Genomic DNA, 72,089 nt, shown 5'->3' with positions numbered 1-72,089 from the left:
CTGATGCTCACAACTGTCCAATAACGCCCCAGCCTGACCATCACTGCTGTCCAATAACGCCCCAGCCTGACCCTCACTGCTGTCAAATAATGCCCCAGCCTGACCCTCACCACTGTCCAATATCGCCCCAGCCTGACTCTCACCACTGCCCAATAATGCCCCAGCCTGAAACTCACTGCTGTCCAATAACGCCCCAGCCTGAACCTCACCACAATCCAATAACGCCCCAGCCTGAACCTCACCACAATCCAATAATGCCCCAGCCTGACCCTCACTGTTGTCCAAAAAACCCCCAGCCTGACCCTCACCACTGTCCAATAATGCCGCAGCCAGACCCTCACTGCTGTCCAATAATGCCCCAGCCTGACCCTCAACACTGTCCAATAATGCCCAAGCCTTACCCTCACCACTGTCCAATAACGCCCCAGCCTGACTCTCATCACTGTCCAATAATACCCAAGCCTGACCCTCACTGCTGTCAAATAATGCCCCAGCCTGACCCTCACCACTGTCCAATAATTCCTCATTCTGACCCACACCACTGTCCAATAATGCCCCAGCCTGACCCTCACCACTGTCCAATAATACCCCAGCCTGATTCTCACAACTGTCCAAAAACGCCCCAGCCTGACCATCATTGCTGTCCAATAATGCCCCAGCCGGACCCTCACTGCTGTCCACTAATGCCCAAGCCTTACCCTCACCACTGTCCAATAACGCCCCAGCCTGATGCTCATCACTGTCCAATAATGCCCCAGCCTGACCCTCACTGCTGTCCAATAATGCCCCAGCCTGACGCTCACTGCTGTCCAATAATGCCCCAGGCAAACCCTCACTGCAGTCCAATAATGTCACAGCCTGACCCTCACCACTGTCCAATATAGACCCAGCCTGACCCTCACCACTGTCTATTAATGACCCAGCCTGATCCTCACTGCCGTCCAGTAACACCCCAGGCTGACCCTCACCACTGTCCAATCATGACCCAGCCTGACGCTCATCCCTGTCCAATAATGCCCCAGCTGGACCCTCACTGCTGTCCAATAATGCCCAAGCCTTACCCTCACCACTGTCCAATAACGCCCCAGCCTGACGCTCATCACTGTCCAATAATGCCCCAGCCTGACACTCACTGCTGTCCCATAACGCCCCAGCCTTACCCTCACCACTGTCCTATAATTCCCCAGCCTGAATCTCACCACAATCCAATAACGCCCCAGCCTGACTCTCATCACTGTCCAATAATGCCCCAGAGTGACCCTCACCATTGTCCAATAATGTCCTAGCCTGATGCTCACAACTGTCCAATAACGCCCCAGCCTGACCATCACTGCTGTCCAATAACGCCCCAGCCTGACCCTCACTGCTGTCAAATAATGCCCCAGCCTGACCCTCACCACTGTCCAATAACGCCCCAGCCTGACTCTCACCACTGCCCAATAATGCCCCAGCCTGAAACTCACTGCTGTCCAATAACGCCCCAGCCTGAACCTCACCACAATCCAATAACGCCCCAGCCTGAACCTCACCACAATCCAATAATGCCCCAGCCTGACCCTCACTGTTGTCCAAAAAACCCCCAGCCTGACCCTCACCACTGTCCAATAAAGCCGCAGCCAGACCCTCACTGCTGTCCAATAATGCCCCAGCCTGACCCTCACCACTGTCCAACAGTACCCCAGCCTTACCGACACCAGTGTCCTATAACGCCCCAGACTGACACTCACCACTCTCCAATAATGCCGCTGCCTGACCCGCACCACTGTCCAATAACGGCCCAGCCTGACCCTCACCACTATCCAATAACGCCCCAGCCTGACCCTCACTGCTGTCCAATAACACCCCAGCCTGACCCTCACTGCCGTCCAATAATGCCCCAGCCTGACCCTCACCACTGTCCAATCATGCCCCAGCATGACCCTCACGACTGTCCAATAACGACCCAGCCTGACCCTCACCACTGTCCAATTATGCCCCAGCCTGACCCTCACCACTGTCAAATAACGCCGCAGCCTGACCCTCACTGCTGTCCAATAACACACCAGCCTGACACTCCCGGCTGTCCAAAAAATCCCAGCCTGACCCTCACCACTGTCCAATTATGCCCCAGCCTGCAACTCATCACTGTCCAATAAAGCCACAGCCCGACTAACTGCTGTCCAATAACGCCCCAGCCTGACCCTCACTGCTGTCCAATAACGCCCCATTCAGACCCTCACCATCGTCCAATAACGCCCCAGCATGACCCTCACGACTGTCCAACAACACCCCAGCCTAATCCTCACCACTGTCCAATAACACCCCAGCCTGACCCTCACCATTGTCCAATGATTCCCCAGCCTGACCCTCACCATTGTACAATAACAAATCAGACAGACCCTCACTGCTGTCCAATAACATCCTAGCCTGACCTTCACTGCTGTCCGATAACGCCCCAGCCTGACCTTCACAACTGTCCAATAATGCCCCAGCCTGACCCTCACTGCCGTCCAATAACACCCCAACCAGACCCTCACCACTGTCCAATAATGCCCCAGCCTGACGCTCTTCACTGTCCAATAATGCCCCAGCCTGACCCTCACTGCTGTCCAATAATGCCCCAGACAGATCCTCACTGCTGTCCAATAATGCCCCAGTCTGACCCTTACTGCTGTCCAATAATACCCCAGCCTGACCCTTACTGCTGTCCAATAATACCCCAGCCTGACCCTCACCACTGTCCAATAATGCCCCAGCCTGACCCTCACTGTTGTCCAAAAACCCCCCAGCCTGACCCTCACCACTGTCCAATAATGCCCCAGCCTGACCCTCACTGCCGTCCAATAACACCCAAGCCTGACCCTCACCACCGTCCAATAATGCCCCAGACTGACCCTCACTGCTGTCCAATAATTCCCCAGCCTGACCTTCACTGCAGTCCAATAATGTCACAACCTGACCCTCACCACTGTCCAATAATGACCCAGCCTGAGCCCCACCACTGTCTATTAACGACCCAGCGTGATCCTCACTGCCGTCAAATAACACCCCAGGCTGACCCTCATCACTGTCCAATAATGCCCCAGCCTGACTTTCACCACCGTCCAATAATGCCCCAGCCTGACCCTCACCACAGTCCAAAAACGCCCCAGCCTGACTCTCACCACTGTACAACTACGCCCCAGCCTGACGCTCACTGCCGTCCAATAACGCCCCAGCCTGACCCTCACTGCTGTCCAATAATGCCCCAGCCTGACGCTCACTGCCGTCCAATAACGCCCCAGCCTGACCATCACTGCTGTCCAATAATGGCCCAGCCTGACCCTCACCACTGTCCAATTATACCCCAGCCTGATTCTCACAGCTGTCCAAAAACGCCCCAGCCTGACCCTCACTGCCGTCCAATAATGCCCAGCCTGACCCTCACTGCTGTCAAATAATGCCCCAGCCTGACCCTCACCGCTGTCCAATAACGCCCCAGCCTGATTCTCACCTATGCCCAATATATTCCCAGCCTGACACTCACTGCTGTCCAATAACGCCCCAGCTAAACCCTCACTGCAGTCCAATAATGTCCAAGCCTTACCCTCACCACTGTCCAATAACGCCCCAGCCTGAAGCTCATCACTGTCCAATAATACCCCAGCCTGACACTCACTGCTGTCCCATAACGCCCAAACCTGACCCTCACCACTGTCCAATAATCCCCCAGCCTGACCCTCACTGCTGTCCTATAATGGCCCAGCCTGACCCTCAACACTGTCCAATAATGCCCCAGAGTGACGCTCACCATTGTCCAATAATGTCCTAGCCTGATGCTCACAACTGTCCAATAACGCCCCAGCCTGACCATCACTGCTGTCCAATAACGCCCCAGCCTGACCCTCACTGCTGTCAAATAATGCCCCAGCCTGACCCTCACCACTGTCCAATAACGCACCAGCCTGACCCTCACCATTGTCCAATGATTCCCCAGCCTGACCCTCACCACTGTCCAATAACAAATCAGACAGACCCTCACTGCTGTCCAATAACATCCTAGCCTGACCCTCACTGCCGTCCAATAACACCCCAACCAGACCCTCACCACTGTCCAATAATGCCCCAGCCTGACGCTCTTCACTGTCCAATAATGCCCCAGCCTGACCCTCACTGCTGTCCAATAATGCCCCAGACAGATCCTCACTGCTGTCCAATAATGTCCCTGCCTGACCCTCACCACTGTCCAATAATACCCCAGCCTGACCCACACCACTGTCCAATAATGCCCCAGCCTGACCCTCACTGTTGTCCAAAAACCCCCCAATCTGACCCCCACCACTTTCCAAAAATGCCCCAGCCTGACGCTCACCACTGTCCAATAATGCCCCAGCCTCACCCTCACTGCTGTCCAATAATGCCCCAGCCAGATCCTCACCACTGTCCTATAATTCCCCAGCCTGACCCTCACCACTGTCCAATAATACCCCAGCCTGAACCTCACCACAATCCAATAACGCCCCAGCCTGGCTCATACCACTGCCCAATAATGCCTCAGCCTGACACTCACTTCTGTCCAATAACGCCCCAGCCTGAACCTCACCACAATCCAAGAAAGCCCCGGCCTGACTCTCACCACTGTCCAACAATGGCCCAGCCTGACCCTAACTGCTGTCCAATAATACACCAGCCTCACCCACACCACTGTCCAATAATGCCCCAGCCTGAACTTCACTGTTGACCAAAAACACCCCAGCCTGACCCTCACCACGATCCAATAATGCCCCAACCTGACCCTCATTGCTGTCCAATAATCCCCCAGCCTGACCATCACTGCTGTCCAATAATGTCCCCGCCTGACCCTCACAACATTCCGATACTGCCCCAGCCTGACCCTCACTGCTGTCCAATAATGCCCCAGACTGACCCTCACCACTGTCTAATAACGCCCCAGCCAGACCCTCACCACTCTCCAATAACGCTCCAGCCTGACCCTCACCACTGTCCAATAATGCCCCAGCCTGACCCTCACCTCTGTCCAATAATGCCCCAGCCTGACCTTCACTATTGACCAAAAACACCCCAGCCTGACCCTCACCACTGTCCAATAATGCCCCAACCTGACCCTCATTGCTGTCCAATAATCCGCCAGCCTGACCATCACTGCTGTCCAATAATGTCCCCGCCTGACCCTCACAACATTCCGATACTGCCCCAGCCTGACCCTCACTGCTGTCCAATAATGCCCCAGACTGACCCTCACCAGTGTCTAATAACGCCCCAGCCAGACCCTCACCACTCTACAATAATGCTCCAGCCTGAGCCTCAACACCGTCCAATAATGCCCCAGCCTGACCCTCACCTCTGTCCAATAATGCCCCAGCCTACCCCACACTGCTGTCCAAAAACCCCCCAGCCTGAACCTCACCACTGTCCAATGATGCCCCAGCCTGACCCTCACCACTGTCCAATAATGCCCCAGCCTGACCCTCACCACTGTCCAATAAAGCCGCAGCCAGACCCTCACCACTGTCCAATAACGCCCCAGCCTGACCCTCACTGCTGTCCAATAACACCCCAGCCTGACCCTCACTGCCGTCCAATAACGCCCCAGCCTGACCTTCACCACTGTCCAATAATGCCCCAGCCTGACCCTCACTGCCGTCCAATAACACCCAAGCCTGACCCTCACCACCGTCCAATAATGCCCCAGACTGACCCTCACCGCTGTCCAATAATTCCCCAGCCTGACCTTCACTGCAGTCCAATAATGTCACAACCTGACCCTCACCACTGTCCAATAATGACCCAGCCTGAGCCCCACCACTGTCTAATAACGACCCAGCGTGATCCTCACTGCCGTCAAATAACACCCCAGGCTGACCCTCATCACTGTCCAATAATGCCCCAGCCTGACTTTCACCACCGTCCAATAATGCCCCAGCCTGACCCTCACCACAGTCCAATAACGCCCCAGCCTGACTCTCACCACTGTACAACTACGCCCCAGCCTGACGCTCACTGCCGTCCAATAACGCCCCAGCCTGACCCTCACTGCTGTCCAATAATGCCCCAGCCTGACGCTCACTGCCGTCCAATAACGTCCCAGCCTGACCATCACTGCTGTCCAATAATGGCCCAGCCTGACCCGCAACACTGTCCAATGATGCCCCAGCGTGACCCTCACCTCTGTCCAATTATACCCCAGCCTGATTCTCACAACTGTCCAAATACGCCCCAGCCTGACCCTCACTGCTGTCCAATAATGCTCAGCCTGACCCTCACTGCTGTCAAATAATGCCCCAGCCTGACCCTCACCGCTGTCCAATAACGCCCCAGCCTGATTCTCACCAATGCCCAATAATGCCCCAGCCTGACACTCACTGCTGTCCAATAATGCCCCAGCTAAACCCTCACTGCAGTCCAATAATGTCGCAGCCTGAACCTCACCACTGTCTAATAACGACCCAGCCTGATCCTCACTGCCGTCCAATAATGCCCCAGCCTGACGTTCACTGCTGTCCAATAATACCCCAGGCTGACCCTCACCACTGTCCAATAATGCCCCAAACTGACCCTCACTGCCATCCAATAACGCCCCAGCCTGACCCTCACTGCTGTTCAATAACGCCCCAGCCTGACCCTCACTGCTGTCCAATAATGCCCCAGCCAAACCCTCACTGCAGTCCAATAATGACCCAGCCTGACCCTCACCACTGTCTAATAACGACCCAGCCTGATCCTCACTGCCGTCCAATAACACCCCAGGCTGACCCTCACCACTGTCCCATAATTCGCAAGCCTGACCTTCACCACAGTCCAATAACGCCCCAGCCTGATTCTCACAATTGTCCAAGGACGCCCCAGCCTGACTCCTGACTCTCATTGCTGTCCAATAATGGCCCAGCCTGACCCTCAACACTGTCCAATAATGCCCAAGCCTTACCCTCACCACTGTCCAATAACGCCCCAGCCTGACTCTCATCACTGTCCAATAATACCCCAGCCTGACCCTCACTGCTGTCAAATAATGCCCCAGCCTGACCCTCACCACTGTCCAATAATTCCTCATTCTGACCCACACCACTGTCCAATAATGCCCCAGCCTGACCCTCACCACTGTCCAATAACACCCCAGCCTGATTCTCACAACTGTCCAAAAACGCCCCAGCCTGACCATCATTGCTGTCCAATAATGCCCCAGCCGGACCCTCACTGCTGTCCACTAATGCCCAAGCCTTACCCTCACCACTGTCCAATAACGCCCCAGCCTGATGCTCATCACTGTCCAATAATGCCCCAGCCTGACCCTCACTGCTGTCAAATAATGCCCCAGCCTGACACTCACCACTGTCCATTAATTCCCCACCCTGACCCTCACCACTGTCCAATAATGCCCCAGCCTGACCCTCACTGCCGTCCAATAACGCCCCAGCCTGACCTTCACCACTGTCCAATAATGCCCCAGCCTGACGCTCACTGCTGTCCAATAATGCCCCAGCCTGACGCTCACTGCTGTCCAATAATGCCCCAGGCAAACCCTCACTGCAGTCCAATAATGTCACAGCCTGACCCTCACCACTGTCCAATCATGACCCAGCCTGACGCTCACCACTGTCTATTAATGACCCAGCCTGATCCTCACTGCCGTCCAGTAACACCCCAGGCTGACCCTCACCACTGTCCAATAATGCCCAAGCCTGACGCTCATCCCTGTCCAATAATGCCCCAGCCTGACACTCACTGCTGTCCCATAACGCCCCAGCCTTACCCTCACCACTGTCCTATAATTCCCCAGCCTGAATCTCACCACAATCCAATAACGCCCCAGCCTGACTCTCATCACTGTCCAATAATGCCCCAGAGTGACCCTCACCATTGTCCAATAATGTCCTAGCCTGATGCTCACAACTGTCCAATAACGCCCCAGCCTGACCATCACTGCTGTCCAATAACGCCCCAGCCTGACCCTCACTGCTGTCAAATAATGCCCCAGCCTGACCCTCACCACTGTCCAATAACGCCCCAGCCTGACTCTCACCACTGCCCAATAATGCCCCAGCCTGAAACTCACTGCTGTCCAATAACGCCCCAGCCTGAACCTCACCACAATCCAATAACGCCCCAGCCTGAACCTCACCACAATCCAATAATGCCCCAGCCTGACCCTCACTGTTGTCCAAAAAACCCCCAGCCTGACCCTCACCACTGTCCAATAATGCCGCAGCCAGACCCTCACTGCTGTCCAATAATGCCCCAGCCTGACCCTCAACACTGTCCAATAATGCCCAAGCCTTACCCTCACCACTGTCCAATAACGCCCCAGCCTGACTCTCATCACTGTCCAATAATACCCCAGCCTGACCCTCACTGCTGTCAAATAATGCCCCAGCCTGACCCTCACCACTGTCCAATAATTCCTCATTCTGACCCACACCACTGTCCAATAATGCCCCAGCCTGACCCTCACCACTGTCCAATAATACCCCAGCCTGATTCTCACAACTGTCCAAAAACGCCCCAGCCTGACCATCATTGCTGTCCAATAATGCCCCAGCCGGACCCTCACTGCTGTCCACTAATGCCCAAGCCTTACCCTCACCACTGTCCAATAACGCCCCAGCCTGATGCTCATCACTGTCCAATAATGCCCCAGCCTGACCCTCACTGCTGTCCAATAATGCCCCAGCCTGACGCTCACTGCTGTCCAATAATGCCCCAGGCAAACCCTCACTGCAGTCCAATAATGTCACAGCCTGACCCTCACCACTGTCCAATATAGACCCAGCCTGACCCTCACCACTGTCTATTAATGACCCAGCCTGATCCTCACTGCCGTCCAGTAACACCCCAGGCTGACCCTCACCACTTTCCAATAATGCCCCAGCCTGACGCTCATCCCTGTCCAATAATGCCCCAGCTGGACCCTCACTGCTGTCCAATAATGCCCAAGCCTTACCCTCACCACTGTCCAATAACGCCCCAGCCTGACGCTCATCACTGTCCAATAATGCCCCAGCCTGACACTCACTGCTGTCCCATAACGCCCCAGCCTTACCCTCACCACTGTCCTATAATTCCCCAGCCTGAATCTCACCACAATCCAATAACGCCCCAGCCTGACTCTCATCACTGTCCAATAATGCCCCAGAGTGACCCTCACCATTGTCCAATAATGTCCTAGCCTGATGCTCACAACTGTCCAATAACGCCCCAGCCTGACCATCACTGCTGTCCAATAACGCCCCAGCCTGACCCTCACTGCTGTCAAATAATGCCCCAGCCTGACCCTCACCACTGTCCAATAACGCCCCAGCCTGACTCTCACCACTGCCCAATAATGCCCCAGCCTGAAACTCACTGCTGTCCAATAACGCCCCAGCCTGAACCTCACCACAATCCAATAACGCCCCAGCCTGAACCTCACCACAATCCAATAATGCCCCAGCCTGACCCTCACTGTTGTCCAAAAAACCCCCAGCCTGACCCTCACCACTGTCCAATAAAGCCGCAGCCAGACCCTCACTGCTGTCCAATAATGCCCCAGCCTGACCCTCACCACTGTCCAACAGTACCCCAGCCTTACCGACACCAGTGTCCTATAACGCCCCAGACTGACACTCACCACTCTCCAATAATGCCGCTGCCTGACCCGCACCACTGTCCAATAACGGCCCAGCCTGACCCTCACCACTATCCAATAACGCCCCAGCCTGACCCTCACTGCTGTCCAATAACACCCCAGCCTGACCCTCACTGCCGTCCAATAATGCCCCAGCCTGACCCTCACCACTGTCCAATCATGCCCCAGCATGACCCTCACGACTGTCCAATAACGACCCAGCCTGACCCTCACCACTGTCCAATTATGCCCCAGCCTGACCCTCACCACTGTCAAATAACGCCGCAGCCTGACCCTCACTGCTGTCCAATAACACACCAGCCTGACACTCCCGGCTGTCCAAAAAATCCCAGCCTGACCCTCACCACTGTCCAATTATGCCCCAGCCTGCAACTCATCACTGTCCAATAAAGCCACAGCCCGACTAACTGCTGTCCAATAACGCCCCAGCCTGACCCTCACTGCTGTCCAATAACGCCCCATTCAGACCCTCACCATCGTCCAATAACGCCCCAGCATGACCCTCACGACTGTCCAACAACACCCCAGCCTAATCCTCACCACTGTCCAATAACACCCCAGCCTGACCCTCACCATTGTCCAATGATTCCCCAGCCTGACCCTCACCATTGTCCAATAACAAATGAGACAGACCCTCACTGCTGTCCAATAACATCCTAGCCTGACCCTCACTGCTGTCCGATAACGCCCCAGCCTGACCTTCACAACTGTCCAATAATGCCCCAGCCTGACCCTCACTGCCGTCCAATAACACCCCAACCAGACCCTCACCACTGTCCAATAATGCCCCAGCCTGACGCTCTTCACTGTCCAATAATACCCCAGCCTGACCCTCACTGCTGTCCAATAATGCCCCAGACAGATCCTCACTGCTGTCCAATAATGACCCAGCATGACCCGCACCACTGTGTAATAACGACCCAGCCTGATCCTCACTGCCGTCCAATAACACCCCAATCTGACCCTCACCACTGTCCAATAATGCCCCAGCCTGACGCTCACCACTGTCCAATAATGCCCCAGCCTGACCCTCACTGCTGTCCAATAATGCCCCAGTCTGACCCTTACTGCTGTCCAATAATACCCCAGCCTGACCCACACCACTGTCCAATAATGCCCCAGCCTGACCCTCACTGTTGTCCAAAAACCCCCCAGCCTGACCCTCACCACTGTCCAATAATGCCCCAGCCGGACACTCACTGCTGTCCAATAACACCACAGCCTTACCCTCACCACTGTCCAATAATGCCCTAGCCTCACCCTCACTGCTGTCCAATAATGCCCCAGCCAGACCCTCACCACTGTCCTATAATTCCCTAGCCTGACCCTCACCACTGTCCAATAATACCCCAGCCTGAACCTCACCACAATCCAATAACGCCCCAGCCTGGCTCATACCACTGCCCAATAATGCCTCAGCCTGACACTCACTTCTGTCCAATAACGCCCCAGCCTGAACCTCACCACAATCCAAGAACGCCCCGGCCTGACTCTCACCACTGTCCAACAATGCCCCAGCCTGACCCTAACTGCTGTCCAATAATACACCAGCCTGACCCACACCACTGTCCAATAATGCCCCAGCCTGACCTTCACTGTTGACCAAAAACACCCCAGCCTGACCCTCACCACGATCCAATAATGCCCCAACCTGACCCTCACTGCTGTCCAATAATGTCCCCGCCTGACCCTCACAACATTCCGATACTGCCCCAGCCTGACCCTCACTGCTGTCCAATAATGCCCCAGACTGACCCTCACCACTCTACAATAACGCTCCAGCCTGAGCCTCAACACCGTCCAATAATGCCCCAGCCTGACCCTCACCTCTGTCCAATAATGCCGCAGCCAGACCCTCACCACTGTCCAATAACGCCCCAGCCTGACCCTCACTGCTGTCCAATAACACCCCAGCTTGACCCTCACTGCCGTCCAATAACATCCCAGCCTGACCTTCACCACTGTCCAATAATGCCCCTGCCTGACCCTCACTTCCGTCCAATAACACCCAAGCCTGACCCTCACCACCGTCCAATAATGCCCCAGACTGACCCTCACCGCTGTCCAATAATTCCCCAGCCTGACCTTCACTGCAGTCCAATAATGTCACAACCTGACCCTCACCACTGTCCAATAATGACCCAGCCTGAGCCCCACCACTGTCTAATAACGACCCAGCGTGATCCTCACTGCCGTCAAATAACACCCCAGGCTGACCCTCATTACTGTCCAATAATGCCCCAGCCTGACTTTCACCACCGTCCAATAATGCCCCAGCCTGACCCTCACCACAGTCCAATAACGCCCCAGCCTGACTCTCACCACTGTACAACTACGCCCCAGCCTGACGCTCACTGCCGTCCAATAACGCCCCAGCCTGACCTTCACTGCTGTCCAATAATGCCCCAGCCTGACGCTCATTGCCGTCCAATAACGTCCCAGCCTGACCATCACTGCTGTCCAATAATGGCCCAGCCTGACCCGCAACACTGTCCAATGATGCCCCAGCGTGACCCTCACCACTGTCCAATTATACCCCAGCCTGATTCTCACAACTGTCCAAAAACGCCCCAGCCTGACCCTCACTGCTGTCCAATAATGCCCAGCCTGACCCTCACTGCTGTCAAATAATGCCCCAGCCTGACCCTCACCGCTGTCCAATAACGCCCCAGCCTGATTCTCACCAATGCCCAATAATGCCCCAGCCTGACACTCACTGCTGTCCAATAATGCCCCAGCTAAACCCTCACTGCAGTCCAATAATGTCACAGCCTGAACCTCACCACTGTCTAATAACGACCCCTCCTGATCCTCACTGCCGTCCAATAATGCCCCAGCCTGACGTTCACTGCTGTCCAATAATACCCCAGGCTGACCCTCACCACTGTCCAATAATGCCCCAGACTGACCCTCACCGCCATCCAATAACGCCCCAGCCTGACCCTCACTGCTGTCCAATAACGCCCCAGCCTGACCCTCACTGCTGTCCAATAATGCCCCAGCCAAACCCTCACTGCAGTCCAATAATGTCACAGCCTGACCCTCACCACTGTCCAATAATTACCCAGCCTGACCCTCACCACTGTCTAATAACGACCCAGCCTGATCCTCACTGCCGTCCAATAACACCCCAGGCTGACCCTCACCACTGTCCCATAATTCGCAAGCCTGACCTTCACCACAGTCCAATAACGCCCCAGCCTGATTCTCACAATTGTCCAAGGACGCCCCAGCCTGACTCTCATTGCTGTCCAATAATGGCCCAGCCTGACCCTCAACACTGTCCAATAATGCCCAAGCCTTACCCTCACCACTGTCCAATAACGCCCCAGCCTGACGCTCATCACTGTCCAATAATGCCCCAGCCTGACCCTCACTGCTGTCAAATAATGCCCCAGCCTGACCCTCACCACTGTCCAATATTTCCTCATTCTGACCCACACCACTGTCCAATAACGCCCCAGCCTGACCCTCACCACTGTCTAATAACGACCCAGCCTGATCCTCACTGCCGTCCAATAATGCCCCAGCCTGACGCTCACTGCTGTCCAATAATACCCCAGGCTGACCCTCACCACTGTCCAATAATGCCCCAGACTGACCCTCGCCACTGTCCAATAATGCCCCAGCCTGACCCTCACCACTGTCCAATAATACCCCAGCCTGATTCTCACAACTGTCCAAAAACGCCCCAGCCTGACCATCATTGCTGTCCAATAATGCCCCAGCCTGACCCTCAACACTGTCCACTAATGCCCAAGCCTTACCCTCACCACTGTCCAATAACGCCCTAGCCTGATGCTCATCACTGTCAAATAATGTCCCAGCCTGACACTCACCACTGTCCATAAATTCCCCAGCCTGACCCTCACCACTGTCCAATAACGCCCCAGCCTGACCCTCACTGCCGTCCAATAACGCCCCAGCCTGACCTTCACCACTATCCGATAATGCCCCAGCCTGACGCTCACTGCTGTCCAATAATGCCCCAGCCTGACGCTCACTGCTGTCCAATAATGCCCCAGGCAAACCCTCACTGCAGTCCAATAATGTCACAGCCTGACCCTCACCACTGTCCAATCATGACCCAGCCTGACCCTCACCACTGTCTATTAACGACCCAGCCTGATCCTCACTGCCGTCCAGTAACACCCCAGGCTGACCCTCACCACTGTCCAATAATGCCCCAGCCTGACGCTCATCACTGTCCAATAATGCCCCAGCCGGACCCTCACTGCTGTCCAATAATGCCCAAGCCTTACCCTCACCACTGTCCAATAACGCCCCAGCCTGACGCTCATCACTGTCCAATAATGCCCCAGCCTGACACTCACTGCTGTCCCATAACGCCCCAGCCTTACCCTCACCACTGTCCTATAATTCCCCAGCCTGAATCTCACCACAATCCAATAACGCCCCAGCCTGACTCTCATCACTGTCCAATAATGCCCCAGCCTGACCCTCACCACTGTCCAACAGTACCCCAGCCTTACCGACACCAGTATCCTATAACGCCCCAGACTGACACTCACCACTCTCCAATAATGCCGCAGCCTGACCCGCACCACTGTCCAATAACGGCCCAGCCTGACCCTCACCACTATCCAATAACGCCCCAGCCTGACCCTCACTGCTGTCCAATAACACCCCAGCATGACCCTCACTGCCGTCCAAAAACGCCCCAGCCTGACCCTCACCACTGTCCAATCATGCCCCAGCATGACCCTCACGACTGTCCAATTATGCCCCAGCCTGACCCTCACCACTGTCAAATAACGCCGCAGCCTGACCCTCACTGCTGTCCAATAACACACCAGCCTGACACTCCCGGCTGTCCAAAAAATCCCAGCCTGACCCTCACCACTGTCCAATTATGCCCCAGCCTGCAACTCATCACTGTCCAATAAAGCCACAGCCCGACTAACTGCTGTCCAATAACGCCCCAGCCTGACCCTCACTGCTGTCCAATAACGCCCCATTCAGACCCTCACCATCGTCCAATAACGCCCCAGCCTGACCCTCACGACTGTCCAACAACGCCCCAGCCTAATCCTCACCACTGTCCAATAACGCACCAGCCTGACCCTCACCATTGTCCAATGATTCCCCAGCCTGACCCTCACCACTGTCCAATAACAAATCAGACAGACCCTCACTGCTGTCCAATAACATCCTAGCCTGACCCTCACTGCTGTCCGTTAACGCCCCAGCCTGACCTTCACAACTGTCCAATAATGCCCCAGCCTGACCCTCACTGCCGTCCAATAACACCCCAACCAGACCCTCACCACTGTCCAATAATGCCCCAGCCTGACGCTCTTCACTGTCCAATAATGCCCCAGCCTGACGCTCTTCACTGTCCAATAATGCCCCAGACAGATCTTCACTGCTGTCCAATAATGTCCCTGCCTGACCCTCACCACTGTCCAATAATGACCCAGCCTGACCCGCACCACTGTGTAATAACGACCCAGCCTGATCCTCACTGCCGTCCAATAACACCCCAATCTGACCCTCACCACTGTCCAATAATGCCCCAGCCTGACGCTCACCACTGTCCAATAATGCCCCAGCCTGACCCTCACTGCTGTCCAATAATGCCCCAGTCTGACCCTTACTGCTGTCCAATAATACCCCAGCCTGACCCACACCACTGTCCAATAATGCCCCAGCCTGACCCTCACTGTTGTCCAAAAACCCCCCAGCCTGACCCTCACCACTGTCCAATAATGCCCCAGCCGGACACTCACTGCTGTCCAATAACGCCACAGCCTTACCCTCACCACTGTCCAATAATGCCCCAGCCTCACCCTCACTGCTGTCCAATAATGCCCCAGCCAGATCCTCACCACTGTCCTATAATTCCCCAGCCTGACACTCACCACTGTCCAATAATACCCCAGCCTGAACCTCACCACAATCCAATAATGCCCCAGCCTGGCTCATACCACTGCCCAATAATGCCTCAGCCTGACACTCACTTCTGTCCAATAACGCCCCAGCCTGAACCTCACCACAATCCAAGAACGCCCCGGCCTGACTCTCACCACTGTCCAACAATGCCCCAGCCTGACCCTAACTGCTGTCCAATAATACACCAGCCTGACCCACACCACTGTCCAATAATGCCCCAGCCTGACCTTCACTATTGACCAAAAACACCCCAGCCTGACCCTCACCACGATCCAATAATGCCCCAACCTGACCCTCATTGCTGTCCAATAATCCCCCAGCCTGACCATCACTGCTGTCCAATAATGTCCCCGCCTGACCCTCACAACATTTCGATACTGCCCCAGCTTGACCCTCACTGCTGTCCAATAATGCCCCAGACTGACACTCACCACTGTCTAATAACGCCCCAGCCAGACCCTCACCACTCTCCAATAACGCTCCAGCCTGACCCTCACTACTGTCCAATAATGCCCCAGCCTGACCCTCACCTCTGTCCAATAATGCCCCAGCCTACCCCACACTGCTGTCCAAAAACCCCCCAGCCTGAACCTCACCACTGTCCAATGATGCCCCAGCCTGACCCTCACCACTGTCCAATAATGCCCCAGCCTGACCCTCACCACTGTCCAATAAAGCCGCAGCCAGACCCTCACCACTGTCCAATAACGCCCCAGCCTGACCCTCACTGCTGTCCAATAACACCCCAGCCTGACCCTCACTGCCGTCCAATAACGCCCCAGCCTGACCTTCACCACTGTCCAATAATGCCCCAGCCTGACCCTCACTGCCGTCCAATAACACCCAAGCCTGACCCTCACCACCGTCCAATAATGCCCCAGACTGACCCTCACCGCTGTCCAATAATTCCCCAGCCTGACCTTCACTGCAGTCCAATAATGTCACAACCTGACCCTCACCACTGTCCAATAATGATCCAGCCTGAGCCCCACCACTGTCTAATAACGACCCAGCGTGATCCTCACTGCCGTCAAATAACACCCCAGGCTGACCCTCATCACTGTCCAATAATGCCCCAGCCTGACTTTCACCACCGTCCAATAATGCCCCAGCCTGACCCTCACCACAGTCCAATAACGCCCCAGCCTGACTCTCACCACTGTACAACTACGCCCCAGCCTGACGCTCACTGCCGTCCAATAACGCCCCAGCCTGACCTTCACTGCTGTCCAATAATGCCCCAGCCTGACGCTCACTGCCGTCCAATAACGCCCCAGCCTGACCATCACTGCTGTCCAATAATGGCCCAGCCTGACCCTCACCACTGTCCAATTATACCCCAGCCTGATTCTCACAACTGTCCAAAAACGCCCCAGCCTGACCCTCACTGCTGTCCAATAATGCCCAGCCTGACCTTCACTGCTGTCAAATAATGCCCCAGCCTGACCCTCACCGCTGTCCAATAACGCCCCAGCCTGATTCTCACCTATGCCCAATAATGCCCCAGCCTGACACTCACTGCTGTCCAATAACGCCCCAGCTAAACCCTCACTGCAGTCCAATAATGTCACAGCCTGACCCTCACCACTGTCTAATAACGACCCAGCCTGATCCTCACTGCCGTCCAATAATGCCCCAGCCTGACGTTCACTGCTGTCCAATAATACCCCAGGCTGACCCTCACCACTGTCCAATAATGCCCCAGACTGACCCTCACTGCCATCCAATAACGCCCCAGCCTGACCCTCACTGCTGTCCAATAACGCCCCAGCCTGACCCTCACTGCTGTCCAATAATGTCCCAGCCAAACCCTCACTGCAGTCCAATAATGTCACAGCCTGACCCTCACCACTGTCCAATAATTACCCAGCCTGACCCTCACCACTGTCTAATAACGACCCAGCCTGATCCTCACTGCCGTCCAATAACACCCCAGGCTGACCCTCACCATTGTCCCATAATTCGCAAGCCTGACCTTCACCACAGTCCAATAACGCCCCAGGCTGATTCTCACAATTGTCCAAGGACGCCCCAGCCTGACTCTCATTGCTGTCCAATAATGGCCCAGCCTGACCCTCAACACTGTCCAATAATGCCCCAGCCTGACCCTCACCACTGTCTAATAACGACCCAGCCTGATCCTCACTGCCGTCCAATAATACCCCAGCCTCATTCTCACAACTGTCCAAAAACGCCCCAGCCTGACCATCATTGCTGTCCAATAATGCCCCAGCCGACCCTCACTGCTGTCCACTAATGCCCAAGCCTTACCCTCACCACTGTCCAATAACGCCCCAGCCTGATGCTCATCACTGTCCAATAATGCCCCAGCCTGACCCTCACTGCTGTCAAATAATGCCCCAGCCTGACGCTCACTGCTGTCCAATAATGCCCCAGGCAAACCCTCACTGCAGTCCAATAATGTCACAGCCTGACCCTCACCACTGTCCAATCACGACCCAGCCTGACCCTCACCACTGTCTATTAACGACCCAGCCTGATCCTCACTGCCGTCCAATAACACCCCAGGCTGACCCTCACCACTCTCCAAAAATGCCCCAGCCTGACGCTCATCACTGTCCAATAATGCCCAAGCCTTACCCTCACCACTGTCCAATAACGCCCCAGCCTGACGCTCATCACTGTCCAATAACGCCCCAGCCTGAACCTCACCACAATCCAAGAACGCCCCGGCCTGACTCTCACCACTGTCCAACAATGCCCCAGCCTGACCCTAACTGCTGTCCAATAATACACCAGCCTGACCCACACCACTGTCCAATAATGCCCCAGCCTGACCTTCACTATTGACCAAAAACACCCCAGCCTGACCCTCACCACGATCCAATAATGCCCCAACCTGACCCTCATTGCTGTCCAATAATCCCCCAGCCTGACCATCACTGCTGTCCAATAATGTCCCCGCCTGACCCTCACAACATTTCGATACTGCCCCAGCTTGACCCTCACTGCTGTCCAATAATGCCCCAGACTGACACTCACCACTGTCTAATAACGCCCCAGCCAGACCCTCACCACTCTCCAATAACGCTCCAGCCTGACCCTCACTACTGTCCAATAATGCCCCAGCCTGACCCTCACCTCTGTCCAATAATGCCCCAGCCTACCCCACACTGCTGTCCAAAAACCCCCCAGCCTGAACCTCACCACTGTCCAATGATGCCCCAGCCTGACCCTCACCACTGTCCAATAATGCCCCAGCCTGACCCTCACCACTGTCCAATAAAGCCGCAGCCAGACCCTCACCACTGTCCAATAACGCCCCAGCCTGACCCTCACTGCTGTCCAATAACACCCCAGCCTGACCCTCACTGCCGTCCAATAACGCCCCAGCCTGACCTTCACCACTGTCCAATAATGCCCCAGCCTGACCCTCACTGCCGTCCAATAACACCCAAGCCTGACCCTCACCACCGTCCAATAATGCCCCAGACTGACCCTCACCGCTGTCCAATAATTCCCCAGCCTGACCTTCACTGCAGTCCAATAATGTCACAACCTGACCCTCACCACTGTCCAATAATGATCCAGCCTGAGCCCCACCACTGTCTAATAACGACCCAGCGTGATCCTCACTGCCGTCAAATAACACCCCAGGCTGACCCTCATCACTGTCCAATAATGCCCCAGCCTGACTTTCACCACCGTCCAATAATGCCCCAGCCTGACCCTCACCACAGTCCAATAACGCCCCAGCCTGACTCTCACCACTGTACAACTACGCCCCAGCCTGACGCTCACTGCCGTCCAATAACGCCCCAGCCTGACCTTCACTGCTGTCCAATAATGCCCCAGCCTGACGCTCACTGCCGTCCAATAACGCCCCAGCCTGACCATCACTGCTGTCCAATAATGGCCCAGCCTGACCCTCACCACTGTCCAATTATACCCCAGCCTGATTCTCACAACTGTCCAAAAACGCCCCAGCCTGACCCTCACTGCTGTCCAATAATGCCCAGCCTGACCTTCACTGCTGTCAAATAATGCCCCAGCCTGACCCTCACCGCTGTCCAATAACGCCCCAGCCTGATTCTCACCTATGCCCAATAATGCCCCAGCCTGACACTCACTGCTGTCCAATAACGCCCCAGCTAAACCCTCACTGCAGTCCAATAATGTCACAGCCTGACCCTCACCACTGTCTAATAACGACCCAGCCTGATCCTCACTGCCGTCCAATAATGCCCCAGCCTGACGTTCACTGCTGTCCAATAATACCCCAGGCTGACCCTCACCACTGTCCAATAATGCCCCAGACTGACCCTCACTGCCATCCAATAACGCCCCAGCCTGACCCTCACTGCTGTCCAATAACGCCCCAGCCTGACCCTCACTGCTGTCCAATAATGTCCCAGCCAAACCCTCACTGCAGTCCAATAATGTCACAGCCTGACCCTCACCACTGTCCAATAATTACCCAGCCTGACCCTCACCACTGTCTAATAACGACCCAGCCTGATCCTCACTGCCGTCCAATAACACCCCAGGCTGACCCTCACCATTGTCCCATAATTCGCAAGCCTGACCTTCACCACAGTCCAATAACGCCCCAGGCTGATTCTCACAATTGTCCAAGGACGCCCCAGCCTGACTCTCATTGCTGTCCAATAATGGCCCAGCCTGACCCTCAACACTGTCCAATAATGCCCCAGCCTGACCCTCACCACTGTCTAATAACGACCCAGCCTGATCCTCACTGCCGTCCAATAATACCCCAGCCTCATTCTCACAACTGTCCAAAAACGCCCCAGCCTGACCATCATTGCTGTCCAATAATGCCCCAGCCGACCCTCACTGCTGTCCACTAATGCCCAAGCCTTACCCTCACCACTGTCCAATAACGCCCCAGCCTGATGCTCATCACTGTCCAATAATGCCCCAGCCTGACCCTCACTGCTGTCAAATAATGCCCCAGCCTGACGCTCACTGCTGTCCAATAATGCCCCAGGCAAACCCTCACTGCAGTCCAATAATGTCACAGCCTGACCCTCACCACTGTCCAATCACGACCCAGCCTGACCCTCACCACTGTCTATTAACGACCCAGCCTGATCCTCACTGCCGTCCAATAACACCCCAGGCTGACCCTCACCACTCTCCAAAAATGCCCCAGCCTGACGCTCATCACTGTCCAATAATGCCCAAGCCTTACCCTCACCACTGTCCAATAACGCCCCAGCCTGACGCTCATCACTGTCCAATAATGCCCCAGCCTGACACTCACTGCTGTCCCATAACGCTCCAGCCTTACCCTCACCACTGTCCAATAACGCCCCAGCCTGACCCTCACCACTGTCCAATATCGCCCCAGCCTGAACCTCACCACTGTCCAATAATGCCCAAGCCTGACTCTCACTACTGTCCAATAATGCCCCAGCCTGAGCCTCAACACCGTCCAATAACGCCCCAGCCTGACCCTCACCACTGTACCAATAATGCCCCAGCCTGATCCTCACTGCTGACCAAAAACCCCCCCAGCCTGATCCTCACCACTGTCCAATAATGACCCAGTATTACACTCACCACTGTCCAATAATGACCCAGCCTGAACCTCACCACTGTCAAATAAAGCCCCAGCCTGACCCTAACTGCTGTCCAATAACGCACGAGCCTGACCCTCACTGCTGCCCAATAACGCCCCAGCATGACCCTCACGAATGTCCAATAATGCCCCAGCCTGACACTCACCACTGTCCAATAAGGCCCCAGCATAACCATCACCACTGTCCAATAACGCCACAGCCTGAAGCTCCCTGCTGTCCAATAACACCCCAGCCTGACCCTCACTGCCGTCCAATAACGCCCCAGCCTGACCTTCACCACTGTCCAATAATGCCCCAGCCTGATGCTCACTGCTGTCCAATAATGTCACAGCCTGACCCTCACCACTGTCCAATAATGACCCAGCCTGACACTCACCACTGTCTAATAATGACCCAGCCTGATTCTCACTGCCGTCCAATAACACCCCAGGCTAACCCTCACCACTGTCCAATAATGCCCCAACCTGTCCGTCACCACTGTCCAATAACGCCCCAGCCTGACCCTCACCACTGTCCAATAACGCCCCAGCCTGATCCTCATCACTGTCCAACTACGCCCCAACCTGTCTCTCACTGCTGTCCAATAACTCACCAGCCTGACCCTCACTGCCGCCGAATAACGCCCCAACCTGACCCTCACCACTGTCCAATAATGCTCCAGCCTGACCCTCACTGCTGTCCAATAATGGCCCAGCCTGACTCTCCACACTGTCCAATAATGCCCCAGCGTGACCCTCACTGCCGTCCAATAATGTCCTAGCCTGATACTCACAACTGTCCAATAACGCCCCAGCCTGACCCTCACTGCTGTCCAATAATGCCCCAGCCTGACCATCACTGCTGTCCAATAACGCCCCAGCCTGACTCTCACCACTGCCCAATAATGCCCCACCCTGAAACTCACTGCTATCCAATAACGCCCGAGCCTGAACCTCACCACAATCCATTAACGCCCAAGCCTGACTCTCACCACTGTCCAATAATGCACCAGCCTGACCCTCACTGCTGTCCAATAATGCCCCAGCCTGACCCTCACCACAGTCCAATAATACCCCAGCCTTACCGACACCAATGTCCAATAATGCCCCAGTATGACCCTCACCACTGTCCAATAACGGCCCAGCCTGACCCTCACCACTATCCAATAACGCCCCAGCCTGACCCTCACCACTATCCAATAACGCCCCAGCCTGACCCTCACCACTATCCAATAACGCCCCAGCCTGACCCTCACTGCCGTCCAATAATGACCCAGCCTGACCCTCACCACTGTACAATAATGCCCCAGCCTGACCATCACTGCTGTCCAATAACGCCCCAGCTTGACCCTCACCACTGTCCAATAATGCCCCAGCCTGACCCTCACCACTGTCCAATAATGCTCCCGCCTGACCCTCACCACTGTCCAATAACGCCGCAGCCTGACCCTCACCACTGTCCAATAACGCCCCAGCCTGACCCTCACCACTGTCCAATAACGCCCCAACCTCTCCCTCAATGCCTTCCATTAATGCTCAGCCTGGCCCTCACCACTGTCCAATAACGCCGCAGCCTGACCCTCACCACTGTCCAATAACGCCCCAGCCTCTCCCTCAATGCCTTCCATTAATGCTCAGCCTGGCCCTCACCACTGTCCAATAACGGCCCAGCCTAACCCTCACCACTGTCCAATAATGCCCCAACCTGATCCACACCACTGTCCAATATCACCCCAGCCTGAACCTCACCACTGTCCAATAACGCCCAATCCTTACCCTCACTACTGTCCAATAATGCCCCAGCCTGAGCCTCAACACCGTCCAATAATGCCCCAGCCTAACCCTCACCACTGTCCAATAATGCCCCAGCCTGACACTCACTGCTGTCCGAAAACCCCCAGCCTGACCCTCACCACTGTCCAATTATGCCCCAGCATGACCCTCACGACTGTCCAATAACGACCCAGCTTGACCCTCACCACTGTCCAATAAGGCCCCAGCCTGACCCTCACCACTGTCAAATAACGCCGCAGCCTGACCCTCACTGCTGTCCAATAACACACCAGGCTGACACTCACGGCTGTCCAAAAAATCCCAGCCTGACCCTCACCACTGTACAATTATGCCCCAGCCTGCAACTCATCACTGTCCAATAAAGCCACAGCCCGACTAACTGCTGTCCAATAACGCCCCAGCCTGACCCTCACTGCTGTCCAATAACGCCCCATTCAGACCCTCACCATTGTCCAATAACGCCCCAGCATGACCCTCACGACACTCCAACAACGCCCCAGCCCAATCCTCACCACTGTCCAATAACACTCCAGCCTGACCCTCACCATTGTCCAATGACTCCCCAGCCTGACCCTCACCACTGTCCAATAACAAATCAGACAGACCCTCACTGCTGTCCAATAACATCCTAGCCTGACCCTCACTGCTGTCCGATAACGCCCCAGCCTGACCTTCACAACTGTCCAGTAATGCCCCAGCCTGACCCTCACTGCCGTCCAATCACACCCCAGCCAGACCCTCACCACTGTCCAATAATGCCCCAGCCTGACGCTCTTCACTGTCCAATAATGCCCCAGCCTGACCCTCACTGCTGTCCAATAATGCTCCGGACAAACCCTCACTGCTGTCCAATAATGTCCCTGCCTGACCCTCACCACTGTCCAATAATGACCCAGCCTGACCCGCACCACTGTGTAATAACGACCCAGCCTGATCCTCACTGCCGTCCAATAACACCCCAGTCTGACCCTCACCACTGTCCAATAATGCCCCAGCCTGACGCTTACCACTGTCCAATAATGACCCAGCCTGACCCGCACCACTGTGTAATAACGACCCAGCCTGATCCTCACTGCCGTCCAATAACACCCCAGTCTGACCCTCACCACTGTCCAATAATGCCCCAGCCTGACCCTCACTGCTGTCCAATAATGCCCCAGTCTGACCCTTACTGCTGTCCAATCATGCCCCACACTGTCCCTCACTGCAGTCCAATAATGCCCCAGCCTGGCCCTCACCACAGTCCAATAATTCCCCAGCCTGACCCTAACTGCTGTCCAATAATGCCCCAGCCTGACCCTCACCACTGTCCAATAACGCTCCAGCCTAAACCTCACCACTGTCCAATAACGCCACAGCCTCTGCCTCATTGCCTTACAATAATGCTCATCCTGGCCCTCGCCAATGTCCAAGAACCCCCCAGCCTAACCGTCACCACTGTCCAATAATGCCCCAGTCTGACCCTCACTGATGTCCTAAAATACCCCAGCCTGACCAACACCACTGTCCAATAATGCCCCAGCATGACCCTCACCACTGTCCAATAACGCTCCAGCCTAAACCTCACCACTGTCCAATAATGCCCAAGTCTGAACCTCACTATTGTCCAATAATGCCCCAGCCTGAGCCTCAACACCGTCCAATAATGCCCCAGCCTGACCCTCACCACTGTCCAATAATGCCCCAGCCTGAACCTCACCACTGCCCAATAAAGCCGCAGCCAGACCCTCACCACTGTCCAATAACGCCCAGTCCAACTTGCCCATGCTGACCAGATATCCAAAATTAATCTAGACCCATTTGCCAGCATTTGTTCCATATCCATCTTAAACCCTTTCTACTGATTCAGTTTATTTTACTTTATCAGCACTTGAAATACTGACATTTTTTTTCTCCCAACATTGGTTAAAGAAATTATAAGTTTATTCATCCAAGTTAATTTTGTAATCTTTCACAAAGAAAAAAGTGAAAACAACATATAGCTGAGTGCAAAACAAAATACTGCAGCTGTGCGATATCTGGGAACACTCTAAAGGTGAGGCACTGATACTGCACAAGTTTGTCAGCACGGTTTCAATTACTGACAATAATTTAGTCATGTCTTAGACTTCCCATAGTTAAGGTAAATGTGAGATATCTGAATTTCATGAATTGGTTCCTATTGCACTTTGATCAACAAAAATTATTCTTGGTTTAAACTTCTCAAAAGAGAAAGTGATGACCAAAGAAGCTGGATATCAGAGTCGAAAAGTGTCATGCTGGAAAAGCACAGCAAGTCAGGCAGCATGTGAGAAGCAGGAGAGTTGATGTTTCAGGCATAAGCCCTTCATCAGGAATCACAGGCTTCAGAAAAATAACTGGCATAGACTTATGCCAATACATATGTAGAAGGGTCAGATTAGAGACTAATTTCAGATTTGGTACCATTCAGTGCAACATTTCAGTATGATATTTACATATGTACCGAAAAGAGAAGTTGTCTAAAATTACAAGCTGTAGGATGATTATAGGATTAAACCTGGAAATAAAGCTGGTGACCCAGAATGGCAAAGTGAAGTCCCATCAGTATCGCCTTGGGCAGTGTCAAGTAAGAATTTGAGAGCAGAGTTGCCACTTTGGTGTAACCTGCAGTCTGGCCAAATTGCAGCAAAAATCTGTTCAATTTTATCTGCAAACTATTGAATGCAAAATTCTCCTTGCACAATAATGAGGCAGCATTTTGGGATGTCATTTTTAAAATATATTATTTTCAAAGTTACTCACAATTAAGAGTGATCACTTGGTGCTGTCTGCATAACACAGTATGAAAAGGAATTAATAGAAAAAACATTATAACCCAAATTCAGAGTCACTAATTCATTGATATTGCATGGGTCCAGCATTTATAAGTAATCAATTTTTAAAAATAAATACAGATACATTTACTAAGTATATTGGAGTACAGTCAAGTTTCTTACTGAACAGTGACAGGATTGGACAGAGTCCACATGGATTTAAGAGAGGGGAATCATACTTAGCAAATCTACTGAAAGAGTCTACAGAGTCGAATATTAAAGTAAGAAATTGCAGGATATTTAGAAAAGCTTATTATTAAACATGGTAGACTGGGTTTTGTGAAAGCGAAACTATATTTGACAAATTTGCGACAGTTCATTGAGGAGATAACAAGCAGGGCTGATAAAGGGCAATCCAATGATGTTCTGTATTTGGATTTTAAAAATGCAAATGATAAGGTGCTACATAAAAGTTAATTGCACAATTTAGGAGCTCATAGTATCGGCGAAATGTATTAGCATGGACTGAGGATTGGTTAACCACACTGGCTGTTGCTGAGTCCTCACTTGGAGTACTGTATACAGTGTTAGTTCCCATATTTAGTAAAGGATAAACTAACATCGGAGACCATTCAAAAAAGATTCACTTAGTTGCTTTGAGGACAAAAGGGTTGACCTATCAAGAATAGATAAGCAGGGGTGATCTTATGGAAACAAGATTCTGAGGAGCTTGACAGGGTAGATGTTGACTAGATCTTCTAGCACCAGTGAAGTCTCAAACCAGTTGACATTACATAAGGGAACATTCATTTTAGAAAAAGTAAAGAATTTTTTTCTCTCAGTGAATGGTTAGAATTTTCTCGCCCAAACAATTGTGAAAGTTAAATGTGGGAGGGAAATAGTTGGGTTACTCTTCGGAGGGTTGTTCTGGCTTGTTGGGTTGAAAGGCCTGTTTCCACATAGTAGAGAATCTGTGATTCTGTCTCAAATTATTTTAAAAGAGGGCACATAGATTTTTGAAATGTTGAGCAGTTGAGGGCTATGCGGATCAAGCATAAAAGAGGTGTTAAGGTCTGGATTGGCCAAGCCGTGATCTGATAGAATGGGGGAACAAGCTGAAGGGAATGAATGCCCTACTCCTGCTCCGATTCCTTGAGGCTCCGTTTCATGTTTTTTGTTGTTTCCAAAGAAGAGTGTGATACAATGTGAAGATCTCAGATGTTGTTAAAATGGAGTGTTTATGTACTGGTTCAGATGGCAATGATTCATCAATCACAGCTATGCAGTCGGGAGTAGGAAGGCAATTCCCTCCATGAATAAAGGAAATCTACTGCAGAGCTCACACAAAGGGAATTCTTACCCTCAGTAAACTCTCCCATCCCATTACCCAACATATCAGCTAAAGCAGGACGTACTGCGCATGCTCTAGCTAACAAAGTGACCCGCGGGTGATTGATGTCAGCACCGGACCAATGAAAGGTCGGTGGGCGGATCTGGAGGACTTAGCGGGAAGTTGGTCCTTCAGCCAATCAAAATAAATGAAGGGCGGAGCTAAACTAAACCATGTGATCACCCTCGCGCGTGGCGCAGAGTCGCCGTAATGAATGCTCAGGAAGTTATGGAGAGAACGGATACGGTAAGGAAAGAAATAAACAGGGAAACGGGAGAAAAACTGCGTTGCTATGAGCGGAGAGGTTTTACAAACAAATTGTGCCCGTCGGAAAACACAAATTTGAACGCCCCAGTCCCGTGTTTGCAGTAAATTAGGAATGGCCTCAGCGCGGCTGCGGGCCTGAGTGAGCGCCGCCATCTTTATTCGGGACAACGATTCACTGGACACGTGCGGAGCCGCCATCTTTGTAGGGGTCAAGATGCAGCCAGGCGCATGTGCAGCCTTTCTCTAGTATAGAGTCACAGATCATAGCAGCCAATCCTGCTCTGATTCACCTCTGGGCTCCCTCATAACCACTTTGTCAATATATAGCTTCCTCAATCTCGAACTATGGGTGTATTTTTGCTCTTATAGACCCTTTGTAAGTGAGTTTTTCACTGCGGCCCAGCCCCTGATCATGTGCTGCTCTATTATCAGATTACTTTTTTCTTGAATATTTTTGACAGTCAAGAATTCTTTTTTTCCAATAAGCAAGTGTATTTTCCTTCCATTTCTGACTATCAAATTCTGCACCATTTTCATTCCTTGTAATCCATTTTGCACTCCCTGAAACATCAACTGTGTTTCTCCTTCCACAGATACCAGTGATTAATGCCAAAGCCCTGTTGCTTGTGGCGAGGGTGATGTTTGACTTTCTTGTACAGCTGCAGTTTGTGTGGTGAAGGTGCTCCTACAATGTGGTTGGGTAAGTGGCATTATAGATTATTCATTCAGCAACAGTGATGATTTGAAAATAATGTCCAAATCAACAACAGTTTGTATTTTTATTATCATGCTTATAATTTCACAAAAATACTATTGGGAACTTTAGACATAAGGCCAGAGATGGAGATATTAGGTCAGGTGACCAAAAGCATTGCCAAAAAGCAGGTTTTGAGTGATGTCTTAAAGGTGGAAAGCAGACCTGTGAGGTTTTGGCTGCGAAGTTCAGACCATGCTGCTTCAGCAACTGTAGAAACAGACATACAGGTGAAGTAATGAATTAACAAATGGTTGGGAGTCTCGAAGAAAATGGGTTGTCGAGGTCTCGGTGTGTGTGGTGCAGGGAGATAGGGATTATCACAGCCAGGAATTAAATCAAGTGTGAGAATTTTAAATTGAGGGATATTGGCCAGGTGCTGGCAGGTGACACTAGATTGGGTTGGGTTATCTGGCCGGCATGGACGGGTTGGACCGAAGGGTCTGTTTCCATGCTGTACATCTCTGTTGATTATAATTAGGAGCCTTTTCATGAATCAACAAGCAGAAATTTAGACTTTGTTGAGATTACAGGGAGGTTGAATGTGGGAAGCTGGCCCTGAGTGTGTTTGGAAAATGAAATCTGGAGATAACACAAGGTGGATGAGATGACATGAGCTGAGACAAGGGTGGAATCAGCTAGAAATAGTGGTCTTGGAGTGGGACTGAGTTATCACACTCACCTCACCTCACCTCTGGGATTCAGCTAGTTGCCAGATTGTGAATCAGGGCGGTAACACAATCGGGAGCTGAATGGTCCTGGTGGAGCCTAAAATGAGTCTCGCTGAGCTGACTGTTGCTGAGCAGCTGCTGCTTGGTAGCTCTGTCGATGACATCTTCCATCGCTTTACTGCTGATCGAGTGTGGACTGATAGATGGAAATTGCCTGGGTTGGGTTGCCCTGTGTTTTTGTGTTGAACATCCCTGGGCAATGTTCCACATTCTCGGTAGATGCCAGTGCTGGAGCGGTACTTGGCTTGGTGGGTGGCAAGTTATGGAGCACAAGATATCAGCATTATTGCCAGAATATTGGCAGGGCCTGTAGCCTTTGCACTACTTAACCATTTCTGAACTGAACTGCTTTAAAATTCACTTCTGTGATGTTGGAAACCACTGGAGAAGCCTCAGATGGATCATCTCACTTTGCACTTCTGGCTGAAGATTGCTGCAAATGCTGTCATCTTATCTGGTGCATGGGTGTGTGAGGCCCCTCCATCAGTAAGGGTGGGGATATCTGTGATACTTCCTCCAGTGAGTTGTTTAATTGTCCATCACCGTTCACAACTGGGTGTGGCAGAACTGCAGAGCTCCGATCTGTTCCATTGGATGTAGGATCACTTTGCTCTGTTGCTTGCTGCTGATGCTGTTTGATATGCAGGTAGTTCTGTTTGATAGCTTCACCAGGTTGGCACTTTGTTTTTAAGTCTGCCTGGTGCTGCTCTTGGCATGCCCTCCTTTACTGTCCATTGTGATGGGTGAGAGCAGGATTTAAAACCCATGAGATTACAGATTGTGCTGGAGTACAGTTCTGCTGCTGTTGATGTCCCACAGTGCCTCAGAGATACCCAGTTTGAGATCCTACATCTCTTCGAAGTCTGTCCCATTTCGAACAGTGGTAGTGCCACTCAACACGATGGAGGTTTTTCTCAACTTTAAGGCAAGACTTCTGTCTCCAAAAGGAATGTGTGATGGTTGCTCTTACCGATACTGTCATAGACAGATGTATCTGCAGCTAGTCAATTCATAACAATGAGATCAAGTATGTTTTTCCCTCTTGTTGGTTCCCTCACCACCCGCTGCAGACTCAGTTGAGCAGCTATACCCTTTAGGACCTGACCAGCTCAGTCAGTAATTCTATTGCAGAGCTCGTCTCAATTGTGGACATTGAAATCCTGTACCCAGAGTACATTTGACACCATTTTATTGCCTCAGTGCTTCCTCCAAATGTTATTCAACATGAAGGAGGAGTGATTCATCAGCCAAGAGAGGGCGGGACGTGGTAATCAGCAGGAGCCATGAGACTTCCTGGTCTCCGGAGTCAATGCTGAGTACTCCCAGGGCAAATCCTCCCTGTCTGTACACCACTGTGTCACCACCTCTGCCTGGTCTGTCCTGCCGGTGGGACGGGACATATCCAGAGATTTCAGGAGAAAGTGAAGACTGCAGATGCCGGAGATCAGAGTCAAGGGTCTGGTGCTGGAAAAGCACAGCAGGTCAGGCTGATGAAGGGCTTAGGCTAGAAACATCGATTCTCCTGCTCCTCGGATGTTGCCTGACTGTTGTGCTTTTCCAGCACCACACACTCTATCTAGGGATGGTGATGGTCGTGTCTGGTCATCTTTGTAAGGGATGATTCCGTGGGTATTACTTTGTCAGGCTGTTCCTTGACTAGTCTGTGAGACAGCTCTCCACCTTTTGGCACCAAAAACCATATGTTAGTGAGGAGGAGGTTGCACCATCGAGAGGGCTGATTTTGTGGTTGTAATTTCTGGTGCCTTGTTAGTTGCCAACTGGTCCATCCAGTTTCATTCCTGTATTGTGACTTTGCAGTGATTAATACAGTGAGTAGCTGGCTGGGCCGCTGTCAGGTTGGCAGGATTTTTTCGCCATTGACAATGGTTTCATGGAGATGAGATTCCTAATACGTTTTTTTTCTTGAATTCAGATTCCACCATCTGCCAAGATGGGATTCGAAACAGGACTTCAGTCATTTGTTTTAATATTCTGGATAAAAGCTAAATACATCAGTTTTGTTCACTCATTTTAAATATCACTAACCCTGGTTTTGTTTCTTTGTGAAACACTGTCCATCATCCTGTCTCCTCCAACAACGAGTGAGGAGCACATGGAGTTTCTCTGTCACTAAGACTGAGATAATCCGATCTGCTGTTTCTCTCCCTCCCACTAGCCCACTGAGCCAAACTGCCTCACGTGGTGTTCCTGGTTTTGTCCTAAACCTACATCTTTCTCCAGTCTCTTGTCAAGCCTTATCAGAGCTCACCTTGACGCTTTACCCTAATCTCGCTAAACTCACTTTCCAACTCTCTTTCCTCCGCTGCCGCCTTCATCACTCCCCCTCGCCAATTCATAGATATTGTTCCTTGTTCTGTCTGTTGGTCTTTTCTGGTTGTCTCCTTCTCTCCCATTCTGTGAAAAACTAATATTTGACCTCACCGTTGTTGGAAAATCCTGCTCCATCTCCATTCTCCCTTTCCTTTCTGAATTCCTTGCATTTGGTGTCCCTCAACGATCTATCCTTGGTCTCTCCTGTATCTCACGTACATAGTGCCAGGAGGTGATATCATCCAAACACAGTGTTAGGTTTGACATGTACACTGACGATGCCCAGCTCTCCCTCCCCATCATCCCTCTCCATTACTCCACTGTTACTCAGTTATCAAACTGCTTATCACATTCCCACTACTCGATTAGCTGCAATTTCCTCCAATGAAACGTTGTCATGGTTAAACCCATTGCCTTACCTTTACCTTTCTGCTGAGCCCCTCCCTCCCACTGGGAACTGTCTGAGGCAGAACGACACTCTTCACAATATTGCTGTTATGTCTGACCCCAAGGTGACCTTCTGTTCAGACATCCACACAATCACAATACCAGGAAATCCAATCTCTTAAACGTTGCTCTTCTCCACCTCACCCCAGCTCCATTGCTACTGAAACCCCTTACCCACGTCTGTGTCGCCTTAAACTTGAATCCAAAACAGAACTCTTGATTCCGTAACTCAGAATCTTGTTTCAGGCTCCCCTCTCAGTATTTACCCTCGGACACATCCTCTCAGTATTTATCCTGTCAAACCCCTTAAGAATCCCATCTGTCTCAATGAGATCACCTCTCTTTCTCCAAAATCCAGTGAGTAGAGTCCCAACCTTTTCAGCCTTTATTTAAAAGATAATCCCTCCAAACCAGGGATCATCTCATTGAATCTTCCCTGAAATGCCTCCAATAAAGTGACACATTTCCTTATCTAAAGGGACCAAAACTGCTCTCATTCCTGCAGATATGGTGGTCTCACCAGCACTTCCACACATTACTCTCGGGTATATACTCCAAGCTCTAATAATGAAAAACTTTGAAATGAAACATTCCATTCCCCTTCCTGATTCCCTGTTGTAACTGTGTGATAGCTTTCTGTGTTTCCTGAACAATTACCCCTGGTCCCTTTGTTGTGCAGCTGTCTAAAGTTTCCACCATTTAAATAGTACTTTGTTCTTTTATTATCTCCTCCAAAATGAGCAACTTCCCATTTTCCCAAGTTACACCCCATCTAGCAACTTGTTGCCCCCTTCTCCTGTGCATCTCTCTCGTTTCATAATCCTCTTAGACCTTTACAGTTATGCCTTTTCTAGGAGATATTCCCCCACTTCCCCTTCTTCCAAACATTTACTGGGTGTACTGGGCAGTGGGAAGCAGGCGGAGTTGCTATCTTTTTAGGGATATGCTTTGGAGTGATTGAGAGGATCTTCCTACCCATTGGTCAGGTTGGAGACAACTTGCCCATCGTTAGGCATTAGCCTTTCACACCCATGTCTTGTGCTGCCGCTCTGCCTCATCAATGAAATGAAAGAAAAGAAAGTAATTCTTGTTCCCCATATCTCACTGATGCTTGGATCATTTTCTCCAATGTGTCAAAGAACTGCTGTGTTCAGTCACATGAGATCTCAAGTTGGAATCTCCTAGAAACCCACAGATTTGCCTCTGAGTTGACTGCTGATGTCCTCAAGGGTAATATGTACAGTAATCCTGGGCCACGAGGAGGAGATGTGGGTTTCTAACTTGAACTGATAGTGACAGATTTTATAAACTTGTATTAGTAATCTCAGTAAATATTCTGCTAAACTCTGATTGAATTACTCAGTACATCAGGATCTGGATATTCACATTGTGTGTGTGTGTGAGTATTGTGTTCCAGATCAATCCCATTTGCTGCTTAAAAATTCTCCTTTGAATCATCGCATCCTCTCAAAAGGTCTCCCCAAACCTTCAATGTGTCATGTAATCCTTTTATGATGACCTGATGAGTGTAAGGTTTATTATTCGAATGTGTAATTTTTGTATAAGGATGTCTTAGAGAGGGAGCAGAATATTCTTAAAGGGGAGAATATACATTTTGAGGGGAGGCAGTTGTTTATTGCTGTCAATGACAGGAATAGAAGAGTTCACATTATTGGATCATTGGAATCTCTTGTGGGGTAGAATTGCCCTCCATCAGAAGGATGGATTGTACTGGCACTGGAAGGGAACAGTTGCTAGCTCTATTCAGGAGGCATTAAACCAGTGAAGAAATGGGAGTAAACCCAGAGAGAGAGAGTGAGGGAAGAGCTCAGTCTGACTCTGGTGCAGTTCAGACGTCAAACAGTCAAGGCAGACAAGGGCAAGGCACAGAATGAGCAGTTACTCTGCATTTATTTCAATGAAGGAGGCCCGATAGGTCGGGCAGAGGAGTTCAGGGTATGGTTTTGAACATCGCACTGGGATATTATAGCAATTACAGAGGCATGACTTAATGATGGATAGAACCAGCTGCTTAATATTCCAGTGTATAGATGCTATAGCAAAGATAGAAAGGGGGCAACAGAGCAGGGGGAGTGGTATTTTTGATTAGGGATAACATTACAACTGGGCTTCAAGAGGGTATTCCTGGGAGTACATCCAGGCAGGTTATACAGTTGGAACTGAGAAATAAGAAAGGGATGATCTCCTTATTGGGATGGTAATGTTGACCCCCTTCCCCAGTAGTCAGCAGGGATTTGAAAAGCAAATTTACTAAGAGATCACTTATCTGTAAGGACAGTATGGTTGTGTACAAGACTTGACCTTCTTTGTTATTCATTCACAGGATGAGGGTATCACTGCCTGGGCCCAAAGGACAGTAAAGAGTCAACCACATTGCTGTGGGTCTGGAGTCTCATGTAGGCCAGACCAGGTAAGGATGGCAGATTCCTTCCCTGACGGGTATTAGTGAATCTGATGAGGTTTTTTTTTGCAATAATCAACAGTGGATTCATGGTCTTTAATAGATTCTTAATTCCAAATTATTATTGAATTCACATTCCACTGACTGCCGTGACGGGATACAAACCCTGGGCCCCAGAACGTTATCAGGGTGTCTGGATTATCCATCTAGTGATAATCTCACTCGGCCATTTGGCAGGGTGAGTGACTGAGGTATCCGTGGGGCAGCACATCAGCACCAAAGATCCCATGGTCTCTGTGGAAGATAGAAAGGGCTGGGGAGGGAGATATATCCCTGGTGGTGGGGTCAGACTGTAGGTAGCGGACATAGCAGAGGTTACTGGAGATTAGTGGGTGGCAGGTGAGGAGTGGGGGATTATATTCTTATTGTTGTTGGATGGGTGGGGGGAAGATGGAGGTACAAGAAGTGGAGGATATGCGTTGGAGTGCATTGTTGATCAAGTGGGAGGGAAATGCGGTCCTTGAAAGAGGAAACCTTTCTGGGATGTCCTGGAGTGGAATTGCTTCTCCTGGGAGCAGATATGGCAGAGGCGGCGGAATTGGTAGTACAGGATCACGTTTTTACAGGAATATACGTGAGGGTAATCAGGAGAGCAAAAAGGGGACTTGGAATATCTCTAGGAAATAGTTTAAGGAGAATCCAAAGAGATTCTACAAATACTTTAAGGATAAAATAACCAGACACAGAATAGGACCCCTTAACGATCAACAAGGCCATCTATGGAACAACAGGAGGTGGGAGAAATACTATGCTATTCTATTCTGGAGAGTTTGGAGAAATAAATAGTGATAACTTGAAAAGTGTCTATATTACAGAGGAGGAAGTACTGGATGTCTTAAACAGTGGCAAGGTGGATAAATCCCTGGGACCTGATCAGGTGTATCCCAGAAATTTGTGGAAAGCTAGGAAGGTGATGGCAGTGCCCCTCCCTGAGGTATTTATATCATTGTTTGTGACAGGTGAGGTGCTGGAAGATGGGTGCCATTATTTTAAAAAGGTGGTAAGGAAAGGCCAAGGAACAAGAGAACAGTCAACCTAACGTCAGTGGTAGGTAAATTGTTGGAAGGGATTCTGAGGGACAGGATTTACATGTATTTGGAAAGATGAGGAATGATTAGTGATAGTCAACGTGGCTTTGTGTGTGGGAAATTCTCTCTCTCTAACTTGATTGAGTTTTTTTGAAGATGTGACAAAGATGATTGATGAAGGCAGACTGTGGACGTTGTCTATATGGGCACTGAACGATGTTCCACAAAGCAGACTGGTTAGTAAGGTTAGATAACATGAAATGTTGGGAGAACTAGCCATTTGGATACAAAACTGGCTTGAAGGTAGGAGGCAGAGGGTGGTGATGGAGGGTTGCTTTGCGGACTGGAGGCCGGTGAGCAGCATTGTCCTGCACGAATGGATATTGGGTCCTTAAATAAATGACTTGGATGTTCATATGAGATATGCTCAGTGGGTTTACAGAAGACACCAAAATTGGAGGTGTAATGGACAATGAAGAAGGTTAGTTCAGAATTCAACAGTATCTTGACCAGATGGGCCATTGGAGCAAGGAATGGCAGACTGGGTTCAATTTAGACAAATGTAAGCTGTTGGATTTTGGAAAGGCAAATCAGAGCAGGACTTATACACTTAATGGTAAAGTCCTTGGGAATGTTGCTGAACATAGAGACCATGGAGTGCAGGTTCATTGTTCCTTGAAAGTAGAGTCGCAGGTAGGCAGACTAGTGAAGGTGGTGTTTGGTATGCTTATATTTATTGGTCAATGCATTGAGTACAGAAGCTGGGACGTCAAATTGTGGTTGGACAGGTCATTGATTAAGCCATTTCAGGAATTATGTTTTAAGTTCGAAATTCCCTGTTCTGGAAAGGATGTTGTGAATCTTGAAAGAGTTCAGACAAGATTTACAAAGACTTTGCTAGGGTTGAAGGATTTGGGCTACAGGGAGAGGCTGAATAGGCCAGGGTTAATTTCCCTGGAGAGTCAAAGACTGAGAGGTGACTTCATGGAGATTTATAAAATCATGAAGGGCATGGATAAGGTGAACAGCCAGGGTCTTCTCGCCCCCCCCCCCCCCCCCCAGTTAGGTGGGTTCAAAATAAGATCACATGGGCTTAAGTTGAGATGTCAAAGATTAAAAACAGATCCTAGGGGCAAAGTTTTCAAGCTGTGTGTGGTGTATGTGTGGACTGAGCTGCCAGATAAAGTAATGGAGACTGATACAATTACAACATTTGAAAGGCATCCGATTGGGTACGTGAATAGGAAGAGTTTCCAATGATACGGACCAATAACTGGCAAATGGGGCTCCGTTTGTTGAGGATTTCTAGTTGGCATCAACCAATTGGACCAAAGGTCTGTTTCTGTGCTGTACATCTCTATGACATAATAAATGAAAATAAGATGTGTTCCTCTTTTGTGGAGAGCTAGCAGAAGCACAGATAATTGTCCTTGGAGCTGAGAAGGTTAAGCAGTGATTTTGACCAGGTGCAAATTTGTTTCTAGGATATCTAATCTGCAGAGAGAGGGGAATTGTTAACAATGTCATAATTTTAGTAACTATTTTCAGGTAATTGGCAAATAATGTGAATATGTGAACATTATTTTATTCAGTAAGTTCTGAGTATCTGGAACAGTCTGAATGGCAGCTGGACACAGACTCAGTAGTTATTCATAAACAGATTTGGAATTTTACTTTTTAAGGGAAGATTTGAGGGTCTATGGGCAAATGGGAAGGGAATTGGGACAGATTTTCAGCATCTTCAGAGGGAGAGGTTACAGCCCCAATGGGTTGAATAGCCCCAGCCCCTGTGCTCTGTGATACTGTCCCATTGACTGTGAATGTTGAAGCTCATCCCAGGGGAGAGAGAGGGAGGATCCCACCACTCACCTCACAATGGGCCCCGATGATTGATGTCAGCGCAGGCCAATGGGGGGCAGAGGGCAGTACTGGAGGACCAGGTCGTACCACTTTGTCCTCCAACCAATCGGAGTGAATGAGGGCATCCTCAAGGCTGGAAAGAAAGAAAGGCACATATCGCAGAGATTTGCGGAACTGGAGGACATGAGATAGGGAGCGTTCTGTGGCTGGTGAGGAATTATATAAATAAGGAAGAGTTGTGAGGCTGGATGAGGTGACAGTGATCGGGAGAGTTGAGGATGGAGGAATTTAGAGTTAGTGAGGATTAGAGTCATAATGTTATACAGCAAGGAAACAGGCCCTGTGGTCCATCCAGTCCATGCCAACCATAATTCCAAACTGAACTAATTGTACCTGCCTCCACTTGGTCCACATCTCTCCAAATATTTCCTATTTATGTACTTATCTGAAGGTCTTTTAAATATTGTAATTGTATTCACAGCTACCACTTCCTCTGGAAGTTCATTTCAGATGTATACATTTTTTTTTTAAACTAATGTCTTTTCTCAAATCTTTCTAATTTCTTCTCAAAATGAATGCACCCGAGTTTTGAATCCCCCTCTCCCCCGGCTACACTCTTTCTGATTTTGTAAGCCTCTAATAAGGTCACCCCTCAACTCGTGCACGCCAGTGAAAAAAATTCCCAGCCTATCCAGCCTCTCCTTTGAACACAATCCTTCCATTCATGACAACATGCTGGTAAATCTCTTCTGAACCTGCTCCAATTTAATAATATCCTTCATATAACAGCACAACCAGAACTGGACAGAGTATTCCAGAAGAGGCCTCCCCAACGTCCTGTACATCCTCAACATAACGTCCCAACTCCTGGACTCAAAGGTCTGAACAATGAAGGTAAGTGTGTTAAGCAAAGCACCTTCTTCACCACCCTGTCTACATGTAACACAAACTTCAAAGACGTGAAGCTCTCAGTCTCTCAGGCCCTACTTTTATTGAGTGTAAATCCTACCCTCGTTTGTTTTGTCAGGATGTTATATTTTGCATTTATTCCAATTCAAAACATTTTTGAGTATAAAGGCTGTAGGAGTATAATTAAAAGGGAAATCAGGAGGCAACAAATGGACGTGAGATAGCTTTGGCACATAGGGTTCAGGATAATCCAAAGGGCTTTTGTAAATACATGAGGAACAAAAGGCTAACTAGGAAGAAAATAGAGACCCTCAAAGATCAGCAAGGCAGCCATTGTGTGGAGATGCAGGCATTGGGCAAGATAGGGAAACAAGTATTTTGGATCAGTGTTTACTGTGAAGAAGTACATGGGAGATATAGAATGTGGGGAAATAAATGCTGACAACTTGAAAAATGTCCATATTACAGAGGAGAAGGAGGTGCTCAATGAGTGGCTAAGGAGCTGGTGCAGGGGAAAAGGATTCACATTTTTTGGATCATTGTGATCTCCTGGAGTAGAGTTGACCTGCATAAGAAGGATGGATTGTACCTGAATTGGAAGGTGTCTAATATCTAGGCAGGGAGCCTTGCTGGTGATACTCGGGAGGCATTAAACCAGTGAGGGAGTGGGTGTAAACCCAAGAAGATAGTGAGGAAAGAAGTATGTCTGAGGCTGGTACAGTTCAGAAGTCAAATAGTCAAGGCAGGCAAGGGCAAGGCACAGAATGAAGTCGGACTGAGCAGTTACACTGCATTTACTTCAATGCAAGAGGCCTGACAGGGAAGGCAGATGAGTTCAGGGTATGGTTTTGAACATGGCACTGGGATATTATAGCAATTACAGAGGCATCACTCAGGGATGGATAGGACTGGCAGTTTAATGTTCCCAGGGTATAGATGCTATAGGGAGAATAGAAAGGGGGACAAGAGAGGAGGGGGAGTGACATTTTTGATTCTGGATAGCATTATGTTTTTGCTTAGGGAAGATATTCCTGGGAGTACGCCCAGTGAAGTTATTAGGTGGAACTGGGAAATAAGAAAGGGATGATCACCTTATTGGGGTTTTCTGTATGGATTTCGTCCGGGTGCTCTGGTTTCCTCCCATAGTCCAAAAATGTGCAGGTTGGGTGGATTATCCAGGCTGAATTGCCCAGTGTTCAGTGATGTGTAGGTTGGCTGGTCCTGGGAAATACAATGTTACAGTGGAAGGTTAGGAGGCTCTCCAGGTCAGTATCAATGTGATGGGCTGAATGACCTGCGTCCACTCTGTTGGGAGTCTCTGATAATTCTACTAGTGTTAAAAGAGTTACAGAAAATAATATACCAGATCTAAAAGTTAAGGTTCTGAATTGGACAAAGGCCAATTTTGATGGCACAAGGCAAGAACTTTCATCTGGCCCCTCAAGCCTGCTCTACCATTCAATAAGATCATGGCTGAGCTTTTCATGGCCTCAGCTCCACTTTCCTGTTCTCTCACCATAATCCTTAGTTCCTTTCCTGTTCACAAATCTACCTTTTGACCTTAAGATAGTCAAGTCGCTAACCTAAATTGCTGCACTCAGCAGCAAATTCCACAGATTCACAGATTTAGCTGAAGAGGTCCAACCTGAACTCAGTCCTAAATCTGATACCCCCTTATTTTGATGCTCTGCTCCCTAGTTTGACCCACCCCTAGTGGAAATCACCTCCCTGCTTCTATCTTATCTACACCGTTCATAATTTATTTTTTTTCCCATCCAACCTCCCATACTTTGAAATTCCAATGAGCATACTACCAGTTTCCTCAATCCCTCCGCATACACCAACCCTCTGAAATCCTGACTGAAACTAGTGAACCTCCTCTGTACTCCCTCCAGTGCCAGCACATCCTTGCTAATGTAAGGGGACCAAACTTGTACACAGTACTCCAGGTGTGGCCTCCCCAGCACCCTGTACAGCTGCAGCCTAACTATCCCTCTAGCAATGAAGGACAATATTCCCTTCACTGCCTTATTTACCTGCGGTACCTACAAACCAACTTCCTGTGATTCATGCACAAGGACACCTAGCTCCCTCTGTACAGCAGCATGTTGCATGTTTTCACCATTTCATCATCAGTTAGCTGTTAGTCCGACCAAAATGGATGACTTCACATTTCCCAACCTTGTCCTCCATCTGCCAGATCCTTACCCCCTCACTTAACCTATCTGTATCCCTGTGCAGACTTACAGTGGCCTCTGCAGACGTTGCTCTACCACTCATCTTCGTGACGTCTACCTTTCATGAATCGATGCTGTGTCTGCTCAATGAGATAATTGCTATCCACATAGCTCACTATTTCTTCCTTAAGAGATCGGGCATTTTCCCCACCAAAGAAGTTACACTAGCAGGTCCATTTTAAAATATTCGCATCACATTTGTAGCTTGCCAATCTGTCAGAACTGTCCCAGAGTCCAACAAATTTTAGTGAATTATCACGAGGGCATTTGCTATTTACCTTCTGTTAACGTCCCCTGGGATGAATTCCACCACGGCCAGGCGACCCATCTATCTTTAGGCTGTTATCTTTCCCAACACCACCTCTTTACTGAGAATGATTGCTTCTCTGTCCTCATCTGCCATTGCGTCCATAGGCCTGCGACAACGAGAGTACACAGACAGTATGATCCTGTTAAGGTCTTGACAGGTAGTGTAGGGAATGCTGCCTGTCGTGAGAAATTGAGGGCCTGGTCAAGAAAATGAAGGAGGGATACGGCAGGTGCAGACATCTGTGTTTGATTGAATTCCTGGAGGAGTATAGGGGCAGTAGGAGTATACTGGAGGGAAAACAGGACAGCAAAAACGGGACATGACAGAGCCTTGGGAAATATGTTCCCAGAGAATCCAGAAATTCCAGAAATACACTAAGGATAAACGAGTAACCAGGCAGAGAATAGGGACCCTCAAAGATCAAGGAAAAGCTCCTGTTTGTCCAAGATAAGTATATACCTGTCAGGCAGGGAGGAAGCTGTAGAGTGCGGGAGCTGTGGTTTACAAAGGAAATGAAATCTCTCTTCAAAAGGAAGAAGGCGGCTTATATTAGGATGAGATGTGAAGGCTCAGTTAGGGCGCTTGAGGGTTACAAGGTAGCCAGGAAAGTCCTAAAGAAAGAGCTCAGAAGTGCCAGGAGGAGACATGAGAAATTGTTGGCGGATAGGATCAGGGTAAACCCTAAGGCTTTCTATAGGTATTGAAGGAATAAAAGAATGACGAATAAGATTAGGGCCAATCAAGGATAGTAGTGGGAAGATGTGTGTGGAGTCAGAAGAGATAGGGAAAGCACTAAATGAATATTTTTCAACAGTATTCCCTTCAGAAAACGCCAATGCTGTTGAGATTACTGAGATACAGGCTACTAGACTGGGTTGGATTGAGGTTCATAAGGAAGAGGTATTAGAAATCTTGCAGAGTGTAAAAATAGATAAAACCCATCCGTCCCAGTGGACATATCCTAGGATCCTCTGGGAAGCCAAGGAGGAGATTGCCGAGCCTTTGGCATTGATCTTTAAATCATCATTGTCTACAGGAATAGTTCCAGAAGAGTGGAGGATAGCACATGTGGTTCCCTGTTCGAGAAGGGGAGTAGAGACAGCCCTGGTAATTATAGACCAGTGAGCCTTACTTCAGTTGTTGGTAAGGTGTTGGAAAAGGTTATAAGAGTTAGGATCCAGAAAAGAATAATTTGATTAGGAATAGTCAGCACGGTTTTGTGAAGGGTAGGTCGTGCCTCACAAACCTTATTGAGTTCTTTGAGAAGGTGACCAAACAGGTAGATGAGAGTAAACCGGTTGATGTGGTGTATATGGATTTCAGCAAGGCGTTCGATAAGGTTCCCCACAGTAGACTATTGTACAAAATGCAGAAGGATGGGATTGTGGGAGATAAAGCAGTTTGGATCAGTAATTGGCTTGCTGAAAGCAGACAGTGGTGATTGATGGGAAATGTTCATCCTGGAGTCCAGTTACCAGTAGTGTACCACAAGGGTCGGTGTTGGGTCCATTGCTGTTCCTCATTTTCAGAAATGACCTGGATGAGGGCGTAGAAGGGTGGGTTAGTAAATTTGCAGACAACATTGAGTTCGGTGGAGTTGAGGATAGTGACGAAGGATATTGTACGTTACTGAGAGACTTAGATAAGCTGCAGAGCTGGGCTGAGAGGTGGCAAATGGAGTTTAATGCGGTCAAGTGTGAGGTGATTCACTTTGATTGGAGTAACTCGAATGGAAAGTACTGGGCTAATGGTATGATTCTTGGTAGTGCAGATGAACAGAGAGATCTCAGTGTCCAGGTACATACAGATCCCTGAAAGTTGCTACCCAGGTTGACGGGGTTGTTTAGAAGGCATACAGTGTTTTAGCCTTTATTAATAGAGGGATCGAGTTCCGGAACCATGAGGTTATGTATGCTACAGCTGTACAAGACTCTAGTGAGGCAGCACTTGGAGTATTATGTGCAGTTCTATTCCCCACATTATAAGGAGGATGTGGAAGCTTTGAAAGGGTGCAGACAAGATTTACTAGGGTGTTGCCTGGTATGGAGGGAAGGTCTTACGAGGAAAGGCTGAGGGACTTGAGGCTGTTTTCATTAGAGAGAAGAAGGTTGATACGTGACTTAATAGAGACATACAAGATAATCAGAGGGTTAGATAGGGTGGACAGGGAGAGCTTTTTTCCAAGAATGGTGACAGCGAGCACGAGGAGGCATAGCTTTAAATTGAGGGGTGATAGATATAGGACAGGTGTCAGAGGTAATTTCTTTACTCAGAGTAGTAAGGGTATGGAATGCTGTGCCTGCAACAGTAGTAGATTCACCAACTTTAAGTACATTTAAGTCGTTATTGGACAAGCATATGGATGTACATGGAATAGTGTTGGTTAAATGGGCTTCAGATTGGTATGACAGGTCGGTGCTACATCGAGGGCCAAAGGGCCTGTACTTTGCTTTAATGTTCTATGTTCTATGAGCAATATGCTGTAAGGATTGTTGCTGGGTCCCTGCTTTTCATCATTTATGTAAATGTTTTCTCTGTGAATATAGGAGGTATGGTCAGTGACTTTACATAGATACAAAAATGGAGGTGCAGTAGACAGGGAAGAAGGTTACCTCAGATTACAATGGGACTTCAAACAAATGGGCTTTGGAGTGGCAGATGTAGTTTAATTCAGAAAAATGTGAGGTGCTCCGTTGTGGAAAATCAAATCAGGGCAGGACTTATCCACTTCATGGGAAGGTCCTGGGGAGTGTTGCTGAACAAAGAGAACTTGGAGTGCAGATTCATAGTTCCTTGAAAGTGGAATCAGAGATAGGCAGGGTTGTGAAGAAAGTGTTTCGTATCCTTGCCTTTACTGGTTAGTGGATTGAGTATAGGAGTTGTGGCTGTTCAGCACGTTGATTCAGCCACTTCTGGAATTCTGCTTTCAGTCCTGGTTTCCCCACTATCAGAATGATATTGTGAAACTTGAAAGGGTTCAGAAAAGATGTGCAAAGATCTTACTAGGGTTGAGGGTTTCAGCTATATAGGGATAGGCTGAATAGGCTGGGGCTGTTTTCCCTGGAACATCGGATGCTGAGAGGTGACCTCAGTGGTTGATACAATTGTGAGGGACATGGATAGGGTGAACAGCCAGGGTCTTATTCCCAGGTTAGGTGAGTCCACATTTATGGGGCACAGGCTTAAGGAGTGAGGAAAACCATTTATAAACGATCTGAGGGGCATTGTTTTCAAGCTGAACGTGGTATGTGTATGGAATGAGCTGCCAGAGAAAGTGTGGTGGCTGGTACAATTGCAACATTGAAAAGGCATCTGATTTGGGTAAGTGATTAGGAAAAGTTTAGAAGGTTATGGGCCAAGTGCTGTCAAATGGGACGAGATTAATTTAGAATATCTGGTCGGCATGGACAAGTTGGACTGAATGGTTGGTTTCTGTGCTGTACATCTTGATAGCACTGAAACATTAAAATTAATATAAGTTTCTCTATGTGGAGAGTTAGCAGAAGGTCAGATAATTCTCCTTGGAGCTCGGAAGGTTAAGCAGTGATTTCAACCAGGAGCAGATTTCTTTCCAGGATATTTAATTTCGAGAGACAGAGGGAGAAATTATTAACGTCACAATTTTTAGTAACCACTTTCAAGTAATTGGCAAATAATGCAGGTTAAAAATGTGCACATTATTTTATTCCGTAAGTTCTGAGCATCTGGATCAGTTTGAACGACAGCTGGATGCAGATTCAGTAATTATTGTCAAAACAAATTTGCAATTTAGCTTCTTTTAAGGAAGGATTTAGAGGACTACAGGCAAATGGGAGGTGAATTGGGACAGACTGGCACCATCTCCAGAGGGAGAGAGTACAGCCCCAATGTGCTGAAAAGCCCCCAGTCCCTCTACTCTGTGATACTGCCCCCTTTCACTGAATGTTGAAGGTCATGCCAGTGCAGAGCCATAGAGATGTACAACAGGAAAACAACCCCTTTGGTCAAACTAGTCCATGCTGACCAGATATTCTAACCTAACTTCGTCCCATTTGCCAACACTTGGTACACATCCCACTACACCCTTCCAATACATAGACCATTTGGCATCTGGATGGGTATAATTGTACCAGCCTCCATCACTTCCCCTGACAGAAGATTCCATACACGCACCACCTGCTGTGAACAAACTTGACCCTCTGATCCCTTTTATATATTTCCCCTCTCACATTAAACCTACGCCCTCTAGTTCTGGACTCCTCCACCCCAGGGAAAAGACCTTGTCTATTTATCCTATCCATGCCCCTCATGATTTGATAAACCTCTATAAGGTCACCCTTCAGCCTCCGATACTCCTGGGAGGAGTGCACAACTCGTGTAACAATGGGGCCCGGGTGGTTGATGGCAGCTTCATAGGAGAGTTGGTGTGATCCTCCAGCCAATGGGAGTGAATGAGGGGTGGGTCCAGTGGCCAACACGTGACCATGAACTGTGCAGGTGCAGTGTGACTGTGGTGGGGTTGTACTCAGGGAGTGAGAGAGACAGCAGAGACTGGGAGAGAAATTGAGTTTGTATGGACTGGTAGTGTTTATAAACACACGGTTTTAGGCGGCGAGACCTGAATTAGAAATTCCTGGTAAATTAGAACCAAAAGAACTGCGGATGCTGTAAATCTCTCACAACAGCCAAAAGGTACTGGTAAAGCTCAGCAGGTCTGGCAGCATCTGTGAAGAGAAATCAGAATTAACATTTTGGATCTGCTGACCCTTCCTCAGAACTGATGTGACTGAAAAGAAATGTCTGTTTATATGCAGAAAGTTGGGGTTAAGGAGTAAATGATAGGTGGTGATAGAGTCCAAAGAAAGATGGGAGCAGTAGGACAAAGGAGTGGATAACGATCTGGCTGGGGGAGGGTGAATAGCTGTTTATGGCCACTGTTAGTGGCTAGCCATAGGTAGTGTATAATGGCAGGCTATATGATAACAAGGACTGGTATGTGGGTTAAGAGCCTAGGGCACTAGGACATTGGAGAGTTCAGGACCTAAAATAATTGAATTTGATACTGGGGCGAGAGAGGTGCAGGGTCCTCAAGTAGAAGATGAGGTGTTGTTCTTCCAGCTTGTGTTAATGTGTGGCGCTGGAAAAGCACAGCAGGTCAGGCAGCATCTCAGGAGCAAGAGAATCGACGTTTTGGGCATAAGTCTTTGATCAGGAATGCCGGGATTGGATGGAGAAGGGGGGTAGTAAGATGGCTGAGAGATAAGTAAGAGGGATGTGTGGGGTTGGTGGGAAGGGAGCTAGGAAGGCTAGATGTAGGTGGAGGGTAATGGAGAGAGGGTGGAGTGGATAATTGGAAAGGAAGTTGAACAGGTGGGACAGCTCAAGGGGGTGTTGTCGAGTTGGAGGATTGGATCTGGGATAAGGTAAGGGAGGGGAGATGAGGAAACCTTGATTCTGTGGTTAAAGGGTCCCAATGTGGAAGATGAGATTTTCTTCCTCCAAGCGTCGGGTGGCTGGGATTTGGTGGTGGAGGTGGCCCAGGACTTGCATGTCCTCGGCGGAGTGGGTGGGGAAGTTGGCGTATTCGGCCACAGGATGGTGGGGTTGGTTGGTGCATGTGTCCCAGAAATGTTCCCTGAAACATTCCGGAGGTTGGTGTCCTGACTCCCCAGTGGAGAGGAGACCACATCGAAAGCAAAGGCCATAATAGGTGAGGTGTTTGGACGTGCTGGAAATTCTCTGCTGGATGTGGAAGGATCCATTATGGGTGAAGGGGATGTGTGGGCATAGGTTTTACACCTCTTGCATTGGAGGGTGGAGGGTGGATGGATCTGACTAGGAATTCACAGAGAATCATCTCTGTGGAATGCTGAAAGGAATGGAGAGGGAAATCTATCTGGTGGGATGTGATTTGTAGGTGGTGGAAATGGCGGATGCTGATGCGTTGTATCTGGGTGGAAGGTGAGGACTAGGGGGTTCTATCCTTGCTGCAGATGGAGAGGTGTAGTTCAATGGCATAGGTGTGGGAAGTGGTGGAGATACACTGGAGAGTATTGTTGACCACACGGGAGGGGAAATTGCAGTCCTTGAAATACGGGGCGTTTTGGTATGTTCTAGAGTGTTCTGCCAGCTTGCATCAAGCTTCACTGGAACACTGCAGTAAGCATGAGACAGATGTTGGCCACGGAACAGAACTCATGTGTTAAAGTGACAGGCAACTGGAAGCTTGGGGTCTGTTTTGCAGCAGAACGTAGATCATCAGCTGCCATTTCCAGTACCTCCACTGAGATGTTGCCAGACACAGGTTCCTGTCCCCTCCATTAACAGCTATGCACCCTCCCAGCCAGATTGTTATCCACTCCTTTGTCTTTCCAAATGTTCCTGTCTCTCTTTGGGCTCTGTCCCCACCTATTATCTACTCTTTATACCCCTATTTCCTGCAGTCCAAAGATATGCAGGTTAGGTGAATTGGCCCAGCTAAATTTCTTGTGGTGTTCAGGGATGTATAGGTTAGTTGCATTAGTCAGGAGAAATGTAGAATGATAGGGTCGGGGAATGGGTTTGGTTGAGAAACTCTTCAGAGGGTGGGTGTGGACTTGTTGGGCCGAATGGCCTGTTTCCACACAGTAGGGATTCTAATTTTCCCAGCTGCCATCGGTTCTGAGGAAGGGTCACTGGGCCTAGAATGACCCTTGGTTTACGCAGGAGGAGGAAATGGGAATGGGGAGGGTTTATTAGATTAGATTACTTAGTGTGGAAACAGGCCCTTCGGCCCAACAAGTCCACACTACCCCACCGAAGCGCAACCCACCCATACCCCTACATCTACCCCTTACCAAACAATATGGGCAATTTAGCATGGCCAATTCACCTGACCTGCACATCTTTGGACTGTGGGAGGAAACCGGAGCATCCGGAGGAAACCCACGCAGACATGGGGAGGACGTTCAAACTCCACACAGTTGGTCGCCTGAGGCAGGAATTGAACCCGGGTCTCTGGCGCTGTGAGGCAGCAGTGCTAGCCACTGTGCCACCGTGCCGCCCATAATTACACTCTGAACAGCTAGTTAGGCCTGAATTAGTAACTCTTGGTCCCACGTTTACAGCAAATGGGAAAATGGATGTGGCCCTCAGGTCCTGGGTTATGGCCGCCATCTTTATTTGGGGCAAGGTACAGCGAGGCACATGGACATGTCCTCTTCCTTGGTGGGGGAGGGGTGATTGAAAGCGGAGCATTTACACATCAAACACATACCAAGAGAAATTGTTGCCTTTACTGTTCAGCCTGCACTGACTGTGAGTTTTGTTTTGTGAATTCATTTTATAGGATATTAATTGAGAATAATTGAGACAGGGATCTCAAAAGCAATTTTCTCTCGTCAGCAGGGTCATCAGGATCTGAATACCATTGACATTTAACTGTGGAAGGAGAAAGGTGTGTCTGTTCTGCCTGTGGGAAAGTATCTGTTTCCTTCAAGCAAAAAGAAGCACGGGCGGCACTGTGGCACAGTGGTTAGCACTGCTGCCTCACAGTGCCAGAGACCCGGGTTCAATTCCCGTCTCAGGCGACTGACTGTGTGGAGTTTGCATATTCTCCCCGTGTCGGCGTGGGTTTCCTCCCACAGTCCAAAGATGTGCAGGTCAGGTAAATTGACCACGCTAAATTGCCCGTAGTGTTAGGTAAGGGGTAAATGTAGGGGTATGGATGGGTTGCGCTTTGGCGGGGCGGTGTGGACTTGTTGGGCCGAAAGGCCTGTTTCCACACTGTAAGTAATCTAATCTAATAGTCAAATTTGTGGTTGGATCACCCTTGGGGTTTGTGTTTAATTCTGGGCAAGGTGTCATTGGCCTGAAAGGGAGCACAGATTTATCCAAATCATACCTCATCAGATTTAGGAACTGTCAGATTTAGACCCAATCACCCACTTCATGATGTTCATCTGTAAACTCCTCATTTTCAATTCCCTGCAAATTTCTCATTAAAATTCCTTATGCACTCAAATTGCAGCACCATTTTGGGTGGAATGTTCCAGATTCTGACAACTGTCTGTTCATCGAGAAACTACTGAAGTCCTTGTTGACTCTGGGGTTACAAAGGGCTGAATTGAAAGATGAGATGCTGTCCCTGAGCTCCCATCGAGATGCATTCGAACAGTACAGGAGGCTGAGGGCAGTGTAGGTGTGAGCAGACAATGAAAATGACAGGGCTGCACTGTGAGGGCTGCTTGGCTCAATGAGTGTGTTTTGGAGTTGGGTGTAAACAGAGCAAGGGGAGACAGGGAGAAGGTGAACCTCAGCTTCAGTTTTAGTTCAGGCTGTTCAGAAATTCACGTGATCTCAATGGGAACAGGCAAGTTGTAAGCGATACCTGCTGAGTTTTCTTTAAAAACAAATTTTATAGTATAAAATGTCAGCTTAAGTAAAGTTCGGGGCTTTTGATTATAATGGAAATGTCTGAAGAGAAGGAAGGTTGCTAGCTCATTTAGATTCTCCTAATGGGAGTAACTAGCTGAAACTAGAGAGACATTGTGACAGGAGCCCTTAGACCAGTGGTGTGCTCCTCTTGCACAATGTGGGAAATAAGTGACACTTCCAGTGTCTGTGACGGCTATGTGTGCAGGAAGAGTGCCCATCTGCAGCTACTGGGAAACTGTTTTTCAGACCTGGAGCTGAGAGTGAACTCACTGTGGAGCAATACTGAGAATGTTATGGACAGCACGTTTAGTGAGTTAGTCACACTGCAGGTGAGGGTGACACAGGCAGAAAGGGAATGGGTGACCATCAGATCAAGTAAATGGTCAGGAAGGACCCCATTGATCGTTCCCCTTTTCAAACAGATATTGTGCACCGCTTGGGATTCTATAAGGGGGGAGCAGGTGGGGTGGACTCTCAGGGGAAATCAGCAACAGCCAGGTTCATGACACTACAGATAGCTCTGCTGCACAGAACGGGAGGAGGGAGAAAGGCAGAGCTATAGTGACAGGAGATCCACTCGTCAGGGTCAGAGACAGGTGTGTCTGTGGCCACAGACATGAATCCAGGACAGTGGAATTGAACCCAGGTCCATTTATTGATAAGTGCACAGACCAATAAAGGTCAGCGTCCCAAATGCAGCCTTCAGCACTTGAGCACCCTGAAACTCTACTTTCCAGGGTTTGTGCACTTGTTCTGAGCCCTTCAGTGGGATTGAAGGGGATAGGGAGAAAAAAGGAACAGCGTTGTGTTGTAGATCTACAAAATAACGGTCACCCTTCCCTCTCTGTCTCCCCCACCACAGGGAAAACACCGTGTGTATTTACCCTATCCATGCCCCGAATGATTTTATAAACCTCTATAAGGTCACCCATCAGCATCTGACGCTCCAGAGAAAACAATGTATTCATCCTCTCCCTGTAGCTCAAATCGTCCAACCCTGGCAGCATGCTTGTAATACTTTGCTGACCCCTTTCAAGTTTCACAATATTGTTTTGATAGGAAGGAGACCAGAATTGCACGCAATATTCTGAGCGTGACCTAACCAATGTCCTGTACAGCCGCAATATGTCCTCCCAACTCCTATACTCAGTGCTCTGACCAATAAAGGAAAGCATACTAAACACCTTCTTCACTATCCTATCTACCTGCTACTCCACTTTCAAGGAGCTATGAACCTGCACTCCAAGGTCTCTTTGTTCAGCAGCACTCCCGAGGACCTTACCATTAAGTGTATCCATCCTGCTAATATTTGCTTTCCCAAAATGCAGCACCTCACATTTATCTAAATTAAACTCCATCTGCCAGTCCTCAGCACATTCAACCATCTGATCAAGATCCCATTATAATCTGAGGTTATCCTCTTCACTGTCCACTACACCTCCAATTTTGGTGTCATCTTACTAACATTACTTCCTATATTCACATCCAAATCATTTATATAAATTATGAAAATTAGTGGATCCAGCACCGATCCTTTGTGACACCCCACTGGTCACAGGTTTTTTTTTAGATTACTTAGTGTAGAAACAGGCCCTTCGGCCCAACAAGTCCACACCGACCCGCTGAAGCGCACCCACCCTGACCCATTCCCTTACATATACCCCTGCACCTAACACTACGGGCAACTGAGCATGGCCAATTCACCTAACCTGCACATCTTTGGACTGTGGGAGAAAACCCACGCAGACACGGGGACAATGTGCAAACTCCACACAGTCAGTCACCTGAGGTGGGAATTGAACCCAGGTTTCTGGCGCTGTGAGGCAGCAGTGCTAACCAGTGTGCCACCGTGCCGCCCAAGGTCTCCAATCTGAAAAGCAAACTTCCACCACCACCCTCCTGTCTTCTACCTTTAATGAACTTTTGTATCCAAATGGCTAGTTCTCTCTGTACTCCATGAGATCTAACCTTGCTGACCAGTCTCCCATGGGGAAGCTTGTTGAACGCCTTACTGACAACCACGTAGATCATTTCCACTGCTTTGCCCTCATCAATCTTCTTTGTTGTTACTTCAAGAAAATTGACTCAAATTCATGAGACGTGATTTCTCACACACACAGCCGTTATTAATATCCAGGACTTTACTCTGTACATTGGGGTCTGTGTCACCCAGTTATGGGTGTTAATATTCTGGATAAAGTTCCCATACACCAGCTTTGTGTTGGTGACTGTGAACTGAGTCGTCTTAATAAAACCAACACAGATGAGTTCCATTTGAAAGGCAGTCCCAATATCTCTCAACCCCCTCGCATCTGCTCTGTCTCCTCCTTCCCCACCGTAGACAGTAAGTGGGAGGAGCTCATGGAGTTTCCATGTGAGTGAGATTGAGAAAATCTTCCCTTCTTTCCACTAGCCCACCAAGAAATGGTGGTAGTGTCCTTATCTCTGGACCAAGAGAATCGGGTTCAGAGTTTGGTAACAGCATCTTTGAAGAGGCTGATTAGTAAACCTGCCCAAGCCACCAGACCATACTGTCTCCCAGCTGTCCCTGCCTGAGCCTCTAAACAGAACCTTCCTGTAGTTTCTCTCCTGTCAGACTCTCCCATTGCTCAGTTTGTCCAGGATCCCTTCTTGCTGCTGCACTGATCCTCTCCCTCACTGACCTGTCCATCCCCCAGTGTCCTCCACATTCATTTGTTGTTTACAATCCCATTGTCCCAGTCCTCCAGCCCCGCCCCCTCCACTCTATTGGGTGCAGCTGCTGTCAATCACCCAGGCACCTGTGTGATCTGGAGCATGCTCTGTAGGAGGGGAGACCAGTGCACGGGCGCAGTGCTGGCCAATTGTTGGCGTATGTGCAGGGTGGGTCAGTGCCAGGGAGGGAGGCTCTGGGTGTGTAGGATTGATCTGTCACTGGCTGCTCCCTCCCTTCCTCCCTCTGAGAACAGGACCCAGGGGAATGGTCCCTGCCCTGGTATCGTGACAAGTGGTCGGCATATCAGTGGGGGAGCATTTTGCAGAAAGTTATCAGAACTCGGGTGAAGATTCAGGAATGTTATGGAAAGGAACAAAGGTGGGCCTGCAATTAAAGTTCTAATTTGGTTCATTTTAGTTCAACCATTTATGATTTGTCCAGTGTGTGGAGGATGGCTCTCATCAGAGGGTTGGTGTGGGGAAATAAATAACAGGTTCCAGATTGGAAAAAAAAATCAATGTTGGTCTGACCAGGAAGGAAACCCTGGAAGGTGGGGGGAGGATTCACCAACACCCAGGAGGCTCCCAATCAGATTCATTGATTTGATTAGATTAGATTAGATTTCCTGCAGTGTGGAAACAGGCCCTTCAGCCCAGCCAGTCCACACCGACCCTCTGAAGTGTAGCCCACCCAGACCCATTTCCCTCTGACTAATGCACCTAACACTCTGGGCAATTTAGATGGCTAATTCACCTGACCTACGCATCTTTGGATTGTGGGAGGAAACCGGAGCACCCGGAGGAAACCCACGCAGACACGGAGAGAACATGCAAATTCCACACAGACAGTCACCCAAGGCTGGAATCGAACCTGGGACCCCAGTGCTGTGGGGCAGCAGTGCCATCGTGCCACACCTTTGTTTTGGCTCTTAGTCTGCAGGTAGGAGCGAGGAAGCTGAATTCAATGAGAGGAGAGAGTACTAGAACTGGGTGTGGAGGAAAGGAGTGAGGAGATTGGTTTGGATTTCAGTTCACAGAAGAGAGAAATTGTGAGACTGTGAATTAAAGCTTTGGGGGATCAAAGAAACTACAATTTAATCCTATGATTGTCTTATGAATTTCCATCCTGTATTAACAGTGGTGAATTGTTTTCTCTGTTGTAGGGTATTGAAAGGGCGGATTTGTGGATGAGAAATTCAAATTGAATTTCATGTTCCGTTTTGATAGTTACTTGATCTGTGCCGATCTGAATATCATTGACCTTTTCATGTGGAAGGACAGGTGTGTATTCTGTCCGTGAGTGAATATTTCAAATCTCAATGTGACTTAAAACATTACTGAGACACAGCCAAGTCCATGTTAGTGTGGTGACTGTGGAGAGAGATTTCATTTGTTTTTAAAAGTCTGAAAATACATGTCACATTTCCCAGGAACAATTAAGTTACAGATTTGTTTTGTATGAGGACAAGTTTTTAATTAACCATGCAACCAGAAAGACACAAGGATACCTGCACCGTGGAAAATACTATGAAAACGGGATTGTTGTAAAGGAGTTAATTATCGATTGTGGCTTGTAATCCGTTGGCGTTGTCACGTTGGTTCCAGTGCCGTGGGGAGACACTGGAAATGTGATGAATGGAGTGTAGGTTTCAGTTATTAAACTGGATAAGGTGCAGAAGAAATGGGCTCAGGGGTCTGAGTTAGAGGGAGAGGTTGGACAAACGAGGATTTTTTTTGTTTAGAGCCGAGGAAACAGAGGGGAGATCTATTTCTGGAAGTGTATAATATTGTGACAGGCTTGAGTAAGGTGAATGCACTCAGTCGTTTTCCCAGGAAATCAAGGAGTGGAGGGCATCAGTTTCAGGTTAGAGGAGAAATTCTGAAAAGGAACCTGAGGGGCAACTGTTTTACACAGAGGATGGTATGTATATGGAATGAGCTGCCAGTGGAAGTGGTTGGGGTGGGTACATTAACAACATGTAAAAGACATTTGGACAAATACATGGATAGCAAAGGGTCAGAAGCAGATGAGCCAAGTGCAGGGAAATGGGGTTCGCGTGGATGGACATATTGGCCGGCATGGGCCAGTTTGGTCCAATGTGCCTGCCTCTGCTGTAGGACTCTGATTCCAAGTATATTTACTATTTCTCCCGCTATCTCTGGTAGCACCCTGGGATGTATTCCATCAGGGCAAAGAGACGTGTCTACCTTTAGCTCCATTAGCTTACCCAGCTCTAACACTTTCGTGATAATGATTGTTTCTTGGTCCTTGCCTTCCTCCGTCTCCTTATCAATTACTGCCATGTTCTTCGTGTTCTCCACTGTGAAGACTGACTGCTGTGTACTCATATTCCTGAACCCTGCTGGATAGGAATAACCAGGTACAGAACTCTGAGAGGTCGTCTTTGAGTCTTTATTGATGAAACATGGCAGTTACCTGGATAGTGTCCATGCAGAACACCTCCAGGAAGCATCAGGTAACTCCCAGCCTGTCCGATGTATGGCTCCCATTCTTATACCTTTGTGGTTTGTGGTTTTGAATGGACGCTGTCTCTCAGTATTATCTCCATGGCATTGGCAGTTAAAAAGTCGAGTTCAGCTCAGCACTTTGTGGTTAAACCACATACCCCTCCCCCACAGGCCTGTGGCTCAGTCAAGTATCTGACAGGCACTTCAGTTGCAGTGGGGCTGTCTGCCAGGATTCTGATGTGGAAGAGCCGGTGTTGGAGCGGGGTGGGCAAAGTTAAAAACCACACAACACCAAGTTATAGTCCAACAGGTTTATTTGGAAGTACAAGCTTTTGGAGTGTGCTGTGATTTTGAACTTGATCAGGATTATCTCTATGGTAACAGTTAAGTGCTTCAACAATTACAGAGGCCATATGTTCCTCACACAATAGGTTCCCCTCTAGCAGGGTAAACTGCTATTCTGGCCCTGGGGATAGCTACTTATTGCTTTTCTCCCCCAATCCCATCTAGGTTTCTGTTGATCTTTAAAGTTATTCTAATCTCCTAGTTTCTCCTTGGTCTTTGCCAATTTGAATGCTTTCTATTTCAGTTTGATAGACTCCCTTATTTCCTTAGTCGTCCATGGCAGATTACTCCTTTTCCTACAGTCCTTCCTTTTCACTGATATATACTTTTGCTGAGCAGTTTGAAAACATTTTTGATATTCCTCCACTGGCTGTCAACTGTCCCAACCTAAACTCTTTGCTCCCAGTCTACATTAGCCAACTCCTGCCTCATCCTATTGTAGTCTCCTTTGTTTAAGCACAGTATCTTGGGATTGGATTTAATCTTCCCGCTTTCCATCTGTGTTCTAAATTCAACCAGATTAATGACAAGTCTTTTTATCAGATTACGAGGTGAGGTGATGTTACCTGGGTGTTTTGGTTTTCATCGTCAGAGACCTTGGCTTTGTAATAAAGTACAGGATAGGTATTCAAAACAAAGTATTCTGGACAGTGTGAATGTACTACACAGTCTAAAACCATAAATCACTGTCTCCCCTCAGTTTACATGATTTGGAGATGCCAATGTTGGACTGGGGTGTATAAATTTAAAAATCTCAACACCAGGTAAGAGTCCAAAAGGTTTAATTGGTAACACACTAGCTTTCAGAGCGTTGCTCCTTCATCATAATCCAATTAAACCTGTTGGACAAGAACCTGTTGTTGTGTGATTTTTAACTCCCCTCAGTTTAAAATTGCAAAATCATTATCTCCCACACGCTTCCTCACTATCTAAGTTTGGAACGCTAATCCACCTGACTATCCTGCTTTGTCAAAAAATCTCCTTTGGTGAAGGTGGTGAGTTTTGGATTCAGCTTTCCAGTTATTACCGTCAGAAGATAAGCACTGGGCAGAGGAGAGGCAATGCAGCCTTTCGAACCAGCTCCACCATTTAATACGGTGATGATTGAGCTCACCTCGGTCTCAGCTGGATTTTCCCGCCTGCTCTCTCTCACCCTTCAACTCATTGCAAAATCAACATCTCTATCACTTCAGTAAATTTGCTCATTGTCCTGGCAGCCACCGCATTTTGAATAGGGAATTCCACAGATTCACAGCACATTGAGATAGGTACATTCTTCTTCATGAGTATAGAATAGAATCCCTACCATGCAGAAACAGGGTAATCATCCATGGAGTCCACACCAATCCTATAATGAGCATCCCATTCAGACTCACCCGTTCCCTGTACTTCCCATGGTTAATGGCTTAACCTGCACACGCATGGATACTGTGGGCAATTTAGCATCGCCAATCTACTTAACCTGTACATCTTTGGACTGTGGGATGAAACTGGAGCACCCAGAGGAAACCCGCACAGATACGGGGAGAACATGTAAACTCCACACAGTTGCTTAAGGCTGGAATCAAATCCAGGTCCCTGACGCTGTGAGTCAGCAATGCTAACCATTGAGCCACCTCTGCTTAAAATCTGCTCCTCCTATTAACCCCTCCACACCCCAGTTGGCTGAATCTATATTCCTTACATCAGAAAATCAGATTGTGGAAGCAGATGTCTCAGTAAAACCCAGTGACAGTCCATATGTTCTGTGTATCTGAATGGGGATACTATACACAACATCATCCAGTCCACACTTTTCTTTCACTTTCCTGAGACAGGGCTCCAGTGGCTTCATGGGGACTACAACTCCAACAATCCCTGAGGCAGGGACCACACGTGTGCGGGGAAACCAGGCACTGTACATGTCCAGAATGTGGGTGGGTTTTGGAAATGTGCTTTGGGTAAGTATACTTTGCGGAAAATATTTCACACTGTGATTGGCTGGAGGAGGAATGTATCTGCTTATAATATTGATCTGTTGGGGGGTGAAAGTGTCACTACACCCATGTAGGGCCACTCTCCATCCCCAATTCATTGTAATGCTGGGAATCACCTAATAGGGAATGAAGAAGGATCTGACCCATTCTCCCAGACTGAAGGTTCCTCTTCTGTCCAGGATCTGCCGCCTCCCTTTCTGTTTCCGTCTGTTTCATTCTGCTGTTACATTATTGACTTGCAGCAACTGAAGGGAACGGAAGTGAACCCAGAAAGGGTGCAGAGTCTAACCAGGGACGGGACGTGGTGGCATGGATCTGTTTATCAACAACTCCATGAGAATGGGGAGGGTGTACATTAGGGGGTAGGTAGAGTCAGAATGGTGGGAGAGAGTAAGTGGGCTGGACGGTTACAGCTTTGGGGGAAGGAAGGGGAAAAGATATTCCAGAGAAACTAGAATTGTCTGCTCTGAATTTCTAATCTGTACATATTCCTTTATACAGGGTGCTAGATGGTGAAGATTTGCAGACTGAAATCTCAAAATCACGTGCAGGTCGTGATTAAGTTAACCAGCATTTGAAGAAGCAAAGATGGAGAATCACTGGGCCAAAATCCTGCAACACTCTCCCTCCCAGCATTGTCGGTCTATCTGCACCAAATGGACTGTGAATGGTTCAAGACAGCAGCTCACTACCATCTTCTCAAGGGTAACGAGAGATGGGGAATAAATGCTGGCTGAGCCAGTGATGCCCATATCATGGAAATGGGTTCTATCTCTAGTTGCTGAAACCCAGTTGATGTTACTGCAGGATGAAGGGGGAGGCTGAGTACATCCTCCAGGAGGCAGCATCATCACATTACCTCTGCCTGCACCTACACAGCAACGCCACTGGAACAAAAGGCAGTGAAACCAAAGGAGGACTTAGATATAGTTCTTCGAGGTAAAGCCATGAAAGGGGATTGGAATACAGCAGGAAGAGGAGACTGAGCTGGATGGTCAGCTGTTTCCCATTGAATGGTGGAGCAGGATTGAAAGGCTGAATGGTCTCCTCCTGCTGCTATCTCCCAGGTCTGTATATAGTCATGGAGCCCGGATAGGAAGAAGTGGGCAGGGATTCTCCACAATTCTGCACTTCCACAACAGTTTTCAGTGAGGGATGGTTTGATGGATTTTATTTAACATTTATCTTTAACACAAGGTTTCTAAATGTTGGCTTTAAAATGTTGTAAAAGTTTTTTGCACAGCAAATAAAATTAAAGAAAATAAATTGAACTGTCTTAAATCTAATGCAAATTTCAAAATACGAACACATTTGAATTCACATGCATTATAAATTTGATTTCTCTTCAAGAAAACCAGTGAAAGGCGATATAGAATTCTTGAAAAGCCTACACATTTGAATGAAAAAGCAATTCCTTCCAAAAAATGTTTGCACGTCTGAATCTTTCTTTCAATTCAATAATCCTGCAAATAGTTTATAATTGTCAGTTGATCTCTCTGAATGAGTACCTAATCAATGTCAATGTAACCAGCTGAAACATTAACATCAGATTGATAACTAGGTGTTAAAGAGCTTATTTGAAGTGAACAAATGTCTGGAATTTACTTGAATTCCACCAGAAAACATTCTTGAATCATAATACAAGAAATGAGATATGTGAGAGATGTGCAAACCTTATTTTTAAATGATAAACTCCAATATTTTCAAAGCATTTCAATCTTACGGTCAAAATGAACAGGTGAATGGAAAAATAAAAACAAGTATCTGACAATTCATAAACTGAACAACAATTACAAATTCACTTTGATCAAAGGACAGAGTAATATTTAGATGAATCACAACATTTAGTTACAAAGTAGGCAATCAGCTGACTGACAAGTAATAGATGGTAGAGTTTGTTAGTTTACTGAAGAAGGTATCAACTTTATTTCAAATTTATAGCATGAGAGAACAATGTTTAATGTGTTTCAATTGTTTGGACTTGCCCCTTTGTAACAAAAAAAAATCAATCTAATTACTTAGACATCGTAATCTTGAATTCTGCAACAGTTTCAAATATTCTCCAGGAATTTATAAGTGACAGAATTCGATACAGATATCCCCACTATCCGAAATTAAAGCATTATTATGAAACCTTACATAATCTGAAAAGGCGTTAGTCGAAGAAGCATTAATTTATATGGGAAACATGTCCCCTTTTTTCGTAAAAGTGAAAATCCTCTTCAGATTTCTTTCACTTAGAGAAAACAGGGACAGATGAAAGTCTTTTGTAAAAGCAAAGTGGCTAAAGCGAATTTTCCAACACATATTTCTTGGTAACCTGGCAATCTGATAAGTATCAGATTTTGTGATTATTGATATAATAGATAAAAGCACATCTAATGTTGGATTGAATAGCAATTCAACCTGTGCTTCGGTACTCTCTAATCAACATTCAGAGCAGCTCTTAATATATTTCTGTTGGAGGTGTGAGTTGAAACCTTCCCTCGGGTTTAGTAATAGAGATACTACCACAGCTCCATAAGCTCCTTTCATAATGTTCCCACTCAGGACGGTAGGACTGCAATATTGTGTCTCATTGTAGTTTCTCAAATGAAAACTAATCAGCTGTTTATTGTTGTAATTTGAATGGGAATTAATTAGGTAGTTTCTGTGTGTAATGAACTGGAAATTAAACAATATTTTACAATAAGAATAGAATAAATGAATAATACTGTTAAATAAACAGGAATCTCATGACAATTCTTTAAAATACAAATTGACAAAACTGCGTGATCATTGCATGGGACAAGGACTGCACAAAACACTACATAGGACAAACAGGAAGACAGCTAACGATCCGTATCCATGAACACCAACTAGCCACGAAACGACACGACCAGCTATCTTTAGTAGCCACACACACAAATGACAAGCAACATGAATTCGACTGGGACAACACTACCATTATAGGGCAAGCCAAACAGAGAACAGCCAGGGAATTCCTAGAGGCATGGCACTCATCCACAGACTCTATGAACAAACACATCGACCTGGACCCAATATACCAGCCACTACAGCGGACAGCTGGAACTGACAACCGGAAGCAGCAGAGACAGGCCACTATAAATGCCGGAGGAAACGGCACAGAAGCACTTCACAGGAGGCTCCCAAGCACTGAGGATGTCACCTCAACAGGGGACGAAACGTTTGCAAGACAAATTCCCAGCTCGGCAAACAGAACCACAACAATGAGCACCCGAGCTACAAATCTTCTCCCAAACATTGAACATCCAGGATTAGTCCTTGTGAGCATTCCTGCAGTAATACAAGACAGCATTCCATGATGAGAGTTAAACCCGGGTGGCAGGAGAGGGAGCCACTGACCATGAGCAGGTTTGTTCAGTCAGTAACAGTGTGTTAGACAGGGAGGTGAAGTGAGCAGTGAGGTGAAATGTAACAACAAGCTGCCGATGGGTAACTTTCATTGGAACAGGAGGAGGCCATTCAGCCCCTCAACTCTGCTCTGCCATTCATGATGATCATAGCTGATGTGTGACCTAATGTACAACTTTCAAAACCGTCTAATTTCATCAATAAACTCCTCTGAAACACACAAGATGAGTATTGGAAAACTAAACATCTGCAAATGCTGGGAAATCAGAAATTGCTAGAAAAATTCAGTAGGTCTGGCAGCATCTGTGGAGAGTGAACCGTTCGTGTCCAGTGATCAGTCAGGTGACCAGCTGTAGCTGACCATTCTGTTGTTTCTGTAACACTGGAACAGGCTCTGGTGCGAGGGGAATGCGATTGTCAATAACAAACGAGAAAACAGGAGGACGTACTCAATTAGAATTAGGAATTCTCTTACCCCTCCCAGTGGGACACCCACCGACACAGTCACACTGCGGAGAGGCTGTTCACCTGCCCCATGTATGGGAAGGGATTTACTCGATCTTACAATCTGCTGAGGCACCAGAGATAGCACAGTGGATTTAGACCCTTCACCTTCTCCATGTGTGAGAAAGGATTCATTCAAATCTCTCACCTGCGGAGACATTAGTGCATTCCCACCGGGGAGAGGCCATTCACCTGCTCAGTGTGTGGGAAAGGAATCACTCAGTCCTCTGACCTGCTTAAACACCAACGAGCTCACTCTGGGGAAAAGGTCATTCACTTGTTCCCAGTGTGGGGGGAGATTCACTCAAATGCAGCACCTGCGGAATCCCTAGTGAGTCCACACGGGGGAGAGGCCATTCAGATGGTCGCATGTGAGAGGGGATTCAATGATTCATCCCACCCCCCGAGAGCCCAGCGTGTTCACACTGGGTAGGAGCTGTTCACCCCTCTGTGAGAGACAAGGCATTTGCTGCGTCTTCCACACGATTGAGAGCCCAGTGAGTGCTCACAGGGAAGTGGTCATCCCCCTGCTCCGTGTGGACTGCAGGACTCTGATTCTGATGTTACTGTCCATCAGAGTCAGGAGTGGACATTGTACATGATGACACTGTTGGAGTATTGATGTTGTTGTTCTTAACCACATTAACTGGGCTGGAGGTGACTGAACTTACATTGCCACTTTCTGAACCTCAGGATGTCTCTCTGAGCAGTAAGTCTCCACAAACAGCACTGTGACAATGAGCAGGGATCATCTGTTTTGATTTAAATTGTGATTGTAGCACGGCTGCTTCACAGCACCAGGTACAAGGTTGGAGTCCAGCCTTGGTCAACGGCCTGTGTGGAGTCCCCACATTCTCCCCATGATAGTGTGGGTCCCCTCCAGGTGCTCTGGTTTCCTCCCTCAGTCCAAAGATGTGCAGGTTAGGTGGATCAGTTGTGCTAAATTGTCCACAGTGTCCAGGATTGTGCAGAATAGGTGCATCAAGGGAAATGCAGTGTGACACTGTTAGAGTGCTCTGGGCGTGATGTTCTTTTGATGGTCGGTGGGGTCTGATGGGCCACTGCTCTCCTTCCACGCTATAGGGATTTTATTCTATGATTGAGGATAAAGGCTACACAGTAGGGTGTCCTTGGAGAAGGAGCATGTAGTGTGGATCAATGCTCTCGATGGGCACCACAGGGGATACGGTGCTTTATCGCCACCGCTGCCCCCTCCCCACAACTCTACTTTGATTTAGTCCCTTCTCACTCTGTCACTTGTAATGGTTTGCTTGACCCGTAATAGGCTTTGTTTGCAAATATTCAATTGGTTACACAAATGGTTTACTGCTGGTGATTATATGTGTAGATTAGAGTGGTGCTGGAAAAGCACAGCAGGTCAGGCAGGATCCGAGGAGCTGGAAAATCAACGTTTTGGCGAGAGGCCTTTTCCAGCACCACTCTAATCAAGGCTCTGGTTTCCAGCATCTGCGGTCCTCACTTTTGCACTGCTGGAGATTATAGGTTAACCAAAAGCACAATGGCAGAATGATAATTATGATGGTGGGAAGGTTGCTGTGCTCACATTTCTGGGTCAGAGAAATGGGGAAAAAGAATGCTTCACACCTCACAGAATGACAACTGAAAAGCAGTTAAATCAAACCAAAGGTTCAGACAGGGAGGGAATATTTCCCTGGAGTTTGAGTAGCTGGAAAGTGATGGTGTCTGGGAATAGACAGGATTTTATTTTACAGGAGGTTGAAAGCTTTAAAACTGTTATATTCAGACAGTTTACGTTATTTTCTTTAATTTTATTTGCTGTGCAAAAAGCTATTGCAACATTTTAAAGCCAAAATTTACAAACCTTGTGTTAAAGATAAATGTTAAATAAAATCCATCAAACCATCCCTCACTGAAAACTGTTGTGGAAGTGCAATCTCCTGGAGAATCCCTGCCCACTTCTTCCTACCCGGGCTCCATGCCTATATACATACCTGGGAGATAGCAGCAGGAGGAGACCATTCAGCCTTTCAATCCTGCTCCACCATTCAATGGGAAACAGCTGACCATCCAGCTCAGTCTCCTGTTCCTGCTGTATTCCAATCCCCTTTCATGACTTTACCTTGAAGAACTATATTTCAGTCCTCCTTTAGCCTCACTGCCTTTTGTTCCATTGGCGTTGTGGTGTTACTGTGTGGGTGTAGGCAGGGGTAACGTGATGGTGCTGCCTCCTGGAGGATGCACTCAGCGTCCCTCATCATCCTGCAGTAACATCAATTGGGTTTCAGCAACTAGAGATAGAACCCATTTCCAGGATATGGGCATCACTGGCTCAGCCGCATTTATTCCCCATCTCTCGTTACCCTTCAGAAGATGGTAGCGAGCTGCTGTCTTGAACCATTCACAGTCCATTTGGCGCAGATAGACCGACAATGCCGTGAGAGAGAGTGTTGCAGGATTTTGGCTGAGTGATTCTCCATCTTTGGTTCATTAAATACTGGTCAACTTAATCACAATCTGCACGTGATTTTGAGATTTCAGTCTGCAAATCTTCACCATCTAGCACCCTGTATAAAGGAATATGTACAGGTTAGAAATTCAGAGCAGACAATTCTAGTTTCTCTGGAATATCTTTTTCCCCTTTCATCCCCAAAAGCTGTAACCCTCCAGCCCACTTACTCTCTCCCACCATTCTGACTCTGCTACCCCCTAAAGTACACCCTCCCCATTCTCATGGAGTTGTTGATAAACAGGTCTCTGCCACCACTTCCCGTGCCTGGTTAGAGTCTGCACCCTTTCTGGGTTCACTTCCTTTCACTTCAGTTGCTGCAAGTCAATAATGTAACAGCAGAATGAAACAGACGGAAACAGAAAGGGAGGTAGCAGATCCTGGACAGAAGAGGAACCTTCAGGCTGGGAGAATGGGTCAGATTCTTCCTTGTTTCCCATTGGTCAATTCCCACTGTTATGACAAGTTGCGAATGGAACTTGGTCCCATCTAGGCGTAGTGTCACTTTGACCCCCCCAACAGATCAATATTATAGGCAGATGCGTCCCTTCTCCAGCCAATCACAGTGTGAAATGCTTTCCGCGAGTTACCCCAAAGAACATGCTCCAAAACCCGTCCACATTCTGTCCATGTACAGTGCTGGGTTTCCCCACACACGTGTGGTCCCTGCCTCAGGGACTGTGGGAGTTGTAGTCCCCATGAAGCCTCTGGGGACCTGCCCCTGGAAAGTGAAAGAAAGTGTGGGCTGGAGGGTGTTGTCTATAGGATATCTATTCAGACACACAGGACATGTGGGCTGTCACTGGGATTTACTGAGACATCCGCTTAGACACCCAGACTTCTGACGTAAGGAATATACATTCAGCCAATTGTGGGGTGGGGAGGGTAATAATGGGCAGCAGATTTTAAGCAGAGGTGGCTCAGTGCCTAGCACTGCTGCCTCACAGCGTCAGGGACCCGGGTTTGATTCCAGCGTTAGGCAACTGTGTGGAGTTTACACATTCTCCCCATGTCTGCATGGTTTTGTTCGGTGCTCCAGTTTCCTCCCACAGTCCAAGGATGTGCAGGTTAGGTGGATTGGTCATGCCAAATTGCTCACAGGGTCCATGCATGTGCTGGTTAGGCAATTAGCCACGGGAAATGCAGGGTTACAGGGAATGGGTGGGTCTGAATGGGATGCTCATCATAGGGTTGGTGTGGACTCGATGGATGAATACCCTGTTGCTGCACTATAGGGACTCTATTCTATTCTCATGAGGAAGAATGTACTTGTCTCGATGTGTTGTGAATCTGTGGAATTCCCTTTTCAAAATGTGGTGGATGCCAGGACAATGAGCCAATTTAATGAAGAGATACAGTTGTTGAATTTGCAATGGGTTGAAGTGTGAGAGAGAGCTGGCGGGAAAATCCAGTTGAGACAGAGGTGAGCTCAATCATCACTGTATTAAATGATGGAGCTGGTTCGAAGGGCTGCATTGCCTCTCCTGTGCCCAGGGCTTATCTTCTTACGGTAATAACCAGAAAGATGAATCCAAAACTCACCATCTTCACCAAAGGAGATTTTCAGAAACAGCAGGATAGTCAGGTGGATTAGCGTTCTAAACTTAGGTAGTGAGGAAGCGTGTAGGAGATAATGATTTTGCAATTTTAAACTGAGGGGAGACAGTGATTTATGATTTTAGACTGTGTAGTACATTCACAGCGTCCAGAATACTCTGTTGTGAATATCTATCCTGTACTTTATTACAAAGCCAAGGTCGCTGACAATGAAACCCAAAACACCCAGGAAACATCATCTCACCTCATAATCTGATAAAAAGACTTGTGATAAGTCTGATAAAATTTAGAACACAGATGGAAAGCGGGAAGATTAAATCCAATCCCAAGATACTGTGCTTAAACAAAGGAGACGACAACAGGATGAGGCAGGAGTTGGCTAATGCAGACTGGAAGCAAAGACTTTACTGTGGGACAGTTCTCAGACAGTGGAGGAATATCAAAGTAATTTTTCAAATTTCTCAGCAAAAGTATATATCAGTGAAAAGGAAGGACTGTAGGAAAAGGAGTAATCTGCCATGTCTAAGGCAATAAGGGAGTCTATGAAATTGAACTAGAAGGCATACAAATTGGCAAAGACCAAGGATAAATTCAGAGATTGGAAAAACTTCAAAGATCAACAGAAAGCATGATGGAATTGGGGATAAAAAGTGATGAGTAGCTATCCCCAGGGCCAGAATAGCAGTTTACCCTGCTAGAGGGAAACCTATTGTGTGGGGAACATATGGCCTCTGTAATTGTTGAAGCACTTAACTGTTACCATAGAGATAATCCTGATCAAGTTAAAAATCACAGCACACTCCAAAAGCTTGTACTTCCAAATAAACCTGTTGGACTATAACATGGTGTTGCGTGATTTTTAACTTTGTCCACCCCACCCCAACCCTGGCTCCTGCACATCAGCATCCTGATAGAGAGCCCCACGGAAACTGAAGTACCTGTCAGGTACTTGAGGGAGCCACGGGGGCGTTGGGTGGGCGGGGGTGGTTAACCACAAAGTGCTGAACTGACCTAGACTTTCTAACTGCTGTCGCCATGGAGATAATACTGAGAGACAGTCTCTATTTAAGGTCCCAAACCACAAAGGTTTAAGAATGGGAGCGGCACATCGGACAGGCGGGGAGTTACCTGATGCTGCCTGGAGGTGTTTTGCATGTGCACTCTCCAGATAACTGCCGTGTCTCATCAATAAAAGACTCAAAGAAGACCTCTCAGAGTTCTGTGCCTAGTTATTCCTATCCAGCAGGGTTCAGGAATATGAGTACACAGCAGTCAGTCTTCACAGTGGAGTATACGAAGAACATGCCAGTAATTGATAAGGAGACTAAGGAAGGTGAGGACCTAGATAATAACCATGATCGTGAAAGAGTTAGAGCTGGGCAAGCTAATGGAGTTAAAGGTAGACAAGTCTCCTTGCCCTGATGGAATACATCCCAGGATACCAACAGAGTTAGGGGGAGAAATAGCAAATGCACTTAGAGTTATAGAATCCTACAGCAGAGACAGGCCCTTTGACCCATACTGGCCCATGCCAATCAGAATGTCCATCCACACTAACCCCATTTCCCTGCACTTGGCCCATCTGCTTCTGAAACTTTCCTATCCATGTATTTGTCCAAATGTCTTTTACTTGTTGTTAATATACCCACCTCAACCACTTCCACTGCCAGCTCATTCCATATATATACCACCTTTGTGTAGAACAGTTGCCCCTCAGTTTCCCATGTATTCTTTCTCCTCTAACTTTAACCTGATGCCCTCCAATCCTTGAGTCCCTGGGAAAAAGACCGAGTTCATTCACCTTACCCATGCCTCTCATGATCTTATACACTTCTATAAAATATTCCCCCACAGTGCCCTCTGCTCTAAACAAAAAAGTCCTCACTTGTCCAACCTCTCCCTGTACCTCAGACCCCTGAGACCTGGCATCATCCTTGTAAATTTCTTCTTCACCTTTCCAGTTGAATAACTGAAACCTACACTGCATTCATCACATTTCCCGTGTTTCCCTACGGCGCTGGAACCGATGTGACAACACCAATGGATTACATAATTCACTCCGTTACAACAATCCCATTTTCATAGATTTTTCCATGATGCAGGAATCCTTTGGTCTTTCTGGTTTCATGGCTAATTGTCCTCATACAAAACCAATCTGTGGCTTGACTATTCCAGGGAAATGTGCCATGATTTTTTAGACTTTCAAAAACCAAGTCCCCACACTAACATGGACTTCACTGTCTCAGTACTTTTCCAGTCACTCGGACATTTGAAATATTCGCCCACGGACAGAATACACACCTTTCCTTCCAGATGAAAAGGCCAATGATATTCAGATCGGCACGGATCAAGTAACATGAAGTTCAATTTGAATTTCTCAACTGCAAATCCCCCCTTTGAATACTCTATAACAGAGAAAACAGAAAGTGCTGGAGATCCTCAGCAGGTCTGTCAGCATCTGAAATGGTGACAGATGCAGGAAACATTGCAGCCTTGAAGAAGTGTTTAGATGATCACACCAGGCATGTGTGCTTGATGACCATTATGGATAAGATGGGGACAGGGATCCCTTTCTGGAAGGGCCTTGGTGAGACCACACCTGGATTACTGTATCCACCTTTGTTCCCCTTTTCCAAGGAAGGCTCTCCTGGTTATTGAGAGAGTGTAAAGGAGGATCACCAGATGAGTCCTGGGATGTGAAGATAGTTAAGGACTGCAGATGCTGGAAGTCAGAGTCTGTACAATGTGGACCTGGGGAGGTGCAGCAGGTCAGGCAGCATCAGAGGAGCAGGAAGGTTGATGTTTTGGGTCGGGACCCTTTGTCAGTCTTGATAAATAACCCTGACCCAAAACGTCACCTTTCCAGCCCCATCGTATTCATGCTGGTCATCAAGCACCTATTTATGCTAGTCCCATGTTGTGGCACTCAGCGTGTAACCGATATTGTACTGCTTTGGTGTGATCATCTCAACACTTCTTCAAGGCTGCAATGTTTCCTGCATCTGTCACCATTTCAGATGCTGCCCGACCTGCTGAGGATCTCCAGCGCTTTGTTTTTTTTTTTGCAGATTTCCACCATTTTGCTGAAGCACATAGAGTCATAGACATGTAAACAGCTCCAGATTTTGTTGACTCACCTTCCTGGGATGTCAGGACTGATGGCTGAAGAGGGACTCAATCTTCATTTAATCCTCCTTTCCTGTGGCTTTCTGAGCCGCTAACTACATCACTAATATTCTACCTCCCATTCCCTGTCCTGAATCTGACCCATCTAAGCCTACACTTTCGTTCCCATCCCCCTGCCAGACTAGTTATAAACTCACCAATAGAACTGGCAAAAGCCCCCACCAGATTTCTCTCAGCTCTGCCCAGGGGTAACCGGTCAGGCTGGTACAGGTCCCACCCAGAAACAGTCCCAGTTCCTGAAGAATCATAACCCTTCTCTGGTACACCATTTCCCCAGCCACACATCCAGCTGATCTACCTTCTCATTCCTGCTCTCATTAGCACATGGCACTGGGAATAAGTCTGACATTATTACATTTCAGGAGCTACATTTTAATGCATCTCTGCTCTCCCTATGTCCAGCTTTCAGGCCCTCAGCCCTCTGTTTAGCGATATCGTTGGTATCTGTGTGTTGCACGACCACGGGCTGTTTACCCTCCAGCTCCAGAATGTCCTGCAGCCACTCCATGATATCATGGATCTTGGCACCAGGGAGATTACATACCATCCTGGATTAATATCCGTGGGCACAGAAGTGCCAGGCTGTACCCCTGATTATTGAATCCCCTGCCACTATAGCCCTGCCACACTCAGTCCTCTTGTTCTGATCAGCAGAGCTCTCTGTGGTGTCATGAACCTGGCTGATGCTGATTTCCCGAGAAGCTACCCCACCCATTCCCGCCCTTACATAATCCCAAGTGGTATACAGTATCTGTATGAGAAGGGGATAACAACGGGGGACTCCTGCACTCCTTCCTGAGCCTTTTACTCGATCTGATGGTAACCCATTCCCTTTCTGCCTGTGTAACCCTCACCTGCAGGGTGACTAACTCACTAAACATACTGTCCATAACATTCTCTGTATTGCAGATGCTCCACAGTGAGTCCACTCTCAGCTCCAGCTCTGAAAAGCAGTTTCCCAGTAGCTGCAGATGGGAACCCTTGCTGCACAAATAGCCGTCAGCGACATTGGAAGCGGCCCTTATTTCCCACATTGTGCAAGAGGAGCACACCACGGGTCTGAGGGCTCCTGTCACAACGTCTCTCTACATTCATCTAGTTACTCCCATTAAGAGAATTTAAATGAGTGAGTAACCATTCTTCACTTCAAACATGTCCATTATAATACCAAAAAAAAATCTTTACTGAAGCTGATATGTCATACTTTAAAAACTTAAATACTCCACAGGTATCACTGACAAATTGGCTGTTCCCATTGGGACTGTGAATTTCTGAAAGGCCTGAACTAAAATGGAGTTTCAGCTTCACCTTCTCCCTGTCTCATCTCACTATTTACACCCAACTCCAAAACACTCTCATTGAGCCAAGCAGCCCTCACAGTGCAGCCCTGTCATTTTCATTGTCTGCTCACACCTACACTGTACTGTTCCACTGCACCTCAATGGGAGCTCAGGACCAGCACTGCATCCTTCAATTCAGCCCTTTGTAACCCCAGAGTCAAAATGGACTTCAGCAGTTTCTGAATGAACAGACAGTTGTCAGAATCTGGAACGTTCCATCTGAAATGGTGCTGGAATTTGAGTCCACGAGAAATTTGCAGAGAATTGGAAGTAGGGAGTTTACAGATTAACATTATAAAGTGGATGATTGAGACTGAATCTGACAGTTTCTGCAAGAAGACGAGATGTAATTTGGATAAATCTGTGCTCTCTCTCAGGCCAATACCTCCTTCCACAGCTAGAGGGCCAAGAATTGAACACATACCCCAAGGGTGATCCAACCATGAACTTGAACATCTGTCTGCTTTTGGCTTGACAAAAATATTGAAGATATTTTCCCACAGACAGAACAGAAAAACATTTCTCGTTCCACAGTTAAATCCCAATGATATTCAGATCCTGTTGACTCTGCTGATGTAGAAACTTGTTTTTTGAGATCCCTGTCTCAATTATTCTCAATTAATGTCCTATAAAATGAATTCACAAAACAAAGCTCAGTTAGTGCAAGATGAATAGTGAAGACAAACACTTCTCTTGGTATGTGTTTGATGTGTAAATGCTCCTCTTCAAATCACTCCGCCCCCACCCAGGAAGAGGACACGTTCATGCTCCTTGCTGTACCTTGCCCCAAATTAAGATGGTGGCTATAACCCAGGACCTCTCACTGCCTGAGGCCCAAGCCATCTTCCCCTTTGCTGCAAACATGGGACCAAGAGTTTCTAATTCAGACTAACTACCTGCACAGAGTGCAACTAAACCCTCCCAGTCTACACTGATACATTTCATCCGGTTTCTGCTGCCATTTTCCCCTTTCTCCTTTCTGCCTCCTGCACACACCAAGGGTCATCATGGGTCCAGTGACCCTTCCTCAGAACCGATGACAGCTGGGAAAATTAGAATCCCCACAGGAAACAGGCCCGTTGGCCCAACAATTCCACACCCACCTCTGAAGTTTATCCCTCCCAGAAACATTCTCCTACTCTATTACTCTCCATTTCCCCCGAACTAATGCACATCCCTGAACACTACAGGAAACGAAGTTAGGTGGACAGGCAGGATGATACGAAGTTAGGTGGACAGGCAGGATGATACGAAGTTAGGTGGACAGGCAGGATGATACGAAGTTAGGTGGACAGGCAGGATGATACGAAGTTAGGTGGACAGGCAGGATGATACGAAGTTAGGTGGACAGGCAGGATGATACGAAGTTAGGTGGACAGGCAGGATGATACGAAGTTAGGTGGACAGGCAGGATGATACGAAGTTAGGTGGACAGACAGGTAGTACTGAGGAAGTGCGGAGGCTACAGAAGGATCTAGACAGGTTGGGAGAGTGGTCCAGGAAATGGCTGATGGAATTTAACGTGAGCAAGTGCGAGGTCTTGCACTTTGGCAAAAAGAATAAAAGCATGGACTACTTTCTAAATGGTGAGAAAATTAATAAAGCCAAAGCACAAAGGGATCTGGGAGTGCTAGTCAAGGATTCTCTAAAGGTAAACATGCAGGTTGAGTCTGTGATTAAGAAAGCGAATGCAATGTTGTCTCTTATCTCAAGAGGGTTGGAATATAAAAGCAGAGATGTACTACTAAGACTTTATAAAGCTCTGGTTAGGCCCCATTTGGAGTACTGTGTCCAGTTTTGGTCCCCACACCTCAGGAAGGACATACTGGCACTGGAACGTGTCCAGCGGAGATTCACACGGATGATCCCTGGAATGACAGGTCTAGCATATGAGGAACGGCTGAGGATACTGGGATTGTATTAGTTGGATTTCGAAGATTAAGGGGAGACTTAATAGAGACGTACAAAATAATACATGGCTTGGAAAAGGTGGATGCTAGGAAATTGTTTCCGTTAGACGTGGAGACTAGGACCCGTGGACACAGCCTTATAATTAGAGGGGGTCATTTCAGAACAGAAATGCGGAGACATTTCTTCAGCCAGAGAGTGGTGGGCCTGTGGAATTCATTGCCACGGAGTGCAGTGGAAGCCGGGACGCTAAATGTCTTCATGGCAGAGATTGATAGATTCTTGTTGTCTAGAGGAATTAAGGGCTACGGGGAGAACGCTGGTAAGTGGAGCTGAAATGCGCATCAGCCATGATTGAATGGCGGAGTGGACTCGATGGGCCGAATGGCCTTACTTCCACTCCTATGTCTTATGGTCTTATGGAAACTTAGCTGAGCCAATTCACCTAACCTACAGATCTTTGGACTACAGGAGATAGGGGTTAAAGAGTAAATAATAGGTGGGGACAGAGCCCAAAGAGACACAGGAACATTTGAAAAGACAAAGGAATGGGAAGTTGGAAAGCTGTTAATGGAGGAGACAGGAACCTTCCAGCATCTCAGTGGTGGTGGTGGAAATGGTGGCTGATGATCTACATTGTGCCTGCAAAAAAGACCTTGCCTGATCTTTAACACACAAGACTGTTCCCTGTCCAACAGCTCTGTCTCATGCGTACTGCAGTGTTCCAGTGAAGCTTGATGCAAGCTGGAAGAACACTTCAGAACATACCAAATGACTTCCTATTTCAAGGACTGCAACTTCCCCTCGCATGTGGTGTACAATGCCCTCCAGTGTATCTCCTCCACTTCCCACACCACTGCCCTTGAACCCCACCCCTTCAAATGCAACAAAGATGGAATCCCACCATCCTCACCTTCCACCCAGATACAATGCATCATCCTCTGCTATTTCCACCATCAGATCTAACCACCTGAGATACATTTCCCTCCCCACCCCTTTCATTTCCACAGAGACCATACCTTCTGTGACTTCCACATTAGATCCACACTCCCCACCAACCCACCCTCCACTCCAGGCACCTTCGCTTGCCACTGCAGGAGGTGGAAAATCTTTGCCCACACCTTCCCCTCACCTCCATCCAAGGCACCACTGGATCCTCCCACATCCAGCAGAGATTTCCCTGCCCACCCAAACACCTCACCTATTGTGTCCCTTGCTCTCGGGACGCCAAATTGTGGAGTATTCCAGGGAACATTTCTGGGACACATGCACCAACCAACCCCACCGCCCTGTGGCCGACCATTTCGGCTACCGCCCACCCCCTCCGCCACCATGCTGCCAAGGACATGCAAGTCCTCCATTCCCAAATCCGAGCCACCCGACACCTGGAGGAAGAACACCTCATCTTCCACCTTGGGAACTTTCAACCACACGGCATCAAGGTTTCCTCATCTCCCCTCCCCCAACCTATCTCAGATTCAAC

The 72,089-nt window shown here is 48.4% G+C and overlaps 1 long non-coding RNA gene across 1 annotated transcript; it reads left to right on the top strand.

Moving 5' to 3' along the window:
- Positions 1–27,209: 27,209 nt before the first annotated feature.
- Positions 27,210–58,567, top strand: LOC140487212 (uncharacterized). Its single transcript, XR_011962764.1, has 6 exons — positions 27,210–27,260; positions 27,875–27,981; positions 33,889–33,975; positions 37,704–37,808; positions 56,090–56,212; positions 56,750–58,567. It is a non-coding gene; the product is annotated as an uncharacterized lncRNA (long non-coding RNA).
- Positions 58,568–72,089: the final 13,522 nt, after the last annotated feature.

Source organism: Chiloscyllium punctatum, chromosome 16, assembly GCF_047496795.1.
Source record: "Chiloscyllium punctatum isolate Juve2018m chromosome 16, sChiPun1.3, whole genome shotgun sequence".
NCBI lineage: Eukaryota > Metazoa > Chordata > Chondrichthyes > Orectolobiformes > Hemiscylliidae > Chiloscyllium > Chiloscyllium punctatum.
This window is presented reverse-complemented; position numbering and strand designations above follow the sequence as displayed.